The 72089-nt window shown below is 37.0% G+C and overlaps 1 protein-coding gene across 1 annotated transcript; it reads right to left on the bottom strand.

Annotated features, from left to right (window-relative positions):
- Nucleotides 1-40658: 40658 nt before the first annotated feature.
- LOC100618044 (flavin-containing monooxygenase 5-like) lies at nucleotides 40659-67736 on the bottom strand. The gene is given in 9 exon segments (XM_016429920.2): nucleotides 40659-41325; nucleotides 46569-46641; nucleotides 53468-53817; nucleotides 56469-56557; nucleotides 56559-56669; nucleotides 60315-60457; nucleotides 63273-63435; nucleotides 64704-64892; nucleotides 67467-67736. Coding segments are annotated over 9 exon segments (1599 nt in total). The 5' UTR covers nucleotides 67602-67736; the 3' UTR covers nucleotides 40659-40979.
- Nucleotides 67737-72089: the final 4353 nt, after the last annotated feature.

Raw genomic sequence — 72089 nt, 5'->3', positions numbered from 1 at the left:
TTCTTATTTCTTTCCCAACTTCACATTATCTAAAAATGCTTATTCTCATGTTCATCTACAGTAAAAACAAAATCAACAATGTAAGCTTTAAAACTCCTAATCAATAGGCAACCTATCCATTTTATTGAGATCTGAAATTCCAACTCTCCCATCTACCCTTCTGTTCCCCAGGTTCACCAATGACTGTAATTGTAGAGGAATGTCCTCCCCCACTAATACATTTTGGTCTCAAAAGTAAAATGTGCAACAAAGTTTTTATCTCCTCTGACTGGTCTTGTAATGACTATTAGTCAAATTACATCATGCTTCAGTATCCTAGGAAATAAGGCTTGATTCCCCAGTCTGCTCAAAGGAAGATTCAGGTCTAAGCACTGTTTTTTTGAACTTCAGGGCTCTAAAAGGCTTTTCATGTGTCCTCTCCTGGCTTTGGACAATACAGGAATCATGGAGGCTCTCCTCACATCTCACCATATATTCGGCTTTTGCAATAAATGCTATGGATGGCTCATGCTTCCTATTTTTCTCACCTAAAGGTGTTCATTAAAATGTAGAAGTGAGGGGAAAAGCAGCCAAGTGGAGATTACATTCACTTTTTACATCATAGGCATTTATAGTCATACCTCATCCTACCTCCAAATCCTCCTTCTTAACAAAGGAAAATAGTAAAGCAAAACCTATTGATGAAACAACCATGTATGGTAGCATATGTAATAGTCTGCCTCTTCAGTACCATATCGCTCTCAGAGGAGCGACCACAATCCCCTGGGATCAAGATTGATCATTTCAGTTAATCTGAACTTAAAAAATAAAAAAATAAATAAGTTGAATTTAACTACCTTTTATTTTTTTTCATTTATGTTATTGTTGTGTATCATGTTCTTTTAGCTCTGTTTTCTTTGCTCTGAATCAGTCAACCTGTCTTCCCATTTAAAAATAAATCTCATAGTTATAATTTCTTAGAGTGTGATAATCCCACTCTACTAATTATTAGATGAATCACTCCCCAAACTTATGAGTTCCCAAATTATCTCCATATATTTTCCATCACAAAAAATGCTGCTACAGGTATTTTGGAATATATGGGATCTTTCTGTCTTTGAACTTCTTGGTTCAGGTCCATTGGCAAGATTATTGGATCAAATAGTATGAACAATTTGATGGCTTTTCTCACATAATGCCAAATTATTTTCCAGAATAGTTAGACAAATTTGCAGTTCCATCAATGCTGCACTACTGTGTTTGCTTTCCCATACTAGAATCCTGTCAACACTGGCTATTTCTCCCTTTTCTATAGATGTGAGCTAAGATCTCAAAGTCGTAGTTCTCCTCCCCCTCCCTCTCCTTCCTTCCTTCCCATTTTCTTCTTCTCCTTCTCCTTCTCCTTCTCCTTCTCCTTCTCCTTCTCCTTCTCCTTCTCCTTCTCCTTCTCCTCCTCTTTCTCCTCCTCCTCCTCCTCCTTCTCCTTCTCCTTCTCCTCCTTCTCCTTCTCCTCCTTCTCCTTCTCCTTCTTCTCCTTCTCCTTCTCCTTTTCCTTCTCCTCTTTCTCCTTCTCCTTCTCCTTCTCCTCCTCCTCCTTTTCCTTCTCCTCTTTCTCCTTCTCCTTCTCCTCCTCCTCCTTCTCCTTCTCCTTTTCCTTCTCCTCTTTCTCCTTCTCTTTCTCCTTCTCCTCCTCCTCCTTTTCCTTCTCCTCTTTCTCCTTCTCCTTCTCCTTCTCCTTCTCCTTCTCCTTCTCCTTCTCCTTCTCCTTCTCCTTCTCCTTCTCCTTCTCCTTCTCCTTCTCCTCCTTCTCCTTCTTGTCTTCCTCTTTCTTCTCCTCCTTATTCTTTTCCAAGGCAGAAGAATGGTAAGAGCTAGGCAATTAGCATCACATGACTTTTCTGGGATCACACAGTTCAGAAGTGTCTGAGGGTATATTTGAACCTGAGACCTCCTGTCTCTATCCACTGAACCACATGGCTGCCCTGTCTTTGGCAACAATCTGTGAAGAAGCATTTATTAAACTAGTGCCAGGCACTAAAGATTCTAGAGATATAAAGAGAAAAAATAAAAAATGTTCTGACCTCAAGGAGTTTATGTTCTTACCAGGGCTCCAACATGTACAGATAAAAGACTATTTTGTCTCTTTTTGTATTAGTCCCTGGCACCTAGTTTGTTGGTTAGTTGTTTTCAGTCATGTCTGATTCTTCATGATCCCTTTTTTGGGGGTGTTTCTTGGCAGAGCTACTGGAGTGGCTTGCCATTTTCTTATAGGTATTCAATGGTTGCTGATTGGTTGATGATTATATGAAGACTATATACACAATGAGAATGGAATGCATTTGCAGCTGTAGAGTTCAGGAATGAATTCCAGCAAGAGGAGGTAGTTTAGGAGTCATGTAATCCCAACCCTTATCCAGAGGATCATAGATTTAGAACTGAAGGTGGTGGTGAGAGTTAGGGCTTAGATGCCAATGAGGGCTACCTGCTCATTTTACTGAAGAGGAAACCGAGTTAAAAATGTGCCTCATACAAATAGTAAGAATCTGAGGTGAGATTTGAACCTAGGTCTTTTTGACTTCAACAATGGTGCCTGATCTACTACAGCATTTTGTCCTCATTATTTTTGGACACCTTTAAAGATCAGGAAGATCTTTTGAGTCAAAATCTCCTGCCTTCTTCTACTGCCCTTTGTGACAGTTCTGTTTTTTGGGTGACCCATTTATTCATTTAAAAATCATTTATTAAATTCTCAATATGCCTAAAACACTGTTCTCCCACAAAGTGGTTACAGGTCACCTTACTGTCCATCTCTGGATGTGCCCCAGTTTATTCAGAACTGAGTATAATACTCCAAGTGTGGTGTTGCCATCTCAGAGCACAATGGGGCTATTACCTCCCTTTTTCTGGCCTCCAGACTTCTATCAATGAAGGCTAAGATGACATGAGTTTGTCTGGCTGCCACATTATACTGCTGACTCATATTTAGCTGCAATCAACTCCAACCCCTGTCCTTTTCTTGTGAATTACTTTTTAAGGGTTCTCCTTCAATGTTCAAAGTTGATTTAAAAAATAGAAGTGTAAGACTTTTAAAAAATGTATTCTATTTTTATGATGTTTTTATCTCCTTGGATTTAGTGTTCTGGCCTGGGTCTGACTCAGACTGATTCTCTGGTCACTGAAGTCCGATATTGGAGTAAAATGAGAAACTCACAGATCCTTCAACAGTTCACAAAAGGAGAATGGTTTCTCTTGGTTTCTTTATTTCCATGATCCCCTTTAATTCTTGTACCTTCCCTCTGTTGATTATCTCCAGTTTATCTTGTATATAATAGTTGGTTTATACATACTTGTTTGCAGTTGTCTACCCCTTTAGACTGTGAGATCCTTGACAACAAGAAATGTTTTGGATTTTCTATGTATCCTCAGCTTTTAGAACAGTGACTGATACATAGTAGGAGCTTAATTATTTTAATTATTTTTAGTTTATTGACTGACTGACTGAATTACCTAACTAAAATGTAGGCTAAGTGATGCATTAGAGTCACGATTGTTGTTCAAACTGGCCTTAGATAGTTACTATGTGATCCTGGGTAGGTCATTTAAACTATCTTTGCCTTAGTTTCCTCATCTGTAAAATGGGGATAATAACAGCACCTACCTCACTGGATGGTGGTGGATCAAGAGAGATAATATTTTTAAGGCACCTAGTGCATGCCGGCTCACAGTTGTTGTTCATCCTTATTTGTGAAGACCAGTGATGTCGAGGGAGACTTTTGAGTGAACTATATTTTAGTGAGGTAAAGTTGGGCAAAATCATGAGTCTTACTTTCTCACCGGCACACAGTAGGTGTTTAATAAATGTTTGTCTACTTACCTTTCCCTCCTCCCCCCTTCCATAGATGGAGAAGAATATTCAACAAGATTAGATAAGGAAATTTTGGATATCTTTTGATTTTTTTAAAAAAGTAGAACTTGAGTCATCACATAAGCCAAGGAAATCTGAGGGATAAGGATGGATAGGAATGTGAAGGATGAGCAGCATAGGATATTGTGGAGCAGGAACCTGAGTAAACACATGGGACAGGGTGAGGGAGAGGCTGGTCACTGAAAAGCCCAAAACCTCTTTCAGAGCTACATCAATAGAGTCAGTTGCCAGTAAAAGACATCAGTGGAGTCTTTCTTAAACCATCTTGAACCATCATAAAAGATTAACTTCATTGGCCAATTGTTCCTGTGACAGCTATTGCTCTTCAGTGCCACTTAGAATTGGAAAGAGATGATAATTTGAGAAGAAAAAGCAGAATTTCCCCCAAATATCTCCTTTGATTCTCATGACCTCTGGGAGGTGTTATTGTTATTCCCATTTTATAGCTGAGGAAACTGAGATAAATCGAGGTTAAGTGACTTTCCAGGGTCATATAGCTATAATCCAAGGTGATATTCAAACTCAAGTTTTACTGACTCCAGGACTGGCATTCCATCTACTTTGCCAATGACTCAGAAATGACATCTACCAATTCATTCAGTACTCTTGGATGCTCTCTTTGGTGGGGTGATTTGGTTGCTAGTTCTTGTAACTTCATCTTCCTTTCTCTGTTTCTGTCATAAGGGCTACTGCATTTAAATATGATGAGGTTTTTTTCTGTGAAAGGAAATAAATAAAAAAATTGATGGAGTTGGCTTTCATATGTCTCCAAGGACAACACGAAACATTAATTCATGAGATGTGGCATTTCAAGTTGTGGTATTTATAATTAGCATTTTTAAAAAGGCCACAATGAAAATAAAGGCAATTTATTCATCAGTAGGGCACAGAATAATGAAGTAGAGAAATTTTATTTAGACCTTGATAAGATTTTCCCAATTGAATGAATATATACTTTAGTACAGAGAAATAGGAAAAGATATTAATTTATTAAATTTAGGAAAAGAAGTTTTGATAATGTAAAATGGAAAGCTCATTGAAATGTAAGGCTATGAAATAATAAAGAACAAGTTTGACCCCAAAGAAATGATATGAGGTATCCCTTCCTCTTAGAATAATAGACTTCTTTGTAGATGTGTGGGTCCAGGGATGCAGAACATTGAATACATTGTCACATTTTTTCAATGGGTTGTTTGGTCTTATTGATTTTTTTTCTCTTAAAAAAATCCTTTGCTATGAGGAAGAACTCTCTGGGAGGAGGAAAGGGAATATGGGCAAAATTTTAGTTAATGTAAAAATAAAATATCAATTGAGATCTGTTAGAAATATCTTTTTGAATATTCATTGACTTGGATGAAAAGGTGGACTTACTGATGAAAAAGGAAGATGGCAAAAATATTCAGGAAAGGGTAATGTTTGAGGAAGAGTAAAAAGAGGTCAAAGGTTTAGAGATATATTAGTATCTTCTTTAAAGATAATTGGGAGGTATTGTAAATAGAGGGTATTAATTAATATAAAAATGAAACTGATTATATTTTCATTGATGAAAAATGACTTACCCAGAGAAAGAAATGACTATAAACTCATCTGGAGCAGAAAAGAAATGTCTTAAAAGCTAACCAAACAAGAATATGTTCTTCCCAGAACTATCTGAGGAGAGATCTTTTGCATGGAGTGTGAGGCTACAGAACTGGAAAGAAAAAAAAAATCCAAAATTTAAATAGCCTGGAGGCATTTTGATCCTTGTCAAGCATCAGCTTGTAGCATTAAAGTCCAAGAGAAAAGGAATAATTGTTAGAGAACATCTGAGGAAGTACATCCAGACAATTTAGAGACAGTCTCAAATTTCTAGTAGGAGAAAGAGCAATGACAGTGAACAGTGTTTAGGACAATACTCTATGTCAAAATTTCTTGTGGTGGGGAGGTAGATACTCACAGGAAGAGAGCAGTTGTCCTTACTTTGTACGGCTCTTGCGACCCATTTCTGTGACCTTTACTATGTAAATAAAGCCCTTTCTATGCTCAGTGCCTTCTGAGTCTGAGATTAATGAGCAGCTGTGCTATCCCTTGGAGTGGAGTGTCAGATGCTGGAATGCCTTGGTTCCACTTGGGTGAGGGCAACCATATATCAATAAGAGAGGGATAAGGTAATGCCCCCATTCTTGACCTTTCCATTCCCACTATAGCCTATTACAATTTATTCATTATACTTCAATCCAATAAAAATTTTAACTTTAAATTATTTATTTGGTTTAATGAGTATCATGTTATAGAAATGTAAATAATTCTGTGACTATGAATGAGTTTTGCCAAATCATGCCAAAAGGAACTTTTTATTTAATTGGGAAATATTTTTTTTTAAATATATTTTATTTGATCATTTCCAAGCATTATTCGTTAAAGACATAGATCATTTTCTTTTCCTCCCCCCCACCCCCCATAGCCGACGCGTAAGTCCACTGGGCATTAGATGTTTTCTTGATTTGAACCCATTGCTTTGTTGATAGTATTTGCATTGGAGTGTTCATTTAAAGTCTATCCTCTGTCATGTCCCCTCAACCTCTGTATTCAGGCAGTTGCTTTTTCTCGGTGTTTCCATTCCCATAGTTTATCCTTTGCTTATGAATGGTGTTTTTTTTCTCCTGGATCCCTGAAAGTTGTTCAGGGACATTACACCGCCTCTAATGTAGAAGTCCATTACGTTCGATTATACCACAGTGTATTAGTCTCTGTGTACAATGTTCTCCTGGTTCTGCTCCTCTCGCTCTGCATCACTTCCTGGAGGTTGTTCCAGTCTCCATGGAACTTCTCCACTTTATTATTCCTTTGAGCACAATAGTATTCCATCACCAACATATACCACAGTTTGTTCAGCCATTCCCCAATTGATGGGCATCCCCTCGTTTTCCAGTTTTGGGCCACCACAAAGAGCGCAGCTATGAATATTTTTGTACAAGTCTTTGTGTCCATTATCTCTTTGGGGTACAGACCCAGCAGTGCTATGGCTGGGTCAAAGGGTAGATATTCTTTTGTCGCCCTTTGGGCATAGTTCCAAATTGCCCTCCAGAATGGTTGGATCAGTTCACAACTCCACCAGCAATGAATTAATGTCCCTACTTTGCCACATCCCCTCCAGCATTCATTACTTTCCTTTGCTGTTATGTTAGCCAATCTGCTAGGTGTGAGGTGATACCTCAGAGTTGTTTTGATTTGCATCTCTCTGATTATAAGAGATGTAGAACACTTCTTCATGTGCTTGTTAATAGTTTTGATTTCTTTATCTGAGAACTGCCTATCCATTTCCCTTGCCCATTTATCAATTGGAGAATGGCTTGATTTTTTGTACAATTGATTTAGCTCATTATAAATATGAGTAATTAAACCTTTGTCAGAGGTTTCTATGAAGATTTTTTCCCAATTTGTTGTTTCCCTTCTGATTTTAGTTATATTGGTTTTGTTTGTACAAAAGCTTTTTAGTTTGATGTAGTCAAAATTATTTATTTTACATTTTGTGATTCTTTCTATATCTTGCTTGGTTTTAAAGCCTTTCCCCTCCCAAAGGTCTGACATGTATACTATTCTGTGTTTACCCAATTTACTTATGGTTTCCTTCTTTATGTTTAAGTCGCTCACCCATTTTGAATTTATCTTGGTGTAGGGTGTGAGGTGTTGATCTATTCCTAGTCTCTCCCACACTGTCTTCCAATTTTCCCAGCAGTTTTTATCGAATAGTGGATTTTTGTCCCAAAAGCTGGGATCTTTGGGTTTATCGTATACTGTCTTGCTGAGGTCGTTTTCCCCCAGTCTATTCCACTGATCTTCCTTTCTGTTTCTTAGCCAGTACCAAATTGTTTTGATGACTGCTGCTTTGTAATATAGTTTGAGGTCTGGGACTGCAAGGCCCCCATCATATGTGTTTTTTTTCATTATTTCCCTGGATATCCTTGATCTTTTGTTCTTCCAAATGAACTTTGTTATGGTTTTTTCTAAATCAGTGAAGAAGTATTTTGGTAGTTCAATGGGTATGGCACTAAATAGATAAATAAGTTTGGGTAGGATGGTCATTTTTATTATATTGGCTCGTCCTATCCATGAGCAGTTAATGTTTTTCCAATTGTTCAAGTCTAGTTTTAGTTGTGTGGCGAGTGTTTTGTAGTTGTGTTCATATAGTTCCTGTGTTTGTCTTGGGAGATAGATTCCTAGGTATTTTATTTTGTCTAAGGTGATTTTGAATGGGATTTCTCTTTCTAGTTCTTGCTGCTGAGCTGTGTTGGAGATATATAGAAAAGCTGATGATTTATGTGGGTTTATTTTGTATCCTGCAACTTTGCTAAAGTTGTTGATTATTTCAATTAGCTTTTTGGTTGAATCTCTAGGATTCTTTAAGTAGACCATCATGTCATCCGCAAAGAGTGATAACTTGGTCTCCTCCTTGCCTATTCTGATGCCTTCAATTTCTTTATCTTCTCTAATTGCTACTGCTAGTGTTTCTAGTACAATGTCAAATAGTAGAGGTGATAATGGGCATCCTTGTTTCACTCCTGATCTTATTGGGATAATTGGGAAATATTTAAGAAAATAAAAAATACATTAAAAAGAAAAAAATAATGGGTTAACAAAAAGCTATTATTTTACATGAAGGTGAAGAGATCCTGTACTCAATTTTTAGCAAGGAGAATGAATGGGGTGATCAGTCTCTTTCACCTTCAGAATTTGTTCATTGAGATAAATATCATGCTCCTTCAGCATGGAAATAAGGCAATGCTTACACTAAGTGAACTTGGTTTATATTGGCTACACGTCAAAGATACTAACTATATAGTCAACCTGTCTTCAGTTAATGGAACCCAATGAATACTTCTGTCCCACATCCATAGAGAGCCTAATCTTGGCTAGAATCAGGAAAGGAAACTTTGAACAACATGACTTTTCTTTTTGTCTTTTAACAAATTACCCCCTTCCATGTACTTTATAGTCATACTGATCTGCTTGTAGTTTCTTACACAAAATACTCCACCTCCTATCTCTACATGCTTTTCTTGCCTATCTCCCATGCCTAGGATGCTCTCCCTCCTTACCTCTGCCTTTCAAAATTCCTGGCTTCCTTGAAGACTCAGTTCACACATCTTTCTATAGCAAATCTTTCCCAAACTCCCAGGCTGCCTTCAACCTTAAGGCTACCTTCAGTTCAGTTGTGTCTTACACTCTTTTATGTAAAATGCACTCTTGGTAAAAACAAATGGGAAAAGACCTGTTTGTACAAAAATATTTGACAAAATCCCCTATTTATTTTAGATATGAGATCTCAATCTAAGAAACTGTTTTAAAATTTTCCCCAATTTATTGCTTTCCTTCTAATGTTGACTTTATTAATTTTATTTGTAGAAAACTTTTTCAATTGAATGTATTCAAAATGATACATTTTACTTTTCACAATTTTTCCTATCTCTTGTTTATTCACAAATTCTTCTCCTGTCCATAAATGTGATAGGAAATATAGTCCCTGTTACTCTAATTTGTTTATAATATCTCTTTTTATACCCAGGCTATATATCCATTTTGATCTATTCTTGGTAAATGGTATAAGATATAGTTTCTGCCAAACTGCATTTTAGTTTTCCCAAAAACCTTTAACCAATAGTGACTTCTTATTCCTCAAACCTGGAACTTTATCTTTATCAAACACAAGGTTATAATAATCTTTTATGACTGTTTATTGTATGTCTGTTTGTTTGATACTTTCAATTTCTTTTTCTTCTGTTATTGCTATTACCAGCATTTCTAGTACAATGATAATGGGCATCCTTGTTTTACTTCTGATCTTGTAGGGAAGACTTCTAACTTATCCTCATTACAGTTAATGCTTGCTGATGTTTTAAAATATATACTTCTTATTAATTTATAAAATCCATTTATACTTATGATTTCAAGTGTTTTTCTTAAAATAGGGAAAAAGTATATTTTGTCAAAAGTTTTTTTCTGCATTTATTGATATAATTATATTATTTTTGTTAATGTAATCAATGATGTTAATAACTTTCTTTATGTTAAACTATACCTGCATACTTGGTATAAATCCCATTTGTTATAATATACAATCTTTGTGATGTATTGTTGTAGTCTATTGGCTAATATTTTATTTAGAATTTTTGCATCTATGTTCATTAATGTAATTGGCTTATAATTTCCATTCTGTTTTTTTTTCTTCCTGGTTTAGGTATTGACACTATGTTTATTTTACAAAAGGAGTTTGGTAAGACTCCTTTATCAATTATTCTAAATAATTTATTCAATATTGGAATTTGATTATCTCTAAATGTTTGGTAAAATTTACTTGCAAATTCATCTGTCCTGACTCTTTATTCTTAGGAAGTTCTTTTTAGCCTGTTCAATTTCTTTTTTTCTAAGAGGTTTATTTGAATATTCTGTTTCCTTCTCTGTTCCTCTAAGCAATTTATGTTTTTGTAAACATTCATTCATTTTACTTAAATTATTAATTTATTGGCATATAATTGGGCAAAATAATTTCTAATAATTCCTTTGATTTAATCTTTATTACTAGTAGATTCACTCATCATTTTTGATGCTAGTGCTTTGTGTTTTCTTCTCTTTCTTTTAAAATCATATTAACCAGTAGTTTATCTATTTTGATGGTTTTTTCATAAAACCTCTTAGATTTAGTTATTGATTTAATGGTTATCTTACATTCAATTTTGTTAATCTCACCTTTAATTTTCAAATTTAGTATTTAATTAGAGATTTTAAATTAATTCTTAACATTTTTAAAAAAATGAATACCCAATTCATTGAACTGTTCTTTTTCTGTTTTGTTGCTATAAGCATTTAGAGTTATATGTTTTCCTCTAATTAATGTTTTGGCATTACCATATGTTTTGATATGTTGTCTTATTATAATTTTCTATAAAAAAACTATTTGTTTCTATGGTTTGTTCTTTAACCCACTTATTCTTTAAGATTAAGTTATTTAGTCTCCAATTAATTTTTATCTATGAGTACATGGTCCCTTATTAAATAGAATTCTTATTACACTATGATCTAAAAAGGATGAATTTAATGCATTTAATATGTCTGCTTTTCTGCAGAGAATTGAGGCCATTTGCTATGAATTCCCTCTTTCATCCCTTTATCATCTGTCACTCAGATGCTTGCTGCCACTATCTCCTCCTTCATCCCTATCGAATATGATAAAGTGGCCTTACTCCTTACCAAGGATAGCTCTCTACTTGCTAAGCAGAGCCCGTTCAATTCCATCTGTCCCTTCTGGTTACCCCACTCCTTTCTTAACTCTTTAATTGTTTCCTATTTATCCTGTATATAACTTATTTGTATTTATTGGTTTGTTTATTTAGATTACAAACTCCTTGAGAACAGAGCCTGTCTTTTTGCCTCTTTATTTTTAAATTTTTACCTTCTGTCTTAGAATTACTACTGTGTATTGGTTCCAAGGCATTTATCCAAATGATAAAAGCTAGGCAATGGGTGTTAAGTTACTTGCCCAAGGTCACAGAGCTAGGAATTGTTTGAGGCCAGATTTGAACCCAGGAACCTCCTGTCTCCAGTTCTGGCTCTCTATCCACTCAGATACCTAGCTGCCCACTTCTTTTTGCCCTTTTTTTTTGTATTCTCAGCATTTAGCACAGTGCCTGGAACATAGTAGGTGCTTACTAAATGTTTATTAATTGATTCACTTGGAGAAATAGGTTGAGGCTAGGAGAGACATCCTGACATGTGTAAGGGTTAAATTTATGGTTGAGACTAAATGTAATAATTATTTGGTCACCAAGGATTTAATTTCTTAAATCCTAAATGAAACACTCAAGTCAGAATGGAGTTTTATGGTGATTTAATTACACTAGGAGGAAGAAATTAAGAGAGAGAGAGAGAGTTAACTCAAGCTGCTCCAGCTCAGGCTGAGCCAGGAAGGAGTTCAAGGCTTTGGTCAAGGGCGGCCTTCCCCTGAGAGCCAAGGGAAAGGGGAGTCAGTCCTTTCACTCACATGATCAATTGAAGGAAAACTGTCTGAGGGAGCTCCTCCAAGCTCGAGTTCCTGGATCGGACTGGTGCCTAGCTCTCTCCACAGGAAGTCACGAGAACTCCCAAGGCAGTTCTCTACATCACTTCCTGTGTCTTACATGTGCCAATGGTGGATCAAGCTTAGCTTAGGACAACCCAGGGGACAGTCAGTTGTTTCTGATTTGCTATTTGCTATCACATGCCAGTGTAGTGTGGGTGTGTACATTTCTGGGTGCTAAACTAAGCAAGATGGAGAAAATCTAAAAATCACAACCCCCCCTGATGATGATTGGGGGACTTGTCACCCCAATTTATCACTAAACATAAGTGTCCTGCACTCCAAAAATTTCTAACTGCAGGTGTATACACCCAAAAACTTTTGAAGAGGAAAACTACAATAGTTAGAGATAAGGGGGAAATAGAAGAGAGAGAGACAGCAAAACCAATGTTTTGCTGGGCGCAATGTAAAAATGTAGATTTGTACCCTAGACTTCAATCCCCAGAAGTCCTTGGTATTTTCCAGAATTCCCTATAATCTCACCTGAGTCTCCACCTGGGTGAGATCATAATTAGTATTTAACTGGCAGTAAAACCTACCTTGCACGCTCTCTGCTCGGCCATTGCAATGATGTAGTAAGTAAGCTTTGAATGAGCTAATCAGCCCTGGGCACATGGTTTATTATTTTGTATCCTTGATTTATAATAATCCTTAATAAACCTCATAAAATAGAATATTTTTTATTAGAGAGATAATTTAATTTTTACATATGCTAAGAATGTTCAAACCCATCAGAACCTGAATCATCAAGAATGATAGACGTGTAGGAGGCGGCTAGGGGGCTCAGTGGTTTGAGAACCAGCTCTGGGGAGAGGAAACTCTAGGTTCAGCTCTGGCCTCAGACATTTTTCTAGCTGTGTAGCCCTAGGCAAGTCATTTTGCCTAGTTCTTACCTCTCTTCTGTCGTGGATTGGATACACAGTATTGATTCTAATTCAGAAGATAAAGGTTTTTTCCTTAAAAAAACAAAAACAAAAACAACTCTATAAAAGTGCATCCTCAGAGTTTTTTTTTGTGATTATGATGGCATCTGCTGACTCTATGTTTTGGGCTAACATTTTATGTTACTATTATTATCATTATGAATTTAATGGAAAGTGAGTGGACAAATAAGTGGGAAAAGCACATGCTGGTTTCTCTTCCTTTAATCTTTTTTCCCACATGTGCTTTGATTCTAATTTAATTTTAATGATATTATACATATGAAAAAGAATTTTATATCTATATTTTCTAAGTTGATGCAATTCAGAAAATGTGTATGTAAATCAAAATTTAATGAATCAAATCATAATATAAATGCACAAGGAATGTTTACTCTGAAATAAATCTCCTGGTTAATCCTTCAATTAAGTGAAAGATCATTTTGTAAAATGAAGTTATACCTAAAGAACATTTGTGAATCTGGCCTTTCATGTTAGATTTGTGCTAAGACAAATAGGTATATCTATGTATTTCTTTTAAAAATAGAATCTCCTCCTTTTATTCAGTCACTACAATAATATTATTTTACCTATCAGGAATGAAAATATTGATCTATAGGACTGGAGTTAGAAGGTATTAAAAAAAATAGAAGTTGCTGCGATGGCTAGAAATTGAGTATTCTTTTGTTAAGTAAACTTTTAAAAGATTTTCTGAAGTTATAAGATTAAAATCTTCTCCCTTCCTCTCTTCTTCATCCCTTCCTGGGGATGGTAAGTAATTTGTTCTGGTATATATATACATGTATTATCATGCAAAATATATTTCCAGAGAAGTAAGTCTTTTAAAAAGTAAAATTTTGGCTTGTAAACATAGCCAGAAAGAAAAAGAAAACTATAGATTTTGAGGATTTTTAGATGTGAGGTGGTAATATCCCCTGGGACATTTCTGGGCCTTGACATAACTCTACTTTCACAACTTTCTTCTCTTCCACAGTCCCAGGGATTCTTAGTATTATGGGATCTTAGATTTAGAGCTCGGAGCAACCTTAGTGTTTATCTGGTCTAAACTCATTTTACAAATGAGAAAATGGAGGTAAGAAGTTAAGTGATGTTCTCAAGGCCAAATGCCAGAGGAAGTGTTCAAATCCAGTTCCTCCTAACTACAGATTCAGTGTTTCTTTGATTGGAAAACTCTATCTCCTATGGTTACATCCCTAATTCTTTCAAATCTCCCTCTGCCTTAGCTTATGGTACAACAGAAACCTCCACCCCACAAAGAGCAGGAGATGTTAAGGGGTTTGCTGCCCTCTGGAGGAGATTTCAATCTATACAAGGAGGCAGAAAAAAAAAACCTAGCTCTATAAATAAATGAAAGAGAATAAATAAATGAATGAATATGAATATATTGCCTATTAGAATTGAAAAATTGGCAAATTTTAGAAATTGGCAAATTGAAAAATTGACAAAACTACCTAGTGAGATTTCTAGAAGGAAACAATTAAAATGTCCTATGTCCTTTCTAATTTTGCATTTTAAAAGAAGGCCCTGAGAATAGATAATTGCACATAATGATTAAGATTCACAGAAAAGAAGGGCTTTGATAATTATCTTGTCCAATTGACAAAGTGCACAAACTATATTACATATTATCCCTTAATACTCTGCTGTGTATTCAAGAGACTAAAGGAAGGCTATTGCTATTTCAATGTTTCTCAACCACATAAACTTTTATTAAGTTCCTATGTAGTTGCCTTATTGTGGCATGGAGATGACCCTGGGTTCTCAAAAGCTATGCCAGGCGAGCACAAAGTCTTGCCTGGCAGATCCTACCAAACTGGAAAGGCTTCTGATAAGCAAGATGTAGCATATGATTGTGATGGAATATTACTGTGCTGTAAGAAATGATAGGCAGGTTAATCTAAAAAAAAGCAAAGAGCTACATGAAATTGTGAAGAGCAAAATGAGTTGGGCTATAGGAACATCATATATAGTAACAGAAATATTGTTTGAAGAATAACATGTGCATCCCCAGTTATAGAGAAAGAACTGATAAACAAGCAAGATAAGACAGAGTTTTATATGTACTATTTTTTTGGGGGGGGTCAAATGATGCCTTCTCTAGTGTAATGAGGGGAGAGAAGAAGAGATATACTTGGGAACTTTAATGTAACAAACAAATATATGTGATGTTAAAAAAAGAAAACAATGATAGTGTCAACCAAGCAGAGCAGCTAGTGGCAAATAAAGATGATTAAGATTTTGGGTCTTCTATAAAGGGAAGTTATGTGAGTTTTTTGATTTGTCCTCTAGTCCTACATTCAGAGGAGTAGAAGCAACTGAGGATATTGATGACTTATGAGTAGCAAAGGTGAAGCAATTTCCATGACGATGAGTTTCCTGATGAGGAAACTTATCTAGTGATGAGTTTATCCTGGGTAGGACTTGATGAAGATGATGCTGAAGTTAAATCAGGCAGAATAGTTGATGGCAAACAAAATGAAGAAATTAATGAAAAACATTATAACTAGATAAAAAGATAAATATAACTATAAAGTGGGTGGTGTAAAAATAAATGGTGATTTAAAAAATAAAATGTTTATATGGAAAAAACTGTTCAATATAGATTCAAAACTGTTTTGATACTTTTGATAGAGGTAATTAAAAGTATCTTCAGTGATTAAGTGAAGCTCAAATGTGAACTTCCCTTCAGGGCCAGGTGCAAGGACACTAAAGAGACTCTTATTACAAACATAAAATATTTATTGAAATATATAAGGATAAAAAAGGATTTCTAATTCTAAGGGATTCTAAATCCACTCAAATAAACTCCCTGGTTCTGTAAGGAACTGCTTCTGTGTTTCATAGGCTACACTGCTCCTCCCTGATCTGACTAACCCAAATTTATACTATCTAAATAAAAACTACCACTATTATAATTCTTAACTTTGCCTTAAAATTATAAAATGGCAAAGGTTAGCTGGTTGAGTCTCAATAAGAATCAAGTTAGAACTCTGAGCCTTAACAGACTCAGAGGCCAAACCAAAGACCAGGTTTTTCTTTGGTCTTCTCAGAGTTAAATCATTCTATAAAAACTGAAATAGATAGTCAATAGTGTTTCCCAAGTTGGGAAAGGAAAACACTGAGCTCCTTCAGGTCTTTCCTTCAGACAGAGAGAGAGGCAAAGATGTTACCTCCTCCAGCCCTGAGAGAGAGTCTTTAAGTGTTTGTCTCTGCCAACTGCCGGAGAGAGAGTAATTGACACAGAAAAATGGTTGTAACTGTCAACATCTGAAATCAACATGCTCTCTCAGCTCTGCTTCAAACTCTCATTCTTTCTCATTCTACTTTTATCCCTAAACTAATAAAACAATACTTATTTTCCAATATCATCCTTATAGAACATAAGGTATTTATGGAAATCTATCAAAATGGACCAATACACACTGTGGATATATGTTCCTACGTGGAAGCATATTAAAATGCTTATTATATTAATAAGCATATTAATATGGCTAGGGAGGACACCTTATCTAAAATACAGAGATTATACTACAGTTTACTGGAAATTCCCTACTAAGAATAAAAAGAACTAGGGCTCTCCCCTAGATTGGCCTGGTGCACATTCTCAAACTGCCTTTTTCTGATCCCATACTCATAAAGAATTACTTTTCTTATTGATCCAACTTCCTGATTAGACTTACTTTCTTACCAGAAAAGGAATATTCCATATGGAAGATGTGACCAATTCAGTTTCTTAGCCGGGCATTTCCTCCATTATAAATCACTAAATTTTCATTCTAGGTTTCAAATCAAGATTGCATGATTTTGATTAGGCAGCTCTATCTAGTTCATCCCTTGTTGATTTGGCAATTGAGTTTTCAGATATGCTGAGTTGGACAATTTAATAATGCCAGCAAAACTCTTTCTTTTGACTAGTGAGGCAAGAGACTATGACCAGAAGAGAAATAATGTGATCAGAGCAGAGGTTTGTGGATTGGATGCTAGTAAATGTTGCTTGGATAAAGAGTTGGAGCTTACCTGCTTTAAAAAGAATGATGACATTGGAGGGCTCTGGAAATTCCAAGTAAGCTTGATTTATCATCATTTTTAGACTTGAAAATGGTCTTCCTGTGGGAGAGGAGGATGGTGGAGTGAGAGAAGAGAGTTTTGACTCTGGAGTAAGAAGACCTGAATTTGAATCTTGCCTCTGATACTCTTTTCCTACATGACAATGAGAAAGTTATAAATCTCTCTGTGCCTCAGTTTCCTCATCTATAAAATGAAAGATTTGAACTGGATTTCTTCTGTGGTACAAATTACTATTTAATTAATCATTCTAGTATGAGATATTGAAAATTAGAAAGTTTGTATGATGACCTGTTTTCCGTTGCACGTATTGCTATTTAGTTCTTGAAATATCTAGTTAGGTCAGGGAATGACCGTACCATAGAAAAGAGATCTGGAGCCAGACGCATGTAGTTTAGTTCCTCAGTTTTTTGTCTTTTGTTTATAAGACTGCTTTTGATTCAATCATTCTGTTAATGAGACTCCAAGGCCATGAACTAGGTTGTTTCGACCCTCTTAGCTTTAACTATTAAGTTAAAAACACATTTGTTTTGCACAAGATAATTCATGGGAAGCTACCTTAAACATTTAATTGCAACATGTTTAATGTTTAAAACATTCTGTTCTATGTCACAAAGACACACTACATTGCTTTATATTTTGTAATTTTCAAGGTCAGCCTTCAAGAATCTGTTTTTCTCTCCTAGGTTTTGTTCTTATAATTAACTGCAAAGGTAGACATGGTACCTCTGTGGCTGTGGCCTCAAAATAGGAGCAGCTGAAATTTCCTTCAGTGTATTTAACTGTGAAGGAGATTAGCATATTTTCCAGTAGGTTCATGTAAAAATTAATTAAAAAATCATTCAAATGCCTTCTCTATCAATTTGCTTCTATTACTGTGGTACCCTAGACTTGCCATCTATATATCTTTATCCATTAGTATGTATTAGGGACATTAATATATTAGGAGCAGCTGAGTGGCACAGTAGCTGGAACATTGAATTTGGAGTCAGGATGACCTGAGTTCACATTTGACCTCAGACATTTACTAGTTTGTGTGACTTTCATAAAGTCACTTCACCACCATCTGCCTCAGTTTCATTAACTGTAGAAGGGGGATAATAATAGAACCTACCTCCCAGGATTGTTGTGAGGACAGAATGACACAATATTTGTAAAGTGTTTGCAAAACTTAAAATATTATATAAATGCTACTTATTATTAAAGTTGGTTAAAATAAATATTTATTTTTTCTATTTACAATATAATACATTTTAAAGTTAAGTGACTTTATTGCTGTCATTCAGGGCTTTTCAGTCATGTCTAATTCTTTGTGATCTCATTTGGGTCTTTTTGGGCAAAGTTACTGGAATTATTTGCCTTTTCCTTTTTTTTTAGCTCATCTTTCCAGATTAGGAAACTCAGGCAAACAAAGTTAAGTAATTTGCCCAGGGTCAGGCTAGAAAGTGCCTGAGGTTAGATTTGAAGTCATGTCTACCTAACTTTAGCCTGATGTTTTATCCACTGTACTGCCTAGCTGCCCCATTATGGGGAGTCTTCCTTATATTTCTTTTACATTTAGTGTTTTGTTTTGCTTATGTGATTATAAATTATATTACGAGGGAATTTCTTTCACAGAAAAACACTGCAGAAAAACTACCCAATATCTAAAATGGCCAACGTTCTTTGGCCACCAACATATCCAAGGAGATTATGTATTACAGTGACTATCCAATCCTGGGCCATTTTCCCAACTAACTGCACATCTCCAAAGTCCAGGAGTATTGAAGGATGTATGTTTATTACTTTGACCTCCTGAAGTATCTCTGGTTCAAGGTAAAAATGAGAATAAAGCATTGCCTTATATGTGGGCATATGTGTATAAGCTAAGATGGATATATTTAGGTATGTATCACTGTTGATATGAGCATAGGAGTCTATAATCAGTGTTAGCCTTTTAGAAAGAATCATATTTTAATAATATAATATTGAACATGGTACATTTTTTACTAATGACTTGCAGGGGACCCCAAGTAAGTTTGAAGACTTTCATTTGCTTGGGATACTCATGGAAATATTGTTGCATGAAACATTTTGTAGGAGAATATTGGTCTTTAATTCCAAACCTATAGAAATTCATTGCTGGTAGTGATAAGGAAAATAATAGTAATTGAGCCTAATCTTATAATCTATAGATTAAGAATTGGAACAATAGAGGTCTATGATGGAAAGTTCTAGATAATACTTTGAAGAATGTAGAACTTAGTTGAGCTGAGAATAGTAGTGTACATCTATCTATAATTCTTGCTGTGTGGGAGGCTGAGACTGGTGAATAGCTTGAGTTTAGGAGGTCTGAATTGAATTAGGGATAAAGTTGATTAGATGTTTAATCCAATTGCAACACCAATATGGCAAGTCCCCTCAAATGAACAGCTAACAGACCACTTAAAGGAAGAGTGAACCAGCCCAGTCCATAAATGGAGTAGGACAAAGTTTCTGTGAGACCAGCAGGGTCAAGATTATGAGTACCCTCAGAGAGTATAGCTTGAGTGAGATAAGGGACTTAGTTTCAGAACACCAACGAAACAGAGTTTAGTTGACTTTTCTTTGTTTTTAATAGAAACGAATGGAGAGATTTTTCTTGAGGCAGAAATCAAGCCTGGATGATTATATTGAGCTGGTACAGAATTCTACCAAAAATAGTGTAGTTTTGGTTTAATTGAAATTAAGGTCATGCTGTTACATGATCATCTGGTGTTTTGGATTGAGGAACAGGGTCCAAATTGCTGTCATTTGGCATCTGCTTGTTGTGTTTTTATTGGGAACATTTGAAAACTCAGAATCTGCAGATCTGCAATCTGGACTTTAACCTTTTATATCTATAGGACCATGAATGAATCATTTCAGTTTTCTGGTCCTCTGTTTCCTATCTAGAAAAACGGAACCATGATATCTATATGGCTTAACTCACAGAATTATTGTAAAGAGAGTGAGTGCATTATAAATATTAATTTAGACTGAGATGTGAGATTTCATCAGTATGGAAACTGATTTGTAAATTAAATTTACAACTCTTACAAATTATAATCTGAGAGATGAAGGAGTTAAATGATTTACCTGTGGTCAAACAGCTATAATGTGTCAGAAAGGATTAGAAGGATCTATCTATCCTTGTATCTATGTATCCATCTATCTATCTATCTATCTATCTATCTATCTATCTATCTATCTATCTATGTATCTATCTATGTATCGATGTATCTATCTATGTATCTATGTATCTATCTATGTATCTATCTATGTATCTATCTATGTATCTATCTATGTATCTATCTATCTATCTATCTATCTATCTATCTATCTATCTATCTATCTATCTATCTATCTATCTATCATCTATCTATTTTTCCTGACTACAAGGCTGGCTTCCTATTCATGATGCCATTCTGCTTTTAATTAAACTGCAAAGTCCTATAAAAAGATGTTATTATGATCACCAGCCATTCTTGAAAACTCATTCTTTTGGGCTCTAGGAAAGGATGACATTTGAAGACAGTTAGTGTTTGTTTGGGGCCTGTGCTTGTTCCTTTGTTCTCAGATCAGGGTGTGTTAGTGTAAGGAAAAGTGGAAATTTCTTTTCCTCTGGCCACTGGGATGTGGTGATAGAGGTGGAAGAGAAATGAAAGTTCTTAGTCTTTGACAGGATCTTGGCCTGGAGCAGTCATCACCTCGACCCCAACATTTCACTTCAGTCTTTCCCAAGTATGTCACTTAAAATCTTTAGGGTAGATCTTTTACAATTACTTCAAAAGATGATTGGATAAAGGCCTTCTTTCCTTTATTAGGAGTTTGAGGCTCTAATATTAACCTAAAACAAAAAATATAGTGAATTATAAGCATTCATTGATATTCATGGATCTTGAACAAATGTCTTAATTTCTGTTTGCCTTAGGTTTCAACACTGTAAAATGGGGATAATAATAGTACCTTCCCCTTCCAGGATTGTTTGTGAGGATAAAGTGACACAGTTGTAAAGCATTTGACATAGTTCTTGGCATCTAGATGGTACTATGAAAATGCTAGTTATCACCACCATCACTGTCACCGTCATCACCATCACCATCACCACACTACCACTACCACCACCACCATCATCATCATCATCATCACCATCAACCATCACTATCACCATCACATCACCACACTACCACCACCACCACCACCACCACCATCATCATCATCATCATCACCATCATCATCACCATCACCCATCACCATCACTACACTACCACCACCACTATCACTAGCATCATCATCATCATTATCATCATCACCATCACCATCACCATCTCCACACTACCCCCACCACTACCACCACTACCATCATCATTGTCATCATCATCACCCTCCCATCCCCCCATCATCACCACCTCCACACTCCCCCCATCATCACCACTACCACCACCATCATTATTGTCTCATAATCATATTCTTATGCTCTAAAGCTAGGTTTCCCCTGGAAGCATAAGATTAAAGAAGGTAATATTTTAATTTCATTAATACCTTAGTAAAAATTAGTCAATCAGATCTCTTGCCTCCCAGGGAAGCTCCCTGCATAAGGTGATACAAATAATTAAAGTTTTATAAGGGGAATGAAAGAGGAAGCATGAAGGCACCTAAGGTAAAGATGAAGCCCCATGGGCAGCTAGGTGGTACAGTGGTTAGAATGCTGGGCCTGGATTCAGGAAGATTCACCTGAGTTCAAATCTGACTTCAGACACTTATTAGCTATGTGACCTTCAGCAAGTCATTTAACTCTGTTTGCCTCAGTGTCCTCATGTGTAAAATGGGCTGGGGAAGGAAATGGCAAATTACTCTAGTTTCTTTGCCAAGAAAACTCCAAACGGGGACATGAAGATTCAGACACTAGTAACAAAAAGTAAATGAAAAGTGAAAATAATTCTATCATTTTAATTCACATCCATCAAATTGGCAAAAATGACAAAAGGCAGAAATAGTGTTGGAAAGATTGTGAGAAAACATTACATTAATATATTGCAGGTGGATCTGGGTCTTAGTTCGATCATTCTATAAGGCAATTTGGAATTATCCTAAAAAGGTAACTAAAATACACATATAAAAATACACAATATACCCATTGAATCAGAGATCTCATTCTCCAAGAAAAGAAAATGAAAATGGTCAAAGAAAGTAAGATCAGCCCTTTATTGCCTAAATAACCATAGTAGCAATATTTATGGTAGCAGAAGAATGGAAATAAAATGGTTCAAGATTTCCTGGGAGCTGGTTGAACAAACTAGTTTTTGAATAAATGGAATATTATTGGGTCATGAGAAAGTCAGAGAAAATGGGAAAATCTATATGAATGGATGCAGAGAGAAGTAAGAAGAACCAAGAAAACAATATTCATTGACTCCAGTAATGCAGATAAAAAATAAATCAAAGTGGAATTACTGGATCATTATAATATTCCTTCTTGGCCTCAGAAAACAGATGATGAAATGCTGTCTTCCTTCTTTTCTTTTAGAAATAGGAAACTTTGAGTTTGGAATGTTGCTCATGCAGTCAGAACCTGTTGTGTGATTTGGTTTTGCTTACCTGCTTTTTATTTTTAGGAGGGAAAGCCTCCTGGTCATAAGGGGCAATATTCAGGATGATAGGTAAATCTGAAAATGACTGTAATGTACAAACAACAGACAGTTCGGTGGTCTGATAGACTGAGAACTGAACCTGGAGATGAGATTTGAGTTTGAATTCTGCTTCAGATACTTTTCAGCTTCAGACACTAACTGTGACCCTTGGCAAGGCACAACATCTCTAAGGCTCAGTTTCATTATTGAAAAAAGAGTTTAATAACAGTACCTACCTCACAGGTTGGTTTTGAAAAGCAATAGGATAATTTAAGTAAAGCAATATAGAAATATGAACTCAATACAACTTTTAAAAATGTTTACTTTTTGGTTAAATTAGTTTTAAGTTATTGTCCTTTTGATCTCCTAAAAAATACTAAGCAGTGAATTAGATTTTGTGAAAAGAGCTTCCTTGTTCAGTTAGTACTACAAGAAGCTGTTTTGGGCAAGTTGGGATCTGCAAAGTCTCTTAATGTTAAGCTAGCCTGAAGCCAGGAATACTATATGGAAAGGGGCGGTCTTTGGATTCCAGGTTAAAATCAGGAAAGCTGGAAAACAAAAACTATAACAAATTATACATGATTGGGGAAAGAGTAAAATTAAACTAAAAGCAGCTATTATTAACAATTAAAGAATACTTAAATGATTTAATTTCACTTAAGTATTTGTAATTCTTCAATCATCTTCAACAATCTTAAAAATAACATGCATAATGTTTATTCTCAACTATTCCAATAACTTAATTTTAGGGTTATTATAGACATATATCCCAATGCTGTGCTGACAAATCTTAGTTAAAAATGCCTAAAGGAAGCTGGGATGTTCAGACCTTGAGGTTATAACAACAGTAGTACTGCCTTTTTATTTGTTCTTTTGGCAGTAAAAGTATTTAGGAAGAAAAAAAAAACACCTTCCTGCAGGCTAATCTTGAGAACCTCAAGCTGTAAAAGAGTCCAACCTCTTTCCCTGACACAGAACAGAGCATTTTCATCAAAATCAAAATAGGATTTTGAAAGGATATTTAAAATGTCTTATCACAAAAAATCATATAGATTAATTACCCTGAAAAATCACATTAATGGACTGATGTACATTTGCAGAAAAGATATTAAAAAATCCCAAATAATAACTCCAGATCTCTGGAAGAGGGATATTTAACCAATCAACATTAATCCAATATGTGTGAGTCAGAATTTTGAATAATAAAAATGTATTTGTCTTTTAACTCTCTTTCCCTGGATGTTCTTTTCTCTCTAGGTTTCTATGATACCACATGATCCTGGTCTTCTTACTTGTTTGACCCCTCCTCAATCTCCTTTACTGAATTTTCATCCATTAAATGGGTGTCCCACATGACTCTTCTGGACTTGTCTGGGTTAAAGTATCACCTTCTTCATGAAGACCTTCCCATCCTTCTTAATCTTTGTGCCTTTTCTTTGAGATTATCTCCATTCTATACTATGTATGTTTTGCATATTCTCTCCCTATTAGATTACTAACTTTTCTGTTTTTCCTTCCTTGCTTCCTTCCTTGCTTCCTTCCTTGCTTCCTTCCTTGCTTCCTTCCTTGCTTCCTTCCTTCCTTCCTTGCTTCCTTCCTTCCTTCCTTCCTTCCTTCCTTCCTTCCTTCCTTCCTTCCTTCCTTCCTTCCTTCCTTCCTTCCTTCCTTCCTTCCTTCCTTCCTTCTTTCTCTGTAGTTCCAGTCTATGAACATCTCTATATATATAATTCTTATTCTGTTGTTCTTTCCATATTTCCTTAAATTCCTAAAATATTTTAGATTTTCACGGTATCATAATAATCCATTACCTTTATGTACTGTAAACCTCAAAATTTCTCAGACTTATGAATGTTAGGGGTTTCCCCCATTGGGGAATCTTCTACTTAAAAAAATTCCCTAGCAGATGGTGAGAACTCTACTTGAGTGTGGGGGCTCCTAGCTATGGGAGTGTCCCTGCTCCACCCTACTTAAGACTGCTTTAGGACAGAAAATGGCTTGCTAAACAATGAAAGTACTTTGATCCATGGTTATGGAAGGGACAGGAAGTTCTTTGAATCATGACTGTTTTAGAATTGATACAATGGGATACTAAGTACCTAAAAAGGTGGGGCAACTTGTAAACTACTTAAACCTAAAAGGGTGATAACTTATTCAGAGTTTTTTTCTTAATGAAATTTGTCAACACAGCAGCATTTTTTCCTGACTTACTAAAGAGATTAAAACTACTCAGCTGTGAATTCAAAATGGGCGGTCCTTTAGAAACATCTACAGTGATTGGTAGATGTAAGGACTTAGGGGAGGTGACAGAGGAGATTTTGCCCTTAAAAATAAGAGCTCAGAGAAGAGCAGGGATCTCAATTTCTGACTCTCATTCTGAAGGAGAGTTCCTTGAGGAGCTCCTCTGAGGGGCTCTGTCCCTCTGGGGTAGGAGCTCTGGAGGCTCTTGAGAGAGGCCCTTTGAAACAATTTCTGGCTGGAAGACTCTTTGAGGAAGGACGCTGGCCTGGTGTTACTAGAATCCTTGTTTAGTCAGACCTTGTGGTGAGTGTTAAAAAACTGACTGATTTCTCTTTTAAGACTCAGGTCTAGGCCATATTGGCTTGAGGCCCTGCATACTTATTCCTTTCTTACTCTCTCTCTCTCTCTTTCTTTGATTACTCATTGTATTGTTAATTAAAATCTCTATAAAACCCATGACTTGGGTATTTGAATAATTGGGAATATTTCCCTGGCGACCACCTTATATTTGATTTTAAAACCCAAGACACTGTAGTGAAACATATTTCTGCTGTCAAATTTACTCACCTTCTCTTATATCTATCACAATTTATATCTTCCACTATTTTAATCACTACAGTTTAAGACCTCAACCATTTTAAATCTCACAGTACTATAATTTATTCACTGTACAATTGTTAGGCAAATTGGCTGCCACACAGAAGAGGGAAGATCCTTATTCTATTTGGCCCCAGAAAGCAGAAATGGGACCAGTTGATGAAAGTTGTATAGAGGCAGATGCCCCCAAAGCATTTGTATGGCACGTTAAGGTTTGTGAAGTGCTTTACAAATATTATTTTATCTTTACAACCAACCTGAAAGAGAAGTGCTATTATTATCTCATTTTATAGATGAGGAAACAAGCAAGCAGAGGTTAAACAAATTGCCAAGGGTTACACAACTGATAAGTGTCTGAGGCAGGATTCAAATTCACATCACTCTGATTTATGAGAAGTCCTAGAAATCAAAGGTGGTCTTTGTAAATTCAGAGAATGAGGGATGGGTCTTGGAACATAGGATAACAAGATGAAAGCATATTTAGAGCTAGAAGGGGTTTTAGGATTCATTTACAGATGAAGAAACTGAAGTAGAGAGAAATTTAAGTGATTTGCTCAGGGTCACATTGCAGGTAAATATCTGAGTAGAATTTCAACCAAAGACTTCCTGACAATAATCCCAGTGTTTTATCTATCATGCTACCTGCCTCACAACTAACCAAACAATCAACAAAGCTTGGGTTGAGGGAGGTTGAGGCATGCACAGCACCCTACAGTTAGTAGGAATCTAGGATGATACTTAAACTCAAGTATTGCTGCCTTAAGGTTCAGTACTCTATTTGCTACACTATTAGAGAAAAAGTATTAATTAAAAGTTAGGACTCAATTAAAATGTTTAAGCAAACTGTTGATGCTACAAAATAGGAAATGGATAGAAGAAGAGATGTATAAGCTACCATGCTTACCTAAGGAAGGGTAATAAATGTAGATCAATTGCCATGACAAGGAGAACAAAAGAGGTTAGGATGTGATTCAGCCCTGCAAATAAGTGATCTGTTTGTGAAGGAGAGAAATATGGAAGCCAAAGATAATATCATTTTAGAATCGAATCTTATTTATGTAATTTTACATGGAAGGTGAGAAAATTATGAGGACCATTGCCTCATAAAACTGAAAAAAGTAGTGGATGGAAAAATGAATTTTTCAGAAAATTGAGTAAAAGATCAAATTCAAGGTAGGTCATCCTGAGAACAGTTAAGTATAAAACTGAGAAGAAGGACAACAAATAGATGAAAAATGAAACATAATTTCCCTAACAAGAAATTTTCTCCAATCAATACAAGTAAATCCATAACATTTAAACTTTAATATCACAGTCTCTGGGTATATCACAGGCTTGGAGAACAAATTATAGATCTTATCCATGTCTAAAACATCAATTTTAACTATACCAATAATTTAAATAAGCAGCTTATATGCTTATTTTTCTATCTTTATGCAATTTTTATTTGAATAATATACAAATGTTTTAGAGACCTCCATGATGAAATCATGAAAAGGAAAGGAACATGTTCTTGCAAATTATATCCTATAGCAGGCCATCCCCTTTGAGAAACAGAAAACCTACAACTTCATAGTGCTTGTCATTTATTGACTATTACAAATTAATTTGGCATAATAAAATACTGCCTTTGATAATTTTTAAGTCTCCCATGCAAATGATAAAGTTATATAAGAATCTATACGGTATGGCTACAAACAAAGGCATGTTACTTTCTTAAGTACAGTTGTAGTAGTAGTAGTAGTAGTAGTAGTAGTAGTAGTAGTAGTAGTAGTAGTAGTAGTAGTAGTCTCTCGGTGATCGAGAATGACTATTGTCTTTGTGCAGTTTCATCTACGGTGTACCCTCATATGGCTTTGGAGTCCAAAGACTGAGGCGCACAGTTTGTGGCACATGGGGCCTGGGACGCCAGTTGTTACGGGAGGTGCGGTTGTGGCCTGGTGTCGGCGTTCACACGCAGCGGCAAGACGTCGACGTCGCTCATCTTCAAAGGTGGTGGTGGCATGGTGAATGTGGGTTTGCCAGATGCTTCTGTCAGAGGCAGCGAGTTCTAGTTGCTTTGGTGTGATGCCAGCCCACTTCAAGTTGGACTTTAGCTGGTCCTTGAATCTTTTCTTTGGTCAGCCTTGTTTCCTGAGTCCAGCTGACAGTTCACCCTAGAATACCTGTCTTGGTATTCGCTGTGGGTCCATGCGGATGACGTGTCCAGACCATCGTAGCTGGGTTTGGAGGACCATGACTTCGATGCTGGTGGAGTTGGCTCTGTCGAGGACTTCCTGGTTGGTGATTTGGTCCTGCCATCGGATCCTCATGACTGACCGGAGGGAGCGTTGGTGGAATTGCTCCAGCTGCTTCATGTGCTTCCGGGACAGTGTCCATGTCTCACAACCATACAGGAGCAAGCTGAGGATCACTGCGTTGTACACTTTGAGCTTCGTCGCAGTGCTTACACCGCTGTGTTGGAGGACCTTGGAGCGCAGCCGCCCGAGTGCCTGGCTGGCCTTTTGGATCCTGGCATTAATCTCGTGGTCTAGGGACCCGTCGTTGGCGATGGTGCTGCCCAGGTACTTGAAAGTGTTGATGTTAGAAAGCTGCGTGCCATCGATAGTTATGCACAGCTGGTTAGTTGGCCTCCCTGGTGCAGGTTGGAACAGCACCTCTGTTTTGCTGAGGCTGATAGTCAGGCCAAACAGTTTTGTTGTGGTGGAGAACCTGTCCACAATGGTTTGGAGATGATTTTCTTGGTGGGCCATGAGAGCACAGTCATCTGCAAAGAGAGCTTCCAGGATGAGTCTCTCTGTAGTCTTTGTTTTTGCAGTCAGGCGGCGAAGGTCAAATAGTGAGCCATCCAGTTGGTATTTGATGTAGACGCCCAGGTCTAGATCCATCACAGCATGTCGTAATACTTGGGTGAAAAATAGGTTGAATAGTACCGGAGTGAGGACACAGCCTTGTTTCACGCCATTGGAGATGTTGAAGTAGCCAGAAGTCTCTCCACCAGATAGGACTTCCCCTGTCATGTCGACATGAAAGAGCTGGATCAGTTTGACAAATTTTGCTGGGTAACCGAGCTTGCTGAGGATCACCCACAATGCGTCCCTGTTCACTGTGTCGAACACCTTTGTCAGGTCTATGAAGACAATGTAGAGACTCAGGTTCTGCTCAAGGCATTTTTCCTGCATTTGCCTCACTGTGAAGACCATGTCGATAGTGCTGCGATCTGGTCGGAAGCCACATTGTGATTCAGGCAGGTTCTGCTCTGAAACAGATGACAGGAGTCTGTTGAGTATAACACGGGTGAGGATCTTTCCGGCAGTGGAGAGTAGTGAGATGCCTCTGTAGTTGTCACAGGCTGCTCGTGAGCCTTTGTTCTTGTATAGAGCTACGATGGAGGCATCTCTGAGTTCTGGGGGCATGTCTTCCTCTTCCCATATGCTGGTCAGCACTATGTGAAATGCCTGGAGCGCCTTTCCATTTAAGGCCTTGTACACCTCGATTGGGATCCCGTCTTTACCGGGTGCCTTGCCTGCACTCATTTGTTTAATGGCTTTTTGGACTTCCTCTATTGAAGGAGGGATGTCAAGTTGTTCAATGGAGTGGCTTTGGGGGATCTGGTCAAGGGCACTTTGGTCGACTGAAGAGGGTTGGTTGAGAAGCTGACTGAAGTGTTCTTTCCACCTGTTGCTGATGCCATCGAGCAGTTCTACTCTGACCTGCGTGCTGTCCTGCACTCAGTGCCCACAAATGACAAGCTGATACTACTGGGAGACTTCAACGCCCGCGTTGGCCAGGACCATGAAAGATGGAAAGGAGTGCTCGGCAAACATGGCGTGGGCAAAATGAACAACAACAGCCTACTGCTACTCAGCAAATGCTCAGAGTTCGAACTCACCATCACGAACACTGTGTTCAGAATGGCGAACAAATATAAAACAATGTGGATGCACCCAGGATCAAAACAGTGGCATCTCATTGACTACATCATTGTAAGCCGGCGAGACATCCAGGATGTAAAGATCACCAGAGCCATGAGAGGAGCTGAATGCTGGACAGACCACCAATTGATTAGAGTGACTCTTCAAATGCGCATTGTGCCTCGCCATCCAAAATGCTCCCAGACAGTTTGCGCATTTTACAATGTGAGTTGTCTTAGAGATCCATCTTATTTGCAAACATTCCAGTCCTGCCTGGACAACAAGCTGTCTGCCAAGGGACCACTCACTGGAAGCTCAACCGAGAAATGGAACCAGTTCAGAGATGCAGTGAAGGAAACATCAAAGGCAGTCCTAGGCCCAAAACAACACAACCACCAGGACTGGTTCGACGAGAACAACACTGCTATTGAAGACCTATTGAGCAAGAAGAACAAAGCCTTTATGGAGTGGCAAAATAACCCAAACTCTGCTCCTAAAAAGGACAGATTCAAGTCTCTCCAAGCCATGGCGCAGCGTGAGATCAGGAAGATGCAAGACCGATGGTGGGAAAAAAAGGCAGAAGAAATCCAGCGGTTTGCTGATATGAAAAACTACAAACAATTTTTCAGTGCCCTCAAGACTGTCTATGGGCCATTAAAACCCACCACCACTCCCTTGCTATCCTCTGATGGTGACACTCTCATAAAAGTACAGTTATAGATTTTAAGTAATGAGTAGAGAAGACGTGGGATCAAATCCTATTCAGATATTTATTAGCAAGTTGACCCTGAGAAAATCACTTAAATTTCCCTATACTTCAGTAAGTCCATTTGATCCTGAAAACAACTCTATGTGGTAGTTATTGCTATCACATTCATTTTTACAGTTGAAGAAACTGAGGCAGACAGAGGTTAATTAACTTATTCTTGGTCACAAAGTTAGTGTTTGAGGCTGGATCTGAACTGAAGTTTTGCTGAATCCAAGCCCAGTGTTCTCTCCATTGTGGTTTCTAGTGTTACTTAGGTTAATTGTCTTGGATTTCAATTTGATCTCTGATCTTCAGGATATTTATTTTGGTATAATTTTGGAGTTATGATTGTTGATTTAAAAAACCTGAATGCTTATTTCTCATGCATTACCATTTACTAAAGGGTGGAATATTTTTGAATGGAAGATGAGGGGGAAACCCTGTAAAGCACAGACTGGTAGAAACCATTGGTAGTGGGACAACCCATCAATAAATCGAATAGCCTTTACCTACTTGCAGTTTCTTCTTCATGCAACCCAAAATATGTCACCAGGATTACATAACAAGGATTGTTGAATGAAGCCTAGAGAATGTACAATGCAGCTTGGATAGCAAAGCTCTTTGTTAATTCTTTTTTTTCTTGAGGATTTCTTCAAAATAATTTATTTCCCTTCTTTTATTGTTCTTCTTTTACTTAACCTAGTGCATTTCTTCCTCTTTTTAGGTGGCAAGGAGGAAGAAGGGTTAGATTCAATTAGCCATCATGAGAGAAGTGTCTGTTACATACAATTAAAATATTCAGAAATAAATTATTTAAGCTTTAATCTCTAGGCTTTAAGCTTGCCTTGCTAGTTAGAAACTTTGGTTAGAAAACATTGCCTTTCTCAATTTCCCCCCCTTGCATTTTGGCTCATCTTTTTTTCTCCACTATATCATTAGCCATTAACTGATACTTTATTCAAATGAATCTGTCAAGCTGTCTAGGAGGATTTCATAGGATTATGGTTGCATAAACTTATAGATAGGAGACAACTTCTCATTCATAGAGAACATTGATTGATTTCAGTCAAACATGAACATAATAAATGGATAGGATAATTTGGTGATCAAGTAGATAGTTGTCTATGGATCATAGAAATACTCTGTCAAATTGTCAAAACACTTGAAACAATTCCATGGAGACACTGAATATACTAAATTGGAATAGCATCAATGTGTTAAAGCTTAAAATATATCATTCTTAGAAAGAATTTGTCTTAACGGTAATTCTCCACAAATGGAAGCACCTCCCTCTTGTAGTTTGCTTAGGAATGTTGCCTTAACTGTTAACTCTGCTCAAAGTTCACCTTCACCATGTACCCTTCTCTAAGTAAGTAGAATTTTTATCCCCAGCATGCCATGATTGTTTTTTTGTTGTTTTCTGTTTTGTATATGCTATATAGTTTCCCCTGTGTATTTAGTCCTGCCTATAAAATCAATAACCTGCCCCCCCACCCTGTTAGTGCCAGAATAGGGTCTGTAAAATAGAAGAAATAGCTCTTAAGAAATGTTCATTGATTATTTTTGATGAGTTCCACTTAGTACTTCTCTACTAAATTGAAGTCCCAAAGATATAATCCAAGATGAACTCAATTCTACCTTCAGATATATGCAATTTTATGTATAAAATCAGTCAATTAGCATTCATTGCTTTACTATAGATGCTCTACTGAGGTACTATAGGCTCTTCATGGCACCTACTATGTGTCAGAGCTAAAAGAACTGGTTCATATGAATCCTGAGCTCCAGCAGTAATATCTGAAAGGTAATGGAGAATGGGAGAACATCTTGAATTTCAAAATGGGGCAGTACTGGAGTCCTCAAGTTATAAGCCTGTGAGTTTAATTTTAATTTCTGACAAAAACAGTCCTAGAATGTATTATTAAAGAGCTGTGAGTGAACACCCAGAAAAGGAAGTGGTGATAACATATTGATCTCATTTCTTTTTTTCCCCCCATAAGGTTACTGATTTGGTAGAGAAGAGAAGGAGAAAAAGCAGGAGGAGCAGTAGAAAAAGAAGAACAAGACTTACAGAGTATAGATGACTTTTTCAAGGAATTTGCTCAAGAAAGGGAGGAGCAGAAATAACAGGATCAAGTGGGAATTTTTTAAAGTATTAGGAAGAAGCAAGAATGCTCCCTATCACCACTTTTATTTAATATTGTACTAGAAATGCTAGCTTTAGCAATTTGAGAAGAAAAATAAATTGAAGGAATTAAAGTATGCAATAAGGAAACTAAACTATCATTCTTTGTGGCTGATATGATGGCATACTTAGAGAACTCTAGAAAATCAACTAAAAACTAGTTGAAATAATGAATAACTTTAGCAAAATTGCAGTTTACAAAATAAACCCACAGAAGTCATCAGCATTTCTATATATTTTCAACAAATCTCACCAGTAAGAGTTAGAGAAACTACATTTAAAATCACTCTAGACAATATAAAATACCTGGAAATCTATTTGCCAAGACAAATGAAGGAATTATATGAACACAATTACAAAACACTATGTAAGATATTGTACAATGGAGGAAGGGAGCAGAGTGGGATGTGTCGATAACAAGGGCAGGTATGTTTGTATTGGCATCAACCCCACAATCTTTAAGCGAGTATGATGTAAGCAAATTTCTCATCTTCTGCTCAGTTGATTGCATACCTTTTGGGGTCAGGGCATGGCCTCTGCTTTGAAGTCCAATAGTCTGGTCAGGATTTTAATTATATTAGAAGTAATAACTTTAAAGCCTCCCTCTTCTTCCCCATCTCTATGCATTTGGGTTAATTTTTCCTTAAAAGGTATTGAAACAAACTTCTTGGTCATAAATGCAACAAGATGGCAGACTAGATATTTTCTCCAATACCCATATCCTCTCAAATCTCTCCAAAATAGAAATTGAGCACCAAAGATAAAAGCAATTTCAGCTATTTCCATAGTCTAGGTTCCATTAATATCCAACCATGAGGGGAGTTATAAACTGATCCAACTATTCTGGAGGGCAATTTGGAATTATTCCCAAAGGATTATAAAAGAATGTATACCCTTTGATCCAGTAAAATCACTACTAGGTCTGTATTCTAAAGATATAAAAAACTGGAAAAGGACCTATTTGTACAAAAATATTTGTAGCTGCTCTTTTTGTGGTGGTAAAGAATTGGAAACTAAAGGAATGTCCCTCAATTGAGGAATGGCTGAACAAATTGTGGTATATGGAATATGTATGGTGATGGAATACTATTGTGCTATAAGGAATAATGAACAGGATGCTCTCAGAGCTGGAAAGACTTTCATGGACTGATGCAGAATGAAATAAGCAGAACCTGGAAAACATTATACATAGTAACAGTAATATTGTTGAATGATCAAAAGACTTTGCTACTAATAGCAATATAATGATCCAGAACAATTCTGAGGGACTTATGACAAAGAATCCTATCCATCTCAAGAGAAAAAACTGTTGGAATAAGAATGCAGGGGGAAGCATATAATTTATCACTTGTCTATTTGGGTATATGTTTCAGGGTTTTGATTCTATAACATTATTCACTTACAAAAATGAATAATATAAAAACATGTTTTGTGTGATAATACATGTATTACCCAGGTGGAATTGCTTGCCAGCTCCAGGAGGGGGGAGAGAAGAAAGTAGGAAGACAATTTGAATTATATAACTTCAGGAAACTTATGGAAATTTGATATTAAAATAAAAATAAAAAAATATTAGGAAGACAGGCATATTTGTAGATAGCAGGGAAGTAGCCAATAGATAGGTTGAGAATGAAGCTGAAAGGGAAAGAGGGATGGAGAGAGAGTGAGAAAGAGAGAGAGACAGACAGAGAGACAAAGATAGAGGCTGGAGAGAATGAGAGAAGAGATGATTTGCTGGAGAACACAGGGTGAGCTGGGACTCTAAATGCATGTAGAAGGCATTGCCTTGGCAAAGAGAAGTGACATCTCTTCCTGACAGTCAAGGGGAAAAGATGAGAAGAGGAAGAAAAATGAGTGAGTGATATAAGGAAGAAGAGAAGAGAGCTTCAATTTTTTTGGTGAAGTATGAGGCCAGATCCTCAATTGAGTGGATGGTAGTAGGGAAGAAATATGCTGGTAGGCTTGAGAAAGGATAGAAAGTTTTGGAAGATTTGGAGGAGTGAGTGGGACACTGAATCAAGTAGGGAGGTGGAAAGGATTGTCCTGCTTTGGGGAGAGTTTATTTGAGATTATATAACATAAATTAGTAGTTGACCCAATTAGAATGGTCTTATAACTTTCTCTAGCTCTATTCAGCAGAATGTGGATATAAATGAAAGATGTTAGTGGAGGGATTAATTCAAGGTTGCAGTTTAGGTTTAAAGACAAGGGATTCAGGACATGTGATACGGTAGAGCTGAATTAATTTACTAAGGGGTCAAAATAGCAAAGGGAAGAGAGAGAAGACAGTGCATGGTGGTTGGACTGGGGAGAAACTGAGGAATGGAGGGTGTAGACTTCATTCACAGTGATGACCAAGGACCGGATCAGTGATAATAAGGCAGAGAGAAGGATGGAATGATAAAAGATTATGATGAGATGAAGAAATTCTAAAGTTTGTGAACATGTGACCCTTGTAGGTGATAGCAACATTAAAGGTATAACCAATCTCTATGTTGCTAAGTAGAATGTAGGAATAGGTCTTGGGAAATGAGTAATTAGAATTGGGATGTGAAAGTATTTGAGGTATTATCCATATGAATATTATCAATATGAAGCCTTCCAGTACGAGAGAAGGAGTTGTGGTGGAGGGAAAGACTGTGCTCTAGGCACTGACTTGGTTGAAAGTCATAAAGATCCATACATAATATCTAGGGAGAGCAGATTGTTAAATTTTCAGCAATAGCATTTACACCTTAGAAACTGTCAAATGCTACAACTCTGGCCTTAATTTATTGCTTTCTTAATTGTCTAGATTTAAGAAAGACACAGAGGAGACACATTTGAGGAGAGGAGTGAGAACAAGGGAGTAGGTGGGTGGAGACAGGGAACTTGGTTTATACTTCAGCAGCTGAGTATTTAGAACCATTAGGATGTGATAAGAACATGAAGCAAATGAGAGAAAATTAACTTTTGAGAAATGGGTCTAGGCATAGTATTTGTGGCTAGAGGGAAACTCCTTGAGGGAAACAGACCTCTTTTGAGGCATAACCAACCCCTAGACAGATGGCGATATTATATCCTGTGAGTCCTTGGAAAACACTCTACAGAAGACAGGAGCCAGTTGAGGTGTGGCAGAGGGGAATTCATTCAGGGAAGTAGGCATAGAAGGGAAGTCTGTTTATGGAATGGCTTCTATTTAGGGCACTGCAGATGTCCCCAGGTCTCTTGTTCCAGATTACCCATTCCTTTCCTTGTGCTCCCAGGAATGCTTGATCCATAATGAACAAATTGGTTTTCATATTAAGGTTTTTCCTTTCTTATTCTCTCCATTTTCTGCTACTGGCTGAGAATTGACTCCAGGGATCGGTTGGTGGATGTTTAACAATGGGTTTCGTCTCCTCACTAAAAATGTACAGAAGACATACTATGCACTTTAATCTTCATTATTAATACTTTCCCATTACTTCTTAGGTCAAGAAATCAATAAAATAATAAATCAAGTCCAGATTTTTAGAATTTGCTGAGTTCTTCCATCAGGGAAATTGAAGGTCCCAGAATGAAGATGCCTGGAAATAGGTGAGTCTGGATGGGTTTGACACAGGGCTTCTTAGGAAGTCCCTGGAGTTAAGAGGCAGGGAGTTGGGTAGCTTGAATCTTTAACCTGTTGGGATAGCAATAAAAAGATGGGAGACATGACACCAAGATATTAGGCTGACACCAGGTTAATAGTAGCTATTTAATAAGTACTAATTGGTTTCTTGGTTGCTTTTGTTTCCCCTTACTCCCCATTAGCTGGAAGACAAAGGTGTTCCAAGCAGAGGAGTGAATATATGAGAACTCCTGGACCTTAATCTCCACATCAACCATTGAGTCAACATGGAGCCGTAGGCAAGCCAACTCACCAAATCTGTTCCATTGTCTCTAAGATGAATGGATATTAATACTTCCTGACATTTGAGAAAGATTGTATGGTGTGATTATTTGATGTTCCTGGATTTCCATATAAATCTGAGTCTTATTCCTTTGAAATAGACTCTTTTGGCAGATTCAGAGAAATCAAAAGCCAGAAACCAAACCCCACAAAAGCTTTTAGATGAGATTGATACTCAACATTTGCATTATGCCTTGGGGATAGTATTCAATCCTGTGCCCAGTCACTGACAGATACTGTGTTGCTTCTTCATGTATACGAGTTAGGTATCACAAAACATCCTAATAATAGTTAGGACCTTCTGTGGAACTTTCTAGGGATAACAAGGGACCCTGGATAGTAAAGCTCTGACATGATCCCTCTTCTCTTGTCTCTCTTTACTATCTTGTTAAGAGATCTTATCAGTTCCTCCTGGGTTAAACTAACTTCTCTATATGCTGATGGCTCTCAGATCTATATATTCAGCATTAGTCTCTGTGCTGAGCTACAGTCCCATGTCACCAACTGTCTACTGCACAAATCAAGTCAAATATCCTATGAACACCTCAAACTCAACAAATCTAAAAAAGAGCTCATTCTGCCCCATCTCAAACCTCTGAACCTCAACTTTTCTATTGTTGTTGAGGGCAACCCTTTCATGGTCACCCAGGCTCGTATCCTTGGAATCAACCTCAAATCCTCTAATTTAATGTCAAATCTTGTAATTTTTACCTTCACAGCATCTCCTATGTATCCTTTCTTCTTTACTCACACTACCATCACCTTTGTAGATGCTACTATCACCACTCACTGCATTATTGCAATAGTTTTCTAATTAATTTCTGTGCTTTCAGTGTCATCTCCTCACTCCAATTTACCCTCTACTTAGTTGTCAAAATGATTTTCTTAAACTTCCTTCCTTCCTTCCTTCCTTCCTTCCTTCCTTCCTTCCTTCCTTCCTTCCTTCCTTCCTTCCTTCCTTCCTTCCTTCCTTCCTTCCTTCCTTCCTTCCTTCCTTCCTTCCTTCCTTCCTTCCTTCCTTCCTTCCTTCCTTCCTTCCTTCCTTCCTTCCTTCCTTCCTTCCTTCCTTCCTTCCTTCCTCCCTCCCTCCCTCCCTCCCTTCCTTCCTTCCTTCCTTCCTTCCTTCCTTCCTTCCTTCCTTCCTTCCTTCCTTCCTTATTTCTTTCTGCTGACTGGACTGACACAGGGTGAGTAAAAGCTGACTTTTATCTGCTGATTTTTCTGAAGAGACTTCCCCAGGTCTTGGGCTACAAGGGTGGAGGCTTATCTGGTTGAGGACTAAACTCCCCTGTCTAGTTTTTGAGCCATGGGCTAGAGATAAATTACTTAGTGCTGAGGCTAGATTTCTTACCTTATCCTCTTTCTTATTTCTTGCTTCACTCTTTCTACATTTTGCAATGGAATTTTAAATAAAATCTCTTTGGAATTAATTAAATTCCTGGTAACAACACTCTTAAAATAGAAAATCCAACCTTTTAAAAAATAAAGCCCTTTCCCCCCTTATATATTTAAGGCAGAAAAGTGATAAGGGCCAGGCAACTGAGGTTAAATGACTTTCCCAAGACCACACAGCTAGAAAATGTCTAAGCTCAGTTTTGAACCCAGTTTTGAACCCCAATCTCCAGGCCTGACTCTCTATCCATTGAGCCATGTAACTGACCCTAATTGCATTTCTTTTGGATAGTATTTATCTCATAAATATATAATTACTTGTATATTGTCTCCTCCATTAGATTTTGAGCTCCTTGATGGTAGATTTTGTCTTTGAATTTCCAATACTCATCATAGTTCCTGGCACATGTTAAGGACTTAATGAATGTTTATTGACTGACTGACTTCATTCTTGAGGTTTCCAGATGGACGCTAACATTTTTCCCTTTCTTATTGCTATTCACAGGGCACACTCAATGCTCTGAGCTCTTGCTCTCCATGGGTGTTGGTAATTTTCTTTTCAAAACACCTGGAAGGGTGCAAAAGTCTGAGACTTCTACATGAGCTGTAACAATAAGAGCCTCTTAACTTATCAGATTGTCCTATTGCCAATTTTGATTTTTTCTAGGTAGATAATGTAAACTATTCTTTCCTCATTTTCCAATAACATAAAATATACTCATGGTCATGTTTTAATACCACAATGATAATCTTTATGTACTTCCTTACTGTTATAGAGCACTTCCCTGACACACATGTAAAGCCATATTTTCATATACATCTTTTCAGAAGCATCTTCAATGTTAAGAGGAAGAAAAGAAGTCCTCTGGTCCCTTGGGCGGACCACCTATAACGAATATGTGAGAGGACATGGGCAAGAGTTGTGCAAGATGGGCAGGCAGGGTCTGGCTGTAGCTGTCTTTGGAGGCAACCATTAAACCTATAAAGTTGCAGACTCATTTAAGTGTAGATGAACATGTCAATGCCCAGAGAGAATGATGGAATTTTTGAGTTGGAAGGGAAATGAATAATAACCATAAGTAGTCTGGTCTTTTATATTCATTTTACAGATGGGGCCCAGAAGTTTGCTTTAGATCATGTAGATGATAAAATGGTGAATTAGAACTTGAACTCAAATCTTCTGTTTCTCAGTATCATGTTCCGCCATTATATCATGTTGCTTACTTTGACATTTTTTATAATTTTTCTTTGCAAACGAGTTTACCCCATCATCCGTTTCTTCTACTTTATTCAAAGGGACAAAGAGTTACTTTTATTGCTAAGTATTGGGAGGTATGGGATTATGTGGTGAGTCCAGTTCCATTAAAGGTAAAGGGGGTGGGAAGCTAATGGTTGAAAAAAGAATAACTTCCTTTTTATTTTGCCATTTTAATAATCTTTCATTTCATCCAGGTCTGTAAAAGCAGCCTTGGATTGGTCCAACTGCCTGCTTTGTCTGAAGGCTGGGACCATACTAGTTAAAATTTGTTTTTCTTCCAGTGCCTAGAAAAATGCTGTGTATAAACAGCACTCAAAATGGTTTGGTAGAAGGAGTGGACTTGGAGTCAGGAAAGACCTGGGTTTGAATCTAGTAGCCTCTAGCATTTACTAGAAATGAGAGCTTCAGTTTTCCCATCTATAAAATGGAGTTAAGAATACCTGTAGTACCTACCCAACATGGTTATTGTGGTGAATCAGAGTAGAGAATGTGTAGTATGTCTTAAGTTTTAGTGTAGCTTTAAACCCTTAATAGATTAAATTTAAGCTATTAATCAGTATTTAAATTTTAAGATGTACTCATTATTGTACCTTTAACTTAGGTTGATTCTGATCTTTCTATAGACTTTTAAAATATTAATTTTATGGATAAACTAAGAATATAAAGAATGAAGATAATCAATACTGAATCTTTGAAAAATTAAGTGATGCTTTTTTTCCTTTTTAACAATTGCTATCAAAGTGCTCATCTTAGTATATGAACTGACTCATTGAGAAAAAAAAAAACTGGAGTTAGGGGATCATAGCTTTAGAACTAGAAGGTTCTTTAGAAACTATGGAGTCTAATCCCCTCATTTTACATTTGAGGCAACTGAGGCACAGAAAAGTTAAGTGACTTGGCCAGTATCACATTACTAATATATGCCTGATGAGGGATTTAAACCCACATCTTCCTGACTTAAAAAGTCCAGTGTTCTTTTCACTACAGGACCACCTAGCTTCTTTTCAAGAGGAAATAGGTGGGGCAGCTAGGTGGTTCAGTGTATTGATAGCCAGACTTGGAGGTGGGAAGTCCTGGGTTCAAATCTAGTCTCAGACATTTCTTAGCTGTATGATTTTGGGTAAGTTGCCTAGCTCTTATTGTTCTTCTTCCTTGGAACCAATACACAGTACTGATTCTAAAACAGAAGGAAAGTGTTTACCAAATAAAGAGGCAGCGTGGTAGGGGTAAAAAGGGGCTTTAGGTTTGGCAGTGGCAAAATTGCCATGAGGATCAAATGAAAAGAATGTATATATGTGTGTATCTATCATTTCTATCTCTATCCATCCATTTGTCCACCTGTCTTTCTATCTCTCTATCATCTGTCCATCCATCTATCTTCCTTTATCCATCTATCCATCTCTCATCATCCATCTATCTATCTATCTATCTATCTATCTATCTATCTATCTATCTATCTATCTATCTAAATATACCAATCTACCAACTTATCTTTATCATCTGGCTACCTGTCTATCTCCATATATTTACCTATTTTATTATCTATCTACCTATCTCCATCATCTATTGAATCTATTTACCTACCAATCAACCTATTTTCACCTAGGATAACTTGTTGATCATCTCAAAGGGAAAATATTAACATTAAAGGAGATCCGGGGAAGTTTCTTGTAGAAGGTACAATTTTAGCTGGCTTTGGAGGAAGCCAGGAAATCCAGAGGACAGAAATGAGTAGAGAGGTAATTCTTTTAAATGAAATTTAATTTTATTAATTACTACCATATCTATACACATCTTAAAATGGCAATAAAGTCAAGGATTAATCATTTTGACTATATAAGGTATGTTTGATTATTTATTCTACTGAGCTTCATGAATGATATGGAACCAGGGTAATAACTTTTCAGTCCCCAGAGGGCTACACAGTTAAAGTTGGTCTTAATTTGAAATCTGTGATTTGTGAGCCAAATGTGCATGAGAAATATATGTTGATAAATGACTAACTGCTCTAGTGCCTAATGAAGCAAAAGCCCAATGGTGTCCCATTTGTCCCTTAACCAATCTGTTGGCCTATATGATTGAAATGATGAAAAGAAATATCCTTAAAAGAATACTAAGATAAAAACAAAGAGAAGGGCCACACTGGCACCTAGAAGACAAAATGGGACAGAGGATGGAAGTTGGTTATTGCTGACAATTTGAGTTCTTAAGGGTTTGATGATGCGTTCTCTTTGAGTCAAAATGGTTGCCCTGGCCCCTGCCCATTTCCCAGGTCCTTGCAAGCGGTACTGGTATGGAGTACAAGGACCAAAGAAAATGTTTAAGGCCAACTTTGGATCCCAGAAGAAGAGAGAAAGAAGTTTGGGTTTTACTCCTATTTCCAAGGCAATTTCATCCATGTAGTCAATGTACTGAACCCGCCGTGTATCACGAAGACTTATCACAAACCTGTAATCAAAAGGAAAAGATGGGAAACCCCAGGTCAGATATTGGTATCTCTCCTTATGTCTTTGAGAGACAATTTCCTCTGCTGTATGGAACTCTGTTAGTGAGAAGATGAGAAAGAAACTGCTAGAAATTTATCAATTCAAATATTCTTTTGTGATTGTTCTCAAGTACCATTTTTTCCTGTCAGAACTCTTTGGAAAGTCACAAATAAGTTAATGTAGATGTTTAAAATGGCTTCTTTGATTCCTTACCTAAACTCCTGTTCTTTAGAAGGCTTCACATTGTTTTAACGTTGTCTGTCACTGAGACGATCACCTTAGAATTTGGGTATGACGTTCTGCCTCAGTGTTCTCCAAGGTCAGAGCCCTAGTCTTCTTGTCCCATAACCTGATACTCTCTTCTTAGGCAAACACATTCTCCCATGTTCAGTTATCAATCCTATACAAATGAATCCCAACCCTCTCTATAATTCTGACCTTTTCTCTGAACTTCAGACATATATCATGTTCTGAACCAGAGTATGTGCATAAAGCAAAGCAAAGTATGAGATAATTACAGCGGTAGGATTGTATCATATAGTTGAGGATTATGAACGCTAGCCAAAGGAATGAAATATTTTTTTTAATAGGAAGCATCTTCAGCTCAACATGTGTTAAAACTGAACTTATCTTTTCCTAAAATCTTGTTAGCCTTTCTAATTTCTCCATTTCTGCCATTTGTACCCATCTGTCAAAGCATGTTCTTTTTGTTTCTTAGTTTCTTTTAAAATCAAAACTCTTACATTACATTCTATCTTAGAAGCAATACTAAGTAACTGTTCCCAGACAAAAGAGTTGTAAGGGTTAGGCAACTGGAGTTAAATGACTTGTCTAAGGTCACATGGCTAGGAAGTGTCTGAAGATGGATTTGAACTGAGGACCTCTCATCTTTAGATCTGAATCTCCACTGAGCAACCTAGCTGCCCTTGCCATATATATTCTAAATCTTTGTTATGTCTTTGACTGTTCTTTCTCCTTCCCCTCCTATATCATTCATTCTTAGATTATACAGTCATATCTTTGGAATATCTCTAGATTCAATTCAATCCCATCCCTAGCACAGTGCTGACATCCAAAGTCATATGTTAATATTAATTAGTAAATGCTTGTTAAATCAATTAGCACCTTTTTCATGTGAAATATATTTTGATCTTTTTTGACTATTGTTGTGTTTACACTCAGATTGCCTTGTCTTTTTTTTTTTTTGGTTGTTAGATTTGTCTAATTCTTTGTGACCTCAATTTTGGCATTTTTTGGGCAAAGATACTGGAGTGGTTTGCCAGTTCCTTCTCCAGCTCATTTCACAGATGAGGAAACTGAGACAAACAGTGTGAAGTGGCTTGATTAGAGTCACAGAGTTTGTGTCTGAAACTTTGCATTGTTTGTATCTGTTTTCTTTATATTTACTTTATTTATACTTATATATGTACTTGCATCTTCCTCAAGAATGTAAGTTTTGTAATAGTAGAGACCAATCCATTTGCTGTATTTGTGTACTTAGCACTTAGCATAGTGCCCAGTAAACAGTAGACTCTTAAATGTTAACTGACTGTTATGCCACCCTTCAGCTAAACACATTCCACTGACTTTCTAGCATCTAGTACAAAATGAATTTATTTGGTTGGCATCCAACATCCTCACCAATATGGCACCATCCTACCTTCCTGTGTAACTCAGGCTTATCCCTGCCATATTCATTTTGCTTTAGTCAAAAAGGATAATTTGTTGACACCCATACATATTTTGTGCTTTTATGTCTCTGTCTTTGGCCATGCTGTGTCTAATAATACCTGGAATATCATCTCTATAGCCTATCTCAGCCTGTTTAAATTTGATCCATCTTTAACACTCAGTTTAAAAGCTGCTTCATCCATGAAGCCTTCCATAATTCCTTTAGTCAGTAATAATATTCTCCTTTTAGGATCACAGATTTAGGGCCAGATGAATGTCTAGAATTTATCTAATACATCTATCCCATTTTACAGATTCAATTCAATTTGAGGAGTCATTGAATACTCACTATGTGCTCAGGTACTGTGTTAGGCACCAGGAACAGGCATGAAGGTAAAAATAACAGCCTCAGTTTTCAAGGAGCTCACATTCTTTGAATGGGAAACTGAGATCCAGAGAAAGTAAGTCATTTATCTACTTATACAGGTAGTAAGTGATAGGGTTGGGATATAAACCCAGGCCCTCTGACTCTTGGACAAAAGTTGATTTGCACCTCTCTTGTTTACCATGGATCATTCTATATTAAAATTATGTTTTTGTGCTTTATTTAATCTTTGAATCTTTCCCCTGTGTCTAGTGTACTTCTCCACACACACTGTCTTTTAGCATATGTTTGCTCATTGTTCATCGTTGCTCATTCCTGCAACCAAGAAAGAGAGGAAACAAAAGGGGGAGGGTGGATTCCCCTAAGACCTTCAAACCCTCTAGAAAGCACACAGATAAGATTAGTAACTGCTTATTCTGACATTATTTCAATAATACAAAGAGACTTGAGTGGAACTCAGTACCACACTCTAGGTTATGGTCACAAGGCTAAATTCCAGACTTGGTCCCAAGTCTATAATCATTTATACCTGAGAACTGTCTCCCAGTGTTCTGTCTAACACGTGTGGGACTCAATGTTTAACAGTCACCAGTATTGATTAACCCTTTATAGTTCCTTAAAAAGAGTCCGCCTGTACTTGCTCCTTCCTTTCACTAGTAATGAGTATTTTCTGAGTCTGTTCAAGTTTCTTACAGGACCTCTACAAATGTGGAAGGGTTCCATTAGCCCTTAGGGATGTGGGTCCTGTCTTTCGGGTATCAGCAGAGGAAGCTGTAGCTCCTAGGACCTCTTGTAACAGTCTCTATAAACACTATACTCCAGCTATTTGGAACTATTTGCAGTTGTTCTTACTTTCCTGACTCCCTCTGTAGAAAAAACCCCATAAGTCCTTCCTTTTATTTCATTTTTAAACTGTCTTATGGATTTATGGTCATTTTGGCATTAGAGTAATTCATTTAAGTGTTTTTACTCTACTTACAAACTTGTAAGCTCAATAAAGGCCAAGTCTGACTTAAACTTTGCATGTTTACCAGTATGATGGACTTTGAAATGCTCTTGGTAAAGATCATGGCAACTTTCAGATTATCTGTTGTGCATGATAGAAAAAAAAGTTTTTGAATAAGAATGGATCAGTGGATAGAACACTATTCTGGAACCAGCTACCAAGAGATGAATACCATTTCTGACACTTATGGTCTGTGTGACTTTGGGCAAGCCCATTTACCAGCTTGAGCCTTAGTTTTCTCATTTGTAAAAAGGGTACAATGGGACTAGATGACTTGTGTAATAAAGAAGTAAACTGACTAGAAACTACTACTTGTTGATATAGAGAAGGTAAACTGACTGGAAACTGTTTTTTCTTGAAATGGAAAAGGTAAACTGAGGGGAACCTGTTTCTTCAGCAATGACTGTTGTTCTCTGGCTGGCTGTGATTAGAGAGGCTGCTATAGGAACCTAAACCTGCTTATTGGTAATGGAGGTAGGGATGAGAAATACTGGAGGATGCCACCACACAGGGATGCTGGTACACAAAGGACTGCTCTGGGGTTTACTCTAGGGTTTGTCTGCTGATCCCTACTGAATGATGATGGATCAATCTATTTCCTAACCTCCTTCCTCCCTCACTCCCTCCCTTTCCAACCCTCTCCTCCCTTGCCTTCCCCACCTCACAATACTTCTTGAAGCCTTTGCTTCTTCCCTCCCTCCTGAGTGAACTATAAAGATACTCTAGTTGCTTTCTCAGTCAAGGGGTTTATTGGGATAACAGGATGGGAAACTGAGGTAAGAGGGATGAGGATTTCCCTAGTCTAAATGAGATAAAATTGAGAGTTTGGGGAGTCACAAGTGCAACTCTTAGATGGTTAAGAAGATGGAGGACAGATGTTTGAATCTTCTTTCTTCTTCTTCTCAACTCAGCCAGGTCTCTCAGCTTAACTCCAGAAAGAAACAAAGTTCAAAATCTCTCCTTTTCTCCTGGCCAGTTCAACTCTCTTATAGACCACCAACTCAAAAGCTTCTACCCTGGTCAGCTTCCATTGCTCAGAGACAGAGAAACAGAGACCGAGTCCCAAAAGCCAAGTTTTTCTTCTCAGTGTCAACTTCAACTGCTCAGAGTCAGAGAAAACAAAGACAAAAAGTCTTTCAGCCAGCTTCAAACCTCCAGGGAGAGAAAGTGTGTCTCCCAGTCTGAGACAAAGTCCAAAAACCCCTCCCCTCTGTCAGCTCAAACTGCCACCAACTGGGGACATTCCATTGGAATTCTTCTCTTGCATCTTGGTTCACAAGTCCTGCAAAATCTCTCTCTCTCATGTCTCTATCACACGTGTGAGGTTCCTTCTGGATTCAGATGATTCTATGATCTTTGGATTTCAAGGGACAGTATGAAAGATGGCAGGCAGTTAGATGATGCATTGGATAGAGAGTCAGTTTTGGAGTCAGGAAGATTTATTTTCCTGAGTTCAAATCTGACCTTAGATACTGACTAGCTATGTGACCTTGGGCAAATTTCTTAATCCTATTGGCTAAAATTTCCTCATCTGGGGAAACTCCTCCAGTATCTTTGCCAAGAAAACCCTAAATGTGGTCACGAAGAGTTGGACGTGACTGAAACGATGCAAAAACATCAAAAATCATAGATGACATAAATCATATATGTGCATATACATATAATCTCCATATTCTATCCAGTTCTATGTATGTGTATGATTGATTTGATTTTGAATTTGCTTAGACTGATTGGAGGGTATTTGCTTTCCTCTCCTTCTTCAGAGGTATTGCTCTTTTGTTTGTCTTATTTTTTAAATAGAGCCATTTTTTCATCCTTACTTTGTTTCTGTATTGCACTTAATTAATAAAACCAAAGATTGCCCAGGGGATTGGCACATACTAAATGCTTTGTACTTGGCATCCTGTGAAAGTTAAGTAATAGCAGCAATAAGTGTTTTCTAATGTAGCCATCTGAAATGACACATTCAGTATAGAAAATGAAATTTACAATCATTAGTGATGCTATAGAAAACAGATCTAGATCATCTTTTATACTGTTGCCCAGATCCAACTTCTTTGATCAATAAAATGTGAAGGAGACTCAAAGACAGAAACATGACCTAAGCAATCGATTGCCCTTCGTCAATAATCAAATTTCTTACTGTTTTTCCAGCTCATTTTTCATCTGTTTGATTTCAGCCATCATGTCACTCACTGAAGGTAATTTGTTCAGTCCTAGGAAAGAATATCAAGAATGTGATTAGGACTTTCTGGAGAAACCACTGAATGGAAGGAAGTAGTTTTAGGAGAAAATCATCACCTCTATAATAGTTCTCTTTCGAAATTAAATTCAGAGTCCAAAAGCAGAGGATATTTAAGAACAGTGTACTGGATTTCTTGTTAATGTCAGGATAAGTTACCATCTTTAGAATATTATTTTTTGAGGGGAGGGAGGAATAGACTACTTCTTCATATAATTTTTTTCACAACTTCCAAATATTGAGAATACATTCTATGGGGGGTAGTTAAGTGGCTCAGGGATTAAGAGTCAGGTCTAGAGATGGGAACTCCTGGGTTCAAATCTGGCTTCAGACATTTCCCAGCATTGGCCCTGGGCAACTTACCTATCCCACATTGCTGATCTGTTACTGTTCTTCTGTCTTGGAACCAATGCACAATATTAATTCTAAGACAGAAGGTAAGGGTTTTAAAAATGAATGCCTTCTATGATCTGATGGTGCTTCTCTGAATAAGTTTTTTTCAGAATCTTCTGATGCAGTATTTTGTGACCTGATTCTGTCATACCTAACTTTTGAGTTCATGACAATCATGAAATGCACAAATAAAAGAACATAATCCCTGACAAAAATGTAGTAATTTTTCAGCACACTTTTGACTTCCTAAGGCACAAAATGATGACAAATATACTGGATGTCCATCTGTGTTTCCAAGAAAGACAGTTCTTTCATAGATGGAGCCATTTTGGGATTCTTATTTTGTTTCTGTATTGTGATAACAAAACAAAGGAAAAGTAGAAACAATGTAGGTATCCAGTGATTGATGAATGGCTGAACTGATTATGCTCTATGAGTGTAAAATTTTAATAGCTTAAAACAGTACTGAGACGTTTGGGGGCACCTTTCATTATTGCATCATAAGAAAAGAGAAATGTGGGGAATTCAGAGAAGCTTGGGAAAATTTATATGTACTGATATAGGGAGAAAAGGTAGAACTATGAGAAATTCACAATTCACAATAGCCACAGTAATGTACAGGAAAATTGTGCTATAATATATCAGAATTAAGAATAATGTAATGACCAGTCTAGATAAAAAAAAGTTGGTGATGAAGCATTTTTCTCACCTGAGAGAGAAGTAGCAAATTTATGAATATATGACGCCCCATATGATGTCAGACATGGGTCATATGTCATTTAGAGTGACTCAACTATTTCTGTTCTCTCAGAAAAGCAACTTTTTGGATCTTTGGATCTGTGGCACCTGGTAGAATGCCTCTTTTTGAGGCTCTGGTCAGACATCTTGGCAAAGATTGGCATCTGTTGTCTCTCTCAGCTTCTGTTTCCCAAATCCCTTTAGCCTTGCTGACATCCCAATATCTTCAGACATATACTCTGGGTTCTCTTTTCAGAGTCTCACAATTTGAAGAGATCTAGCAAACTCATCTCTTCTATGTTAGCTACTAGTGTTATTTCTCTCAGGAATATTTTCATTCAAATAGAGGAGTCTAGGAAAAATTAAAAAAATTCTTAATAACTCAAAAGAATAGGTTAAAACCTAATTCTGGGAGATGGTGGCTTAGAGACAGCAATAGCTCAGACCTCCAGTAAACCTTTCCTCACTGATCAAAAAACACAATGCTTTGAGGGACTGAAAACCAAATCTAACAACAGGACAGAACTAGGATTCCTGTACCCAACTTAAAAGGTATGACCCCCCCCCTAAAAACCTGAATTCAAGAACACATGGGTTTAAGGGGAAGGAATAAGGAAGGTCCCAGGACCCCTCCCCCACCTACAGTGCTAAGCCTCCAGCAGTGGCTGGAATCTCTAGTTTCTGCCTAGGGCAGGCAAAGGCTCTAGTCTGGAGGGAGTAGCTTACTGGCACAACTGTGCCAGGCTCAGGGTGTTGAACACAGGTGGGATAGAGGCAGCTGGAGGAGAAGCTCAGAACCAGCAGCCTAGTCTCAGCCAAGATGTCCCATATTGCCCCCACCCCCCGAAGGTTTTGGCCTTAGGGCACAGCCAGCTTTGTAGATCAACTCTGCCCTGTCTCAATCTCTTCAATAGGGCACATAAGAAGCCTACAGATGGAAGGGAAACTCAAGCTCCAACACCCCTCTCCCACAGATTGATCTGAGAACCTTGCTGACTAAGCTCTAAGGTCAAAGGCTGCAACAAACTATAGGCAACAACTTTGATAACAATATGGGAATCCCAGCTCCTTCTCAGCTTCTGCTGTCAGCTGGGGAAGATCTGACTAACTTGATCAATCAGTAGGACTGAGAAGAAGCCCCTTTAGGACAGAACAGCCCAAACCCACAGATCCAGCACATAATGAGAGGAGCAAGAGTACAGGCTACTATGGGGGGTGGTGGGGTGGGGTGGCAAAGAAAGGGGAAATATGAATAAACAACAGAAATAAGAAAAAAGAAATTACAGTCAACAGCTTCTATCCAGGCAATAAATGAAGGAGGATCAATGGAACAGAGGAGGATCAAGGAACACCAAGCAAAAACATAGAAACTCTAGTGAATTGGACACAGGCTTTGGAAGAACTCAAAATACAATTCAAAAAACAATTAAGAGAGGCTGAAGACAACTGAGAAAATATCTTAGAAAGAAAGATAAGTGTTCTGGAAACAGAGGCACTTGAACTAAAATGAGGAAACAGTGTCTTGAAAGTCAAAATTGAAGAGATTAAAAATGAGGCAAAGAAGATGAAAGATCAGAAGGAGAAGGATGACTGAAAATCCAGGAATGAAATTCAATCTTTAAAAACATTTAAAATTTAAAAATTCGATCTTTAAAAACAACACATTGATGCAAATGACTTCACAAGGCAGCAGGAAACTATAAAGCAAAATCAAAAGAATGAAAAAATTGAGGAAAATATGAAACTCCTCACCCACAAAATTGAAGATCTAGAAAACAGATCCAGGTGAGACAACTTATGAATCATTGGGCTACCAGAATATCATGTCAAAAGAAAAAGCCTGGATATCATTCTACAGGAAATTATCCAAGAAAACTGCCCCAACATTCTAGAACAAGAGGGAACAGTGAAGTTTGAAAGAATCCACAGGTCACTTCCTGTACTTAATCCTCAATTGACAACATCCAGGAAGGTTATAACCAAATTCAAGAATTACCAGACCAGGGAAAAAATATTACAAGTTGCTAAGAAGTCATTCAGATACCATGGAACCAAAGTTAGCATAACACAGGATCTGACTGCATCTACACTAAAGGACTGAAAGGCATGGAATGAGATATTCCTGAAAGCAAGTGAACTAGGTCTACAACCAAGAATCAACTACCCAGCATAATTGACTATATTCTTGCAGGGGAAAGTATGCTCATTTAATAAAATAGAAGACTTCCAAGCACTTATAAAGAAAAGACAAGACTTGAAAAGAAAATTTGATTCCCAAACACAGAACTCAAAAGGATCACCAAAAGGTAATTAAGAAAGGGGGAAAAAGCAAAAAAAAAAAACTCCACCTTTTTTAAGGGACCCAATTAAAATTATATGTATCCCTACAAGAAAAGAGGATATTGGTAACTCTTAAAAATTGTTATTATCACCTGAGTAGCTAGAAGAATTATACTTAGAGAGAACAGTGACAAACTGTATAGGGTGAAATGCCAAGACATATATATATATAAAACTAGAGGTGAAAAAAAGAGGTTAATACTAAGAACAATGGAAAAAGAGACAAAATGGGGAAAATTTATATGTCATAAAGAAGTTCATGGCAGGAGTGGGGGAGAACACCAATACACTGGAAGGGTAAAGAGATTGGAGACAGGAAATACTTAATTTTTACATGCATTGAAATTGAATCAAAGAGGGAAGAACAATCAGATCCACTGGGGCAGAGAATTGATTTGTGTCCTATAGAGAAGTAGAATGGTAACAAATGGACGAGTGGGGGGGGAACAATAAAAGGGAGGGAGAGGGTGGGGGGTAGTTTAAAAAGACTGTAAAGAAAATAAGAGGGGAATAAGAAGGGAAGGGGATAGAAAGGGAAGTAAATTAAGGGTGGTGATTAGGGTGACTGATTAAAAACAATACACAGGTGTAGAAGGAAATAGTGAAAGAAGAAAGGGCAGGACTAGGAGTTGAAATGAAAATGTTGGGAAATATCCAGCTGGTAATCATAACTCTGAATTTGAATGGAATAAACACACCCATAAAATGGAAGCAAATAGCAGAGTGGATTAGAAACCAAAATTCCAACATATGTTGTCTACAAGAAACACACATGAGGAAGGTAGACACACATAGGGTAAAGGTAAGCAGATGGAGCAAAATCTATTGGCCATTAATTGAGAAAAAGAAAACAGGAGGAACAATCATGATATCTGACAAAGCCAAAGTAAAAATAGATGTTGTCAAAACAGACAGAAAGTAATTATATCCTGATAAAAGGCAGTATAGACAATGAGGAAATATCAGTATGCACCATGCACATGTATGCACCAAATGGCATAGTATCCAGATTTTGAAAGGAGAAACTAGTGGACCTCAAGGATGAAATAGATAGAAAAACTATACTAGTGGGAGGCCTGAACTGAAACCAAAAAATAAATAAGAAAGAGATTAGAGAAGTGAATGAAACCTTAGAAAAATTCAAGTTAGTAGATATGTGGAGAAAAATGAATAGGGACAAAAGGAATACACCTTCTTTTCAGTAGCACATCATACATTCACAAAGATTGACCATGTACTAGGGCATAAAAGCATTGCAAACAAGTCCAAAAGAGCAGAAATAATAAATGCAAACTTTTCAGATCACAATGCAACAAAAATAATAATTAGCAAGGGTATATGGAAAGGCAAATAAAAAATTAATTGGAAATTAAATAATATGATTCTCCAAAATCAGTTAGCTAAAGAACAAATCATAAGAACAATTAATATTTTTATTGAAGAAAATGACAATGATGAGACATCCTTTCCAAATCTATGGGATGCAGCCAATACAGTACTTAAGGGTGTGAATTTTAAAATTATTCCATCCTAATCAGACCATACTTTAGAAGACCTGATTTAGATATTTCCTGATCAATAACAATAGAGATACTTGGACTAACAGAATCAGGTCTTGGGAACCTTGGATTTCTCCACCCTCCTTAGTTTAACAAGATTAGAAGGTCTGCACCAAACTCAAGATTTAGTTATCTGAGGAAATGGCCTTCAATAGACATGTGCAGAAAAAGCGGACAGACCCTTGGGCTGTCCTAAGTCAAGCTAAGCTATTATTGGTACAGATGAGATTCAGGAAAGTGACGTAAAACCATCTATATAAGGCACATCACTTCCTCTTTCTTCCTCTTTCCCTGGAGAGGTAACTCTAGCTCGCAGCATTCTGACATCTTGGAGTGGTGGCAGTTATTTGTCTGGGTTTTGCCCTTGAGCTGATTCAGGTTCGGGCATCTTAGCTGAGCCCCTTTGGAGGTCAGGCTGATTCCTTCCTCCTTCACACTCAAAACCTTACTTTCTAGATCTCCTAATCTTCCCACCCAGTACTAGCCCCTTCCTTCTTCCTAATCTCCTCCACTATATCAATTAAATTACCATAAAATTTCCAGCTTACTTGGGTAATCATTTGGGATTTTACCTGGCGACCAAATTAAATTTAGATTTGTAAGACACAATGCTAAAATTATCTTTTACAGGGGGAAATTTATATCCTTGAGTTCATATATTAACAAATTATGGAGGGCAGAGGTCAATGAATTGGGCATGCAAATTAAAAATACTAGAAAGTGAACAAATTAAAAATCCTCAGATGAAAACTAAATTAGAGATCCTAAAAATTAAAAGAGAGATTAATAAAACTGAAAGCCAAAGAACTATTGTTTTAATAAATGAGACTAGAAGCTGGTACTTTGAAAAAACAAATAAAATAGACAAAGTACTTGTCAATCTAATTTATCAAAGGAAAGAAGAAAATCAAATTAGCAGTATCAAAGATGAAAAGGGAGACCTTACCTCTAATGAAGAAGAAATTAAGGAAATCACTAAAAATTATTATGCCCATATCTGCGCTCTTTGTGGTGGCAAAAAATTGGAAAATGAGGGGATGCCCTCCAATTGGGGAATGGCTGAACAAATTATGGTATGTGTTGGTGATGGAATACTATTGTGCTCAAAGGAATAATAAAGTGGAGGAATTCCATGTGAACTGGAACAACCTCCAGGAAGTGATGCAGAGTGAGAAGAGCAGAACCAGGAGAACATTATATACAGAAGACTGATACACTTTGGTAAAATCAAATGTAATGGACTTCTCTATTAGTGCCAGTGCAGTGATTCAGAACAACTGGGGGGGGGATTTATAGGAAAGAACACTACCCAAATTCAGAGGAAAAACTGTGGGAGTAGAAATACAGAAGAAAACAACTGCTTGATTACATGGCTTGAGGGTGATATTATTGGGGATATAGACTCTAAATGAACATCCTAGTGCAAACATCAACAATGTGGAAATAGGTTCTGATCAGGGACACTGTAATACCCAGTGGAAATTACGTGTTGGCTACATGAAGGGTTGGGGGAGGGGAGGGAGGGGAAGAATATGATTCTTGTAACCAAGGAATAAAGTTCTAAATTGACTAATTAAATAAAATTTTTGAAAACAAACAACAACAACAAAGGAATAGATCTCTGAGGACGGAATCTGGAATACTATAACAGGTCAATGAGTATATTTGGAATTAGATTTGGAATCTGATAGACTTTCCTAGAATCACCCAAAGAATATCACCATTGAATATCCTTTTCTGTCTTTGTTTTAAGTCCAGTCCATCACAAACCTTTGAACACACGGGTAGCCCATCGACTTTGGATTTCTGATGTTGGAATAGTAGCTCCTACTGTTTGGATAATACCAATGAATGCCAGTGTTGGTTTTTCCAGTTGAGGAGGGAAGACGTATTTAAATAGGGAGTACTCGCTGTCCAACACTGCTGAATTATTATCCAAGAAAGGAAAAGAGAAGGTGTATCCAGTGGCAAAGATAACAACATCAATATATTCTTCAGTACCATCCTCAAAAACAGCAGTTGTTTTAGTAAATTCTTTCACATTTGCTTTTACTAGTAATCTTCCAGCAATAATATGGCCAGGCAAGTCATTACTGAAAGTTGGTTGATGACTTAGGAAACTGAAAGATAATGAATGAGATGTAAAGACATTAATGTTATCTGATTTTGAATGCCTGTTATGGGCAGAATAGATTCACAATGGTTGGGGTTAAGTGGTTTGCCCAGGGTCACACAGCTAGGAGGATTTTGAGGTTAGATTTGAAACTAGGACCTTTTGCTTCCAGACCTGACTCTCTATCCACTGAGCCTCCTATGTGCTCTCAAAAGGGCTGCTTTTTAATGTGTAAGGAATTGATTTGGAGATCAGAGCTGGGAGCTGACTTGACATATGGGATCCATTTCTTTGATTTATTAGAGGAGAGAACAGAAAATTAAAAAAAAATGATACTTTTCTTCAAATGGGAGGGGGTTCCCTTTATTTGGAATGTTGTTACCTAGAGAATAGGTTAGTCTTGTCCTGTTTGACCCAAGAGGGCAGAATTAAGAACAATAGAGGGAAGATACAAAGAGGCAAATTTCCAAAACATTTCTAATAATCGGAGCTGTCCAACAGCAGAATGGAATGCCTTTGGAGGGAATGAAAGAGGTTGGTTCTCTCTCCTGGAGCTAGCTGTTTAAGAAAAGACTGCTTGACCATTTGCCATTATAAGGAATGGGGGGATGATTCTTCAGTATGGATTTGACCAATTGGCCTGTGAGGCTCCTCCAACTCTAAAATTTTGTGATTTGTACCTGGTGATATTTAGCTATCCACTTGTTATGCATGAAGATCTATATAGTTAGGAGTTAGGCAGTGGTAAAGATATAAAATTCAAATCAGGTCTGCTTGTGAGACCTTTTTTCCTCAGAAGAAATTAAGATTCACTAAACTCAGTCCAAGCAGTAGCCTGTGCAGTTCATTTCCAGGACATACTAATGCAATATTGGATGCAATTCTACATGCTATAAATCCAACAAACACTTTTCAAGTGTAGAAAGAATTACTCTCCAGTTATATGCCTCATCTTGTACTTGTAAAGGTAACATTTTGATTCAAATAGAAACCTTAATGCTTATGTCTATTAATTTAACTTTGATTTAATTTAGAACAATATTAAGTTCTCTTCAACTTTACCTCTTTCATTCAGTTTCCTAGATTTTTTTTCTTTTGAAAATTTGATGTGTGTCATTTATGCTTTTATCTAAGGCATCGGTAAAAATGTTAAGTAGCAGAGGACTAAACACAAATCCCTGGGGACCTACAAGATACATTGACTTTAATCTAGATGTTCAACTAGTTTTGAAGGTCCTTGACTTTACTGTTATCTAGACCACAGCTCTCCATCTTATCTAGAAGCACTGCAAACAGGGCTTTTGCTAAATACTTTGCCAAATATCATATTTAGCAGAGTATTTGGCAAAAGCATTATTTCCTTGGTCTACCCATTTAATAAAAAATTAGTTAAGGAAATTAGATTACTTTGACATAAGTGTTCTTGGTAAAACCTCTTTGTGGTCAGAGCAAACCATACTCTGAATACTTTTTAGAATATTGCCAGGAAATGAAATATAAACCATTGGCCTACAGCTTTTAAATTCTACATAATTTTATTCTAAGACAGAATTCGGGGCCAACAGGGGCAAATGAAATAGTGCATGTGTCTTGATCTCATAGACAGCTAAGGCTTTGAGATAGGGTTATCTCATAAAAGTATTCATAGAGAGAAGAGCAACAAGGGCTGGGCAATTAGGGTTAAGTGACTTGCCCAGGGTCACAGAGCTAGGAAGCTTCTGAGGCCAGACTTGAGTCCATATTCTCCTGACTCCAGGCCTGGTGCTTTATCCACTTGCCCCTTTATCCATTATGCCTCTCTACATCATTTTTGACAGTCAGAACAATAGCATCTTCATTTTACTCTGTGGATTTCCCATATCATTGACTAGAAGGGGAAGGGCAGGGGAAAGAATGAGCATTAATTAAATGCCTACTATGCTCCAATTACTATGATGAATGTTTTACAAATTCTCATTTGAATCTCACAACAAACTTGTGAGGTGGGGGATTATTATTATTATTATTATCACTATTTTACAGTTGAGGAAACTGAGGCAGAGATGGGTTGTGACTTGCCCTGAGCTATATAGCTAGTAAATGTCTGAGGTTAGTTTCAAACTCAGATCTTCCTTACTCCAGGTCCAGTGCTCTACACTTCTCCAATGGCTAACATCAATAACATATTGATATTAAAGACACCAGTAACATCAATCAGTACTTTCAAAACTCTTGGCAGGATGACAGCTGCTAGTTCTTCTCTTAACTATTTTCTGCTTATCTGTATAATGAAGGAATTGGACTAGATGACCTCAGAGAACGCTTTCAGCTATACATTTATGTTTATGAGTCATTAGTCATGGAGGACAGAGTATGGAAGACTTCTCCCTCTCCTGGGTTAACTGCAATTGGTCCTGGACCATCCATCATCCACTTCTGCATTTCTTAATAGACTTGGCCAAAAAGTGAATTAAATAGAAATAAGTAAGACATAGTTTTATATCACTATCTGTATCTATTGGCTTTTTTTTGGGTCAAATGATGCCTTCTTTAATGCAGAGAGGGAAGGAATAGAGGGAGATAAGGGGATATTTTAATGCAACAAACAAGTTTTAAAAAAAGAACTGAGGCAAAAAGTTGACATGGTACTAAAACATTAAAAAAAATTCTAAAACATACCTATGATAAGGCTGCAGACCGTATGTGGCATGGTCAAACCTTGCATTTAATTTGTTCTCTGCCCATCTGTTGATAATGGAGTTGCCTAAACATTTTTTTGAGGATATTCTTAAAGCATGTGAACAGTACAATATCTAGGGGCTTCCCATTATCCCAAACACGACTCAATATCCATGATCCTCGTCTTGTGCTGAGGAATACCTGCAAGAAAGAAAAGTTAAGCAAGACTTCTCTTATGAGACAGCGCTATCTCAGTGTCTCAGCTGGCTTTAATTGAGACTGACACCTGCATTACTTCATTTGCTCCTATTGGCACTAAAATTCACTTGTTTTTCACCTGCGTTTAATTCTTTGTGACCCATTTGGGCTTTTCTTGGTAAAGATACTGGAGTGGTTTGCCATTTCCTTTTCCAGATCATTTCACAGAAGAGAAAACTGAAACAAACAGTACCTGAGACCAGATTTGAACTCAGGAAATAAAACTCCCTGACTCCAGAATTTATTATGCTATCCACTGAGCCACCTTGCTTCCCCATTGACTCAAACGCAGTCATTAATGTATTTTAAAAGTATTTATTCAGCACTTGCTGTGTGCCAGACACAATTAGGCACTGGGGGTACAAGGACAAAGATGAACCTCAGCTTATTATCATCTCCCCTGTACAAGATGTGAAGACTGAGACTCAAAGAGGTAAAGGTCCTACACATAACTGGTGGCAGAATCCAGGACTTATGGATGTTAGTCCAGGGTTTCTTCTCCCTTCACTTTACTTTACAACATCTCTTACTTTAAGTGTGCCAGTCATTGTTGCTGAAGAGTGATACTAGAACAAGAGGTGTGTATGTGTGTGTATACCTGTATGTGTGCATATTTATTAAAGCCCCCCTTTATGTATGTATTTATATATATACAGACACATTTATGCATATAAACATGTCTAAGCATGCAATTATCTCTATATATCTCCTCTCTCTTTTTTCTCTCTTTCTCCTCTCCCTCTCTCTCTTTCTTTCCCTTCTTCCCTCCCTTTCTCTTTCTTTCTTTCCTTCTTTCTTTCTTTCCTTCTTTCTTTCTTTCCTTCTTTCTTTCTTTCTTTCTTTCTTTCTTTCTTTCTTTCTTTCTTTCTTTCTTTCTTTCTTTCTTTCTTTCTTTCTTTCTTTCTTTCTTTCTTTCTTTCTTTCTTTCTTTCTTTCTTTCTTTCTTTCTTTCTTTCTTTCTTTCTTTCTTTCTTTCTTTCTTTCTTTCTTTCTTTCTTTCTTTCTTTCTTTCTTTCTTTCCTTCTTTCTCTGTCTATATCCTTTCTAGTCACATCTTATCTTATTTCTTTTCTCCCATTCTATGTTCCAGTCATCCTGGACTACTAGCTGAAGCCCTGCTATCTCCTACCTATACGCACTCTCCCTATGCCTGAAGTATACTCCCTTCTGACCTGTAACACCCATTCCTTGTCACAGACAAAGGGGAGAAGACCAAATCAGTGCAAATAATTTAGACCTTCCCTAGGGCAGTCAGGTGGCACAGTGGATGGACTGGTGCCCCTGGAGTCAGTAAGATTCACTTTCCTGAGTTCAAATCAGGTCTCAGGTATTTATCAGCTGTGTGAACTGAGACAAGTCACTTAACTCTGTTTGCCTCAGTTTCCTCACTTGTAAAATGAGCTGGAGAAAGAAATGGCAAATAACTCTAACAACTTTGCCAAGAAACCCCACCTCCAATGGGGTCATAAAGTTGGACATGACTGAAACAATTGAACAACAACAGGCATGCTAAAGTGTCCAGAACCACTTTACTCTATGTTATATTCCTTGGCTATTATAAGAATGAAAACTACTAACTCCAGCATTAGTGAGGATCTGAAGTCACTCTTCTGAGATCCTCGAACAGTCCTACCTACCCGCAGGAATGGAGGGAAGAAAGTGGGGATCATCCTCTGAATAATTTTAACTTCCTTTTTTTGTTATAGAAATTTAGTTGAGTATGAGATAAAGCTACAGTATTCCTTGAAGAAAATTAGTTACCTGGAAGCCATTAGAAGCTTAACTATGGGTGTTATTCAGCTGAAAATCTTAATAAATTGGTAGTTAAATTTTGTATTGCATAATTGGTTCTTTGGGTTGCTCTTCAGAGATTGAGAATGCTCCTTCCAAAGAAGAGAACATCCTTCCTCTTCCCTGGTTCCTGACTCTCTCCCTAGAATCAGTGTTCAGAGACCTGCTTTCCTATAGGGAGCAGCATAAGTTCTAGCCACAACTTTGTTCCATAGATTCTTGGAGATATTTCTTGGAATCGCTTCCCTCCCCATCACTTCTGCCTCCTAGATGCCTGGGTTTCTTTCTAGGCTTGGATACAATGCTGCCTTCTACATGAGACCCTTTCTGGTCCCCCAGCCACTAGGGTCTTACCCCACATTACCTAGAATTTATTTTGTGTACATTTTTTATGTCTACCTCTATCTCCTCTTGAGAGAATATAAGCTCCTTGAAGGTAGGGACTATTTTATTTTTCTCTTTGAATCTCTAGCACTAGTGCAATGTCGGGCACATAGTAGATGCTTAATAAATACTTGTGGATTCATTCTAAATTTAACTTTCAGAATTAGGGCATATCTCATGAAGTTCCCCTACTTTTAGAAATTCTTACAAGGCTGAGGATGCATCAAGAGAGACATAGACTTGGAGTCACAAAGACCTGGGCTCAAATCCTGTCTTGAACATTGAGTGTATGACCCTCAATAAGTCATGAGGTCTTGATTATTTTCTCATGCACAAAATGAGGACACAGGGATCAAGCACCTTTATGGTTGCTTTTATTTCTATATCCATGATCCTATGATACTCATCTATAACTCAGTGAAAACTAGTTTGACTGCCATAGCCCCAGCTCCCAGCAGGCATGTAGGCTAAAGATTGATTGACCCAACATTGGGCATTGCTCTGTTCTCCAAATGTTTGCTTGCTGGGGCACAGAGTTAATTTTCATTGGTGTTTGCTCCTCCTTCTTAAGTCTTTATTCAGAGAAAACCCCGATTTAGGGTTTCTAGATTATCCCACTGCCCTCCTTCTTGAATGATGAACTAGTCTCTTATTAGTGCCATACCAGCTCTTTGTTGAAAATTTTCTAGAATTTTGAGACCTGAAAAACATTGGGGCCTTGGATTAGAGTGTGCTTCCTACTGGATCTGAGCCATAAGGGTTATCCATAGAGCTAGGGACCATTTGGAGAGCCCTCTTGTATTGTTTCTCATTCACATTTTTTCTCCATTGGATGGCTACCATCCCTATTGCAGTGGATAGAATGCTGAAGTCAGGAAGACCTGAGTTAAAATCTGGCCTCAGACACCTATTAGCTATATGCCTCTGGGCAAGTCACCTAACCTCTTTTGCCTTGGTTTCCTCCTCTGTAAAATGAACTAGAGAAGAAAATGACAAACTATGGAAACTAAGAAAACGACAAACTTTGTCAAGAACTGCACCCCAAAAAGAAATTGCAATGAGACAGAGGCAACTGAAAAGAACAGAACATCAACAAAATGTCCCAGTGTGGCAATGTTACTTTTTGGAAACAATTCCATTTCCTTTTACCCTGAACCAAATTGCTAAACTCATACGACAAAGTTTTATTGTCTCTTTTCTCTATTCTAGTTTCAGAGGTAAAGCATAATTGAAGACTAATATTATTTTGCTCAGTGATATGCCTCTTTTTTTGGTGCCAATGTGGTCTGAGGAAAAATGGTGGTCTATGTTCAGGTAGCCAAAGCATTGGCTGAAAAATTTGATGCAAAAGGTTTCATATGATGCATGTATCACAGATGTAGGGTTAAAAAACAGAATTTTGAAAAAGCAAACCTGTTTAGCTACATGACTGAGCTCACTGGCCACATCTGCTCCAGTATTTCCAATGCCAACTACAAGGATTCTCTTCCCCTTAAATTTCTCTGGATTCTTATACTCATGACTGTGAAAATAGAGGCCTGTAAATTTCTTGATACCTTGAAGTAAAGATGAAATGTTCGTTAAAATCCTGGACAAAAATGTGGGCAGAAAAGATATAATCTTATAATTGTTTTGTAATTTTTTGCTATTTTTCATTAAATATTTTCTGAAATAAATCTTTTTATCAAATGTTACTTAAATGTGTAAATCTCACCTTTGCTGATCTTTTGTCTTCAATACTGGTGAATCTGTCTGCTCAGGGAAAAGACCATTTATACAATCTAACAACCAAAGGCATTTAGTCAATGCTCAAACACTATTAGGAGATGGAGAAATCAAAATAAATTCCTACCAAGGTAGATAATTCCTACCAGTAGAGAGTATCCATCTTTTTGACCTTTGTGACAGTGGTTACAGCAGTAGAGTGGGGCAGTGGTAACATAGTGGGGCAGCAAATATAGAGGATTCTTTGGAGTAATTTGGTGTTGTAAGGGAGGAAAGATTGACAGTGATGTCTTGAGAGGCAGACGATGTCACAGAAAATTTGTTTAAGTGCAACAAGCAAGAGGGTGAGGGTTGACAAAAGGCTTTTCCAATCAGTTTGATGAGTTTCAGGCAGTGAGCCTTGATGGTAGTGGGAGCTTTGATGGTATTTTCCAATAGATGATGTAGGGTTTGCCCAAAGCCTGGTACCCTTCTTCCTTTCCTACATCTCTAATCATTTCTCTCCTTGCTTTCTATGCTTCAGCTTAATGAGTCTGTTTTCTGTTCTTCAGAAGATTGTCATTTTTCAATATGATGTCTTGACTTACTCTGTTCCCTCTGTCCGAAATGGCCTCTCTCATCCTTTTGACCTTGCCCATACTTTAAAGCCTGTCAAAAAGCCATCTCAGTGGAGATGGAATTGACCATCCTCACCAATTAGCTGTCAGGCTGCTACCAACCTAGCTGAGGCAGGAGGGTACTCTGCAGGGGAGGAAGGAAGCTTGTATGAAAGGAGTCAGCCTCCCACTACTGCCTAGATTACCACCTTCCCTGTGGCCTGGAAGAAAACAGTCCAGGACCCTGAACTCAAGAACCTTGTGAATAGGAGAGCCCTCAAGGCCATCAGTCCTGTTCTAGGAGCCATTATTGAAAGCAACTCTTATAGAGAAAAGGCCAACCATCCCTATCAACTGCTAAATATTTACTATGTAAAGGCAGGCAAGCCAGCTTAGAAAATATAGTAGGGCACATTGAGTCAGTATGCATCAAGTATGTTAGGTCACAGCTACTACCACCTCCATGGAAAGCCAGATGGAAATAGTTTAGGAGTAAGAATCTTGGGGACAATGGTTCCTGCTTCTAGCTGGAGAACCCACCGCCATTATTAAGGAGAGAAATCACTATAGAGAAGGAGTCTATCTTCTTTGCTACCACCATCAATTGCCACTGATGGGCAGGTATGTACAAGGGCCATGGAAGAAGGAGAACTTCTTTCTTCCCCCAACTTCTTATTCTATGTAGCCTAGCCCTGTGGAGATGCAACCTGACAATTTCTGAGGGTAATGCTGCCACAAACTAGTGAATACTCAGAAAAGATGATTCTCACCACTAAAATCCTTGACATTGTCAAATGGATTAATATCAGAAAGTAATATAATTTTGTCAAAAGAAATGACTTCAAAAAAGATGCATTACTATCTACTTTGCTGCTATATCCTAAGAACCATGGGACTTTCCATCTGACTTGAAACATCTGGTAGGTGCTGTCTCCCCTATTTAAATGTGAGCTCTTTAAGAAAAGGGACTTTCTTTTCTGTTTGTATCCCTAACATTTAATATAGCGCCTTGCACATAGTAAGTACCTAATAAAAGCATTTCCATTCATTCATTCATTCATTCATTCATTCATTCATTCATTCATTCATTCATTCATTCACTTATTTATTCCATGAAGCCTTCTCTAATCTCTGCCATTGTAAATGTCTTTCCCTTGAAATGTTATGTAGTCCTTTAGTTCATATCTCTTTAATGCAGTTATGTAGTACTTTTGTGTATTCTAGTTATCTGTGTAAGTCTCATATCCCATGACTAGATTATAAATGCCATGAAGACAGGATTAATGTCTTGTTACTAGCACTCCTTCCTCAAAGTTATTTTTCATTTGCTTATCTGTAACTATTAACTGTCACACCCTCCCAGTAAAATGTAAGCTCCTTGAGGGTAGAGTCCATTTTTGGTTCTGTCTTCATTTCTCTCACATTGCACAGTGCCTCAGACATACCAGGTATCTCATCAAAGCTTGTTGAATGAAACCATTTCATCTTTTTATTTCTCCTGGTGCCTAGATTAGTGCTCTAGACACAGAAAATGCGTAATGAGTATTTGTTTTATAGCATCAAGGGACCAAATCTTTGGCTCTACTCTCATGAGCAGAATAGCATCTATTCCTATGAAAATCTGATGAGGCAGTGACTGCAAATTGTGGTACCAACAACAAATAATCTTTTCCTAGCAAAGACATAATAACTCTTAAATCATTAGCACCTCTCAAAAGACTGCTACAGTTTTTAGCTGCTCCCTCAACAAACTATCTAGAGGACCCATGACTACTACTATGGCCAACATTACTTCTACCATTTTTTCTATGTCCACAACAAAATGTTATATCACAAAGAGGAAGAAGACAAAGAGGTTTTATAATGAAAGTGTAGATCCAATCTTCCTTGGGCATGCATAGATTAAAAAAAAGCACTATTAAAACAAAGGTCATTTATTTCTCCCTTTCTGAGATTAGTTAGAAATTTTAGAAATTTAGAGATTATTTTAGAAATTTAGAAAATTTCTCTTGAAGAATGTAGAGTAGTCTCATCTTTCTGGATGACATACCTGGAAAACACTCCAGTGGCAAATAGGGGTCACTATAATGACCACTGCAAACCATGATTCCATCAAAGACATAGGATTCCTGTTTCCCATCAGTCTCTACCACAACATTCCACTGGCCATTGGAAGAGAAATCAGAGCGCTTCTTTATACTAATCACCTTTGACTGGGAACAAAAGGTCAAAGATAAGTCACTCTGTCATTTCGTCCTTTCCCAGAAGTCCAGACCCCAATGTACATATTACTTCATAGCTCCCTTCCCTTTACACACTCATGTTCTTCAGACTGAAGAAGATTCTTAGCTCATTTGTAGAGGATGTTTATAATTGTTATCTGGTAAAGAGACTGAGAATGCCCCAGACCCCAAAAGTACTTACATCACTACTCCCCATGGCTCAACATTTGGCTTGGGACAGGAAGTAAAGAAGTGAGACCTTCCACATTCCCACTAATATCCCCTATCTACAGGAAGTATGCAATGGCAGGAAGTCAGTGGACTCCTGGGAAATGTAGTTCTTTTTTTAGGGTAACAGATTTAAAATTATACAGTTAACAGGAAATAACTAGTATCCACATTTTCTAGTCTAGAGTTAAATGGGACAGTGTGCAGACTACTGAAGTTGGATTCAGGAAGGACTGAATTAAAATTTTGCCTCAAATACTTGATAGCTATGTGACTAGTTGTTAGCCACAAAATGAAGATAATAGCAACTACATCCCAACATTGTGAAAGAAAAATGAGATAACATGTAAATTATTATTTTTAAAACTTTACCTTCTGTCTTGGAATTAATACTGTGTATTGGCTTCAAGGAAGAAGAGTGGTAAGGGCTAGGCAGTAGAGGTTAAGTGACTTGTCCAGGGTCCACAGCTAGGAAGGATCTGAAGCCAGATTTTAACCCAGGAATTCCCATTTCTGGGACAGGCTCTCAATCCATTCAGTCACCTAGCTGCCCCCATTAAAAATATTTTGAACTGTTATATTTTTGTTGTCATTTGCTTGTTTAATGTCCAACTCTTTGTGATTCCATTGGGAGTTTCCTTAGCAGAGAAACTGTAGTAATTTTCCATTTTCTTCTTTAGCTTATTTTACAGATGAGGAAACTGAGGCAAACAAGGTTAAGTGACTTGCCTAGGATCACATAGCCAGTAAGTGTCTGAAGTTGAATTTGAACTCAGGAAAAAAAAGTCTTCCTTACTTTAGACATCACACTCTGTCCACTGTGCCAACTAGTACTATATAACTGTTAGATATGATGATGCTGATGCATGACGGTATATTTTCTGAGAGAATTTTTCAAGAAAATCAATATCATTCCACTTTTTCATAGAAATTGTGATGACTTCTAATACTGAGCTGAGCAATGCCTCATGTTGTTCTGTTCCACATGGACTTCATCTAATCAGCACACATTTCTCATGTTCTTTACTTACCGAGAAGTGAATATATTTCAGGAGGTCAAAATGCTTGGCATACATCCTAACATAATCCATGATTTTGGAATTGTGCAAAAAGTTGGGAAAAAGGTCAGGAAATGGGTAATCACTATAAGATGTCATCTCCTTAGAGGTGTTAGTGGTCACAGATTGGTAGATACTCGGCTTTCCAGTTTCTGATTTTTCCTACAGATAACAAAAGAATTCTCAGTGAGAAAAATGTAATGATGGAAAATGAAGAAAACTCCAGATATGATAAAGATTGAATCTACTCTCTGGACCTACCACTTTGCTTTCCTCTGGATTATTAGTACTAATATAGGAATTGTATTATCTCTCTCTCTCTCTCTCTCTCTCTCTCTCTCTCTCTCTCTCTCTCTCTATTTCTCTCTCTCTCTCCCCAGATTTCCTTTCTAGACTTCTCTCATATTTCTCCTTTTTCCATACTTTATGATGCAGACAACTTGGATTATAATTGTAGCTTAAAGTGTCATTTTGTACCCACACACCTTTACTTGAAATACATTCCCTTTGATCTCCAACTTTCAGAATCTTTCTCTTCCTTTAAAGCTAAGGGCAAATAATTTTTTTTAGATTGATTACTTTATTGATTCGAGCACAGCCAGCCACCCACACCCAGCAGACTCTTGGGATTGCTTCTTCACAGGTGCCTCAGATCTGGCCCCTGGCAAGTTGGTCATCTAGCAAAGTTGTTTTTAAATGATGTATAAAGCATAGCCCGAGTTACGTGGATGGTGAGCACTTCCATACTAAATAAATGTTTCTCATCGAGGTATATTAATTAAAGCACAGCTGGCTACTTGTATGGCAGGAAAAGAGTTGATTTGTTCATTGGCATTGCTCCATGAAAGAAAATGGTTAAGATTATAGTACCCCCCTCCTTACTGGGAAGGAAGCTTGAATCTGGTTCCTGAGTGCATGGTAGTTACTGAGGCATTCTGGGGATAGAAGTTTTTTTCCTGCTCTGTCCTGCAGAGGCATCATCACTCTGATGCTCTGGAGGTTGACTGGGGTAAGGGCAAATAATTTAAAAAATCCCAAAATTTTGCTTAACTAGTTTGAGATTTGGTTTTCACTACTCAGTATTGGGAAACATACAATTGGTATGAATAATAATAATAATTAACATTTATATTATTCTTTAATGTTTATAAATAATTTTTATATATGTTATTTGACCCTTACAATAACTTGATGAGATAGGTGCTATTATTCTACACCTTTTACAGATGGGGAAGCTGAGGCTTAGAGAGGATAAGTTACTTTCCCAGGTTCATACAACTAGTAAATGTTTGAGGCAGGATTTGAATTCAGGTCTTCTTCACCTAAGGTTCAGTGTTCTTGCCATTACTAAGCTATCTTCAGCTATGGCTCCTAATCTGCTCAAGGGTTGTTCCTAGGATAATTTCTATGTCCCTGGAGGAGTTCTTTGCCATCTCTAGCCCCACTCTTAGGGCTTGTTAACCCTAAGGATCTATTGCTCCTGGAATTGGTATAGCTAAAGAATTTATAGCTCTAGTATATCTTTTTTTTTTCTTTTTAAAAAACATTTACCTCCTGTCTTGTAATCAATGCTACAGATTAATTCTAAGGCAGAAGAGGTATAATAGTTAGGCAATGGGGATAATAAATGACTTGCTCAGGGTTACACAGCTAGGAAGTATATGAGACCATATTTGAACCCAGGACCTCCTGTCTCTAGGGTTGGCTTTCAATCCATTGAGGTGCCTAGCTGCCCCCTCTAGTATATCTTTGAGAGGGACATCCACTGCAATTTAGGGGGATGGAGGGGAAAATGACAAATTTTATGTTTCAGAAAGTTATATACTGTCCAATCTTATCTTCTACTATTTCTCCATACATATCTTCTTTATTTTACCGACTTTAATCATTATTTTCTGAATTTTCCTCATCTGGCTTTTGAAATTCTTCCCAATTTTTCATCATTTGAGCTTCAGAAGAGAAAGATTCTGAGATTTGGAAATTAGAGTATTTAAGGTATAGGGTAATGTGTACATTTAGGAAATAGCATTTAGGGCTATAGTATAGAGTATAGTGTAGGTTGGCTGGAACAGACTGTGGGAAAAGTGCTAAAATGATGTCATTTCCAATGCTGCAAAAGAAGATTTGAATCCAGATGATTATGCCTTAAGAGATCTTAAACTCCTTTTTTTGGTACTTATGGGTTTCAATCCATGCATATATATAGATAACTACAGATGCCACATATGCATGTACAACTTTTATTTTATTATTATTCCTCAGCAATACTGAATGGCACACTTAAATAAGAGGTGCTGATATGGTTGTGGTAGAAGAATCCCTGAATCCCTGGAAGACCAGAGTTTTGCTACTAATTATTTGGATGATCTTTACCAACTTAAACCTTAATTTTTACATTTTGTACAAAGAGATAACAATAAATAGTGGCTTCATTTTTATCTTTGCATTGTAGTGCCTAGCACAATTTCTGACAGAGAGAAATCATTTCATAAATGTTTTCTTAATATATAAATTGCTGCTTTTTCATGACCAATAGGATGACATATTGTAATGTATATGACAGTACTCTAAATAGTCTAACATATAATAAAAAAGAAAGACATTGTGAATCAATGGAGTAAGTTTTTAAAATAATTTCAATTAAATCTCATTTTCCTTGATATAGAAAAAAAAAACAACCACAACATCATCATGCAAACCAAGATAATTAGACTTTAGGGGAAAATGTAAACTTACTTCATATTTCCAGATTCCTCCTATGTCAAAGCTTCTTTCAAAGCAAGTAGGTTCCAAACCTTCTTCCAGACAGCTCTTTATGGCACCTAGTCCACTGACCCCAGCTCCAACTATGGCAATTTTTTTCACTGTCATCTTCTCTTGCTACAAGAAGATGGTCAGAGAAATTTTTTACTTCTGCTCTTGGGAGTCAAATAAAATATTTTCCCCAAGTACTTTTTAATGTTATAATTTCTTAAAAATTTCAGGTCTTTGAAATAAGTATATTTCTAATATAACATGCCAAATTAATATCAAGAACAAGAAAGGGAAAAAACTAAAATATGATTATATGAATAGATGCAGAAAAGTCTTACAAAAAGATACAGCATATACTTTTTGTTTTTAAAAAAATAATAACCACCACTACCAAGACCCAGGAACATAAGAAATAGGAGTAAACTAGAGGTTCTCCTAATAAGATAAGAAATAGAACAATGATAACCATTTTCATGGCTATTACTTGATGTAATGCTAGAAATGCTAATTATAGCAATAAGACTAGAAAATAAAATTGAGAAAATATGCTTGGGGAAAGAAGAAATTTAAAAAAATCCTGCTTTTTTCAGAGACGATATTATAGTTTACTTAGAAAACCCCAAATGATCAACTAAAAAATGGAAACAATCAACAATTTCACCAAAGTAGCAAGATATAAAGTAAATCTATTTAAATAATTAGTATTTCTGTATATTACTAACAAAATCCAGAATGAAGACATATAAAAAATTCCATTTAAGATACAGAATATACAAATTACTTGGAACTCTAAGTGTATCAAATATTTGGAACTCTACTTACTTTATAGACAAAGAAGTTTCATGAATAAAACTATAAAATATTTTTAATGGAAATATAGATTTAAATAACTAGAGATGTTTATTGTGCTTAGGTAAGTCAAATGAATATAATAAAATAATATTACCTAAAACACCTTTCTTATTCTTACCATTTCATTTAAACCATTAAAAGAGTACTTTATAGTGCCAGAAAAATAATAAAATCCATGCGTATGCCCCAAAATCCAAGAATCTTAATGAGACCTAATAATAACAGATCTCAGAATATACTGCAAAGCAATTATCATCAAAATGCTTTGATACTGGATGAAAAATAGGGGTCAGTCAGTGGAGATTATAGGGATCTCTTTGTTGGGTCTGGGTGAAGGAGTGTTACATTTCCCAAACACAGATTGAGGTTTGCAGTCCTGGGTCCTAGTCTCAGGGTGAAGAGAAGAAATAGTATATACCAGCACTTACAGCTAGAGAGGAACAGAAGATTTGGTTGTAATTACAGGGTGGAAAAGAGTAGTTGTAGTCACTCAAAGACAAGAGCACTGGCTGGAAGAGTATTCCAACTGAAATCTTATAGATCTCCAGAGCTAGCTCTGAAGGCAGTTGCACAAAAAACCTAAAACTTTGGATAGTGCTCCATTCATCAGAGGAATGTAGTCCATCTATAACAATTTTTAAAAGTTAAAAACCAAGAAAAAATCTGGAAAAGAAGGAAACAATATAAAAAGAAACTCAAAACAGAAAGTTATTTTGGAAGCAAGAAAAACAAAAACACAAATTCAGAAGAAAACACAGTCAGTATTGCTGCATCCAAAGCTTCCAAGAAAAATGTGAATTGGTCTCAAGCCCAGAAAAGAATTATTGGAGGTGCTCAAAAGAAACTTTAAAAATAAAATAAGTGAGGTAGAAGAAAAATTGGGAAGAAAATGAGAGTTATTGAGGAAAATCATGAAAAAAATCAACAGCTTGGTAAAGAAGGCACAAACAATACTGAAGAAAATACCTTAAAATACATAATAGGCCAAATGATAAAAGAGGCACTAAAGTCCAATGAAGGCAAGAATTAAAAAAAAAATCAGAATTAACCAAGTGGAAAAAGAGGTATAAAAGTTCACTGAAGAGAATAATTTTCTAAAAATTAGAATTGGGCAATCAGAAGCTAATGACTCCATGAGTCATCAAGAAACAATAAAAAAGTCAAAAGTCTGAAAAAATATATAAGAAACTATGAAATATCTCATCAATCGACATGGAAAATAGATATAGGAGAGATAATTTAAGAATTATTGGACTACCTGAAAGGCATGATCAAAAAAATATCCTAGACATCATCTTTCAAGAACTTATCAAGGAAAACTGCCCTGATATTTTAGAATCAGAGAGTAACATAGAAGTTGAAAGAGTCTACTAATTATCTGCTGAAAAAACCCCCAAATGAAAACTCTCTATAATATTATAGGCAAATTCTAGAATTCTCAGGTCAAAGAGAAAATACTGCAAAGAAATAATTAAAGTACTGTGAAACCACAGACAGCATAACACAAGATTTAGCAGCCTCTATATTAAAATATGAGAAGATCTAGAACATGATATTGCAGAGGGCGGAATACAACCAAGAATTGTATGCCCAGAAAAATCAAATATGATAACTGAGGGGGGAAAAGTGAGCATTCAATGAAATAGAGGACTTTCAAGCATTCCTTATGAAAGGACAAGAACTGAACAGAAAATTTGACTCTCAAATATAAGTCTCAAGAGGAGCATAAAAATGTTAACAGGAAAGAGAAATCATAAGGTATTCAATAAGGTCATACATGAAAAGATGATATTTGTAACTCCTAAGAACTTTATCATTATTTGGGCAGGTAGAAGGAGTCATACATAAACAGAGGGCAATGGTGTGAGTTTAATAAGATGGGATTAGATCTAAAAAATAAAATGAAGAGATAAGAAAGATAAATATATTAGAAAAAAGGGGAAGGGAGAAGTAGAAAGGGGTAAATTATCTGACATTAAAAAGGCGCTAAAGAGGTTTTATAGTTGAGGCGAAGGTGGGGGAGGTGGTAAAGGAAGTTCTTGCACCTTATTCTCATCAGAACATACACATTCAATTGGTTATAGAACTCTATCTTAGCCTACAGGAAAGTAGGAAGGCAATTGGGGGGAGGTAGTTGTCAGAAGCAAAACACTTTTGAGGATGTACAGGATAAAAGGAGAAAGAGTAGGATAAACAGGAGGAAGATAGGCTGGAGGGCAGTACACAGTACTTACAAATCTCTCTAATAAAAGCCTCATTTCTCAAATACAGAGAGAAATGAGTCAATGTATAGAACACAAGTCATTCTTTAATTGATAAATGGTTCAGATATAAGAACAGGTAGTTCTCAAAGTAATTAAAATGATCTATAGTCATTTGAAAAATTCTCTAATTTTCTGTTAATTAGAAAAAATGTGAATTAAAATAAGTCTGACGTACTACTCCACACCTATCATATTGACTATTATGACAGAAAATGAAAATGAAAAAAGTTGGAGGGGATATGGGAAAATTGAGACACCAACGCACTATTGATAGAATTGTGAACTGATTCAGTTATCCTGGACAGCAATTTGTATCTATTCCCAAAGGGAATACCCTTTGGTACATACCCTTGGACCCAGAAATACTATTATAAGTTCTGTATCCCAAGGAGATTAAAAACAAAAAGGAAAAGGACCTATATGTATAAAAACATTTATAGTAGTTTATGTGGTGGCTTACAATTATATGCCACAACTTAGTCATTCCCCAATTGCTGGGGTTAATTGAAAATTAAAAAGATTTTGTATAAACAGAACCAATGAAACCAAAATTGGAAGTAAATCAACAAATTGAGAGAACATTTTTTTATAACAAAATTCTGACAAAGGTTTAATTTCCCAAATATTTAAGGAATGAAGTCAAATTTACGAAAAAAAAATCAAGCTATTCCCCAATTGACAAATGATCAAGGGACATGAATAAATAGTTTTCACACACATAAAAAAACCTATCAATAAGCACATGAAAAAGTATCCTAAATCTTCCCTTATTAGAGAAATTCAAATTAAAACCACTCTGAGGTACCATGTCACACTTAGAAGACTGGCTAATATGACAGCAGAGGAAAGTAATAAATGTTGGAGGGGATGTGGCAAAATCGGGACACTAATGCACTACTAGTGGAGTTGTGAATTGATCCATATTCTGAAAGGCAATTTGGAACTATGCCCCAAGGGCTTTAAATGTTGGCCTCCCCTTTGACCCAGCTGCACTACTGCTGGGTCTGGACATCAAAGTGAAAATAAGGAAAAATACTTGTACAAAAATATTTATAGCCATGTTCTTTGTGGTGGAAAGAAATTGGAAAATGAGGGGATGCCCTCCAATTGGGGAAGGGCTGAACAAATTGTGGTATCTGTTGGTGATGGAATACTATTGTGCTAAAAGGAATAATAAAGTGGAGGAATTCCATGGAGACTGGAACAACCTCCAGGAATTGATGCAGAGCAAAAGGAGCAGAACCAGGAGGACATTGTACAGAGACTGATACACTGTGGCACAATCGAACATAATGGACTTTTCTGTTAGCAGCAATCAACGATCCAGGACAATTCTGAGGGACTTATGAGAAAGAACACTCTCCACATCCAGAGAAAGAACTGTGGGAGCAGAAACACAGAAGGGAAAAAAAAATCATTTCCTTGATCACATGGTTCGATGGGGATATGATTGGGGATATACTCTAAATGATCATTATTACAGATATTT

This window comes from Monodelphis domestica, chromosome 2 (assembly GCF_027887165.1).
Source record: "Monodelphis domestica isolate mMonDom1 chromosome 2, mMonDom1.pri, whole genome shotgun sequence".
NCBI lineage: Eukaryota > Metazoa > Chordata > Mammalia > Didelphimorphia > Didelphidae > Monodelphis > Monodelphis domestica.
The sequence above is the reverse complement of the archived record's forward strand: the minus strand, read 5'-3'. Positions and strand labels throughout refer to the sequence as shown.